Below are 67,179 nucleotides of genomic sequence, written 5' to 3'. Positions count from 1 at the left end.
GGCTAGCATCAACAAGTTCCTCTGGATTCTTATTCACGTGATTCAACACAGGGATGTCTCCGAGCCAGCATTTGATGGGCTGTTTTTGTGGCTGTTCTGGTACTGTCTCGTCAAGCACTTTAAACTTCACGCTTCTTGTACACTGTCCGTTTCTTGTTAACCTGTCAGACGAGGCCCAGGGATCCCAGCCACATGATCAATACTGTTTCTGGCAAAGCAGTGACACCATCTTGGTGAATTCTGCCTAATTTTAGGTGATTCTACTTGACCTTGGTAGAAATGGAAGCACATAAAAAATTTGGTGATTTTGGTGAAAATATACCAGATGCAGAATCTCGAAGTGGTAGAAGGGCTTTGCAGACATAAGGGTATTTGAAACAATAAGGAAATCGCCGCCGTGGCCACCACCACCATCGCGGGAACCCTGTGAGTTAACGGCCATCTGGAAGTACTGACCCTGCCATGAGCAAGGCTCCTACAACAGCTCTGGCCATGTGAGTGGTGGCTTTTCATTTTTCCTGATTTTCCCGTTTTTTGCAGAGCTACGGCCTTAGCAAGTATGCTCCTCTAAGATCAGCCTCCGGCTTCATTACGTTTACTTCACTGCCACCAGCAAAATAAGACTGGTGACTGAACCAAAATTCACCAAAATCCAAAGCAAAATAGCCACCAGAAAATTTGAGTGCAAAGGTTTAATTTGCTCAGGCTTGTGGCGTTTGGATAGGTGACCAAAATAAACTTCGCTTTCCCCTGGAGCTGTGGCTCCTGCTGAGGTGGAAGTGTGATCCTCGCTGATTGCTTGAGAGACTGGCTCAGGCCCCTCAGCCCGTCTTCCCTTTTCCTCCATCCATGAAGATGAGGACCATACCCCAGAAATGGCAGATGAGGAAAATGGGAGAAGCCATACCAGTACTGGCATGCCGGAATCCAGAGTCTCACATGACAGAGAGAAACTTATATTTCCTGCAAGCCACTTTTTCCAGGCCTTTTACCGGAAACCAAACCTAATTTTAACTTGTAAATTCCTTTTATCCCTTCAAAATTTACCTGCTTGTTTTAATTCCCCCAGACCAGAGCCATTTGTCCTACCTGGTGGTGGTTATCTGATACATTCAACTAATTCAGAGCAGTTAGTGGTTATCTTCTGCTCCCCTTTCAAGTAAGATAGTTATCTTTTTACTGCAGCCTTCAGAAGACTGCATCCCAAACCAGTAGTTTAAAAAAAACTTGCTTTCTAAAGAAATTCTGTCCCCTTCTCATTGTTTCTAAGATTCCTGGTGTGTGTGTATGTGCTGGGCTGGGGGATGAGCTTACATTGTACTGGTTAACGTCTGTCACCTCTGTGCCCATACTGGTCCCCGGCTCTTTCCTCCAACACATTTGAGAGCTTCCTCATTGCTACAGTTTACTGGCTTCTCTCCACTGCTCTCCCCAAGCATGGATGCAGTCTCCTTCTTTCATTTCTCAAGGCATCTCTAACATGATGCTGACGAACTTTTACTGTATAATGGATTTTTTTATTGAAAGTTTGGGAATACCAGAGTGTAATTACAGCACAGACAAATGAAAACTCACAACTGAGTTTCTATCATCACCGTTGCTGGAGTTCCTTACCTATACCCACTTGGCATCAGTTAGGGCGGCTTGAATGCTGTGGACTGGCGTCATCTGAAAGCTCGCTCACTCACATGTTTGCTGTTGGTGCTGGTTGTTGGCTGAGATCTTAGCTGGGCTGTCAGCTGGGACACCTCCATGTGATCTCTCCATGTGGCCTGGGCTTCCTTACAACATGGCGGCTGAGTTTGAAATGCGAGCATCCTGAGAGAGCGAGCCAGGCAGAAGCTGTATTACCTTTTATTACCCAGCCTCAGAAATTATGCAGCGTTGCTTCCACCACATTCTATTTATTGAGGCAGTCCTGCCCAAGTTCAAGGGGAGTAGAAATAGACTCCACCTCTTGACAGAGGGTGGTAAGATTCTGGAAGAGCATGTGGGAATGGAAATATTGTTGTGGTCATTTTGGGGAAACACAGTCTGCCACACCCATCATGGGTAGGCCATCACTTTGCTGGCCATCATTCCTGGGTTCCTGGTATTGTTTCTTCCAGTGGGGTCCCTGTCCACTTCCACTGTTCTCAGGTTATTCCTCTCAATAAACTCCCATTGTTTGCACCAATCCAGAGAAAACTAAAAGCACCCACTTTGTAAATGATTGTGCAGAACCATTGGTTCTCTTTGTCTCACCCTCCCCATTCCCAGCTCTGCCCTTGAACTTCCCTCTCATAACCAAGAAGTTTGTTAAAATATTCCTTAAAACTAAAGACTGGTTCTCTTCTGAAGTGAAATGGGCAGAAATAACAGGCACTTTTAAAAGTAGTATTTTTCTTTTTCCTTCATACATCGCTGACCCTTTTAGACACTAATCTACTTGCAGCTAATGACTTTTGGGAAGTCATGGGAGGGTGGAGGAGGGGTTGAAATAAGGCAGAAAAGACGAGAATCCCTGTTTTACCATTTGTTAACTGTGCTCTTGGGTCGGTTGCTTAGCTGTCTTTGCCTTTTTTCCTTCACCTATAAAAATAATGGTAAAATTCTCCACATTAAAGGTAAGGACTTTAATAGGGCGGCTGTGAGTACTAATGTGATGCTGAGTGAAGAGGGCTTAGCACCAGAGGATATGCTCAAAAATGAAAGCTGCTGATCCTATTAAGGCTGAGGTGGGGGTTGGGAGAAGGGGATAAAAAAGTTTTGTAAGTTGTTAATTTCTAATAAATCCCGAGAGAGACGTTCTTCAAAAGCATACTTGTTAAAACATTTATCAACCAGGGAAAAGTTCTTAGGAGAGAAATGGAAAATTTTTTAGCAGAAAGCTGATTTTCTAATATTTGAGCAAAGCTTAGAAGACGGAGTGGTCAGCAGAAAACAGCCCCTAGTCCCCGGACTCCAGGCAGGTCCCACTATCTTGCTGGAACTCAGTCTCAGCATCTGTGAAATGAAGAGTATGTGGTGCCAACCACGCTCTGGGGTCTCCGCCTTGTTTGTTGTACTATACATGAAAACATTTTATCAGATGTTTGCTCAAGTAGGGGTTATATGTATATATTTCTTGCCTGAAAGTCACTGCAGCGAGAGTAGGCTGGAATTATGTTTGGGGTGAGAAACTTTTCTTGGTGGGCTGGTTTTCTTGATCTTTAGACCAAAGCTTTCATTTATGATAGAGTGGTCTGTCCCTAGCAGTTCCTGAAAGCATGGGAGGTGTCCTTGGTGCTGAATTACAGGCAGGGACCCTGATAATCAACACCAAAGATCAATATCTCTGCATTTGATGAGAGACAGAAAGACACAGAGAGACGGAAAGAGAGGAAGAGGAGAGAGAGCAGAAACCCAACATGTGACACATTTCTGGGTTTCCTGGGCTGTTGTTTGTGTTGTCTTGTGTTTTGGAAGGGGTGGGGAGGGGGGATGTGCTGATCAGAGAAAGTCTGAAAAGAACAGATCCCTAAAAATAAAGCTGTGGTGATGCCCAGGGGGTGGGTGCTGCCCAGAGCTTTTCAGGGCTTCCCTGTGTTGTCATGGGGATTAATTAGTCAATGTTTGTGCCTTATTTTGGAGTCACTATGAGTTAAGCATGTGCGGGTTGCTGAGACTCAAATGCTAAACTATTTTCAAAAGGGAAAGTGTGTGTTAGGGTTTCTGAGCGGCGGGGCCCCCATACATGCAATATGGCACCTTCAGAACACTCTTTTGAATTATATGAATGACATCTTACCAAAATATGTCCTCTATTTTTTGCTTAAAAATTTTAGGCTAAAATTAAATTTGCAAGGTGACATCTCAGAAGAATACATTGGAAACCACGAGAGAATTGGAGTCAATAAGATCTTTAAGAAAGTTCCCTCCCTTCTTTTCTTTATCCTTCCTTCTCTCCTTCCTCATGACCGCTTTTCCTTTCTTACACTGAGTTTACATGAGAAACATAGGCCTTTGCATGGCATTAAGTCTTTACTGGTAGATTAAGCTGCTCAAGTTTATTCCACCATTATTCTGTATCTTTTCTTTTCAAAACAATAGATAAGCCTTATTTATCTTTGTAGTTATCAGAGCAGCTGGAACTGCATTGCATTCATTCATTCAACAAACATTCATTGCCAGTTACTCTGTGCCAGGCCCTGGGCATGGAGTGGTGTCTTGTAGAGCTCTAGTTCAATGCTTCTGTTGGGATCATAGGGGCCCCCACAATGCCAGTGGATCAGTTTTTTTTTTTTTAAAGATTTTATTTTTTCCTTTTTCTCCCCAAAGCCCCCCAGTACATAGTTGTATATTTTTCGTTGTGAGTCCTTCTAGTTCTGGCATGTGGGATGCCACCCCAGCGTGGCTTGATGAGCAGTGCCATGTCCGCACCCAGGATTCGAACCAACGAAACACTGGGCCGCCTGCAGCGGAGCGCGCAAACCCAACCACTCGGCCACGGGGCCAGCCCCGGATCAGTTTTTTTAATATAATTACCTGTCTGGAAATGTAACAGCCTTAGATTCTTTGAGGCACCAGATACATGCATATGTTTTAATTAACTCTGAGTTGATTCTCATGACCATCAACTGTTTCTGGAAACCTATATGTAATATAAACTTTCTTGCCTTTGCTTTTAGTTAAATTTTGCTTTTCAGTATAATCCTTTCCAGGCAAAAAAAACACTTCCTGGTTCCCATCTTGCTCTGAAGAAGTAGATTGTTTCTTGGTTCAGGCTGCTCCCAGGTAACCACTCGTGTACGGTGCATCTTCAGGTAGCCCATTGAAGATGCTGGTGGTCATTGGGAAACTCCTCAGGCCTGAAGGAAGACTTAGGTATTAAAAGTCACACCTACGTTGAGTATTTAAAGTTAATATTACTTATGGGGTCTTGTTTAGAAAACAACATGATATAAAGTGCTTATAAATTGGTTTGTATAAACTCAAATATACCAATCCATATTCCTCTTGAATTCACTGAGAACACTTCGTGGGTCCTTTGCACGTGCTCCATGCCTGATAAATACTATTTGAATATTTGGATTATGGGTGCAATTTGCTCTTTGGATCTTTTCTGTTTTCTGTGGCATGCATGCTAGTCCCAGAGAATCTTGAAGGATCATATGTGGCAAAGTATATGTCTGTAATTGTCATTCATATTTAGGAAACTGCACTGTTATAAATGAATTGCTGTTCAAAACCCCATTTGTTAAATCACCACGTGACATTCACAGCTTATTTGTCAATAAAAGTACCATTGAACCCATTTTTCTACGTATGTCATAAAGCTCCCGGGGAGCAAGGACAGAGTCTTACTCACTTTGGGTCTCCAGCAGCCAGTACCATCTTTGCTTGAAGTACGGGCTGCGTAGTGAAAAGAATGACAGTTTCCCCCTCTTTCCCAAATGTCCCCTCCCAGCTCTCTACCTCCTGTTTTCCTTTGAACTCTTTAAGATTCAGCTCAAATGTGACACCTTCTCCCAGTGACCCTGGGCAGAACTTATCTGCTCTTTCCTCATCCCCATGGTATTTTCAACAGGTATCACTTATCACATTGTATTTTGATGAATTTGTGATAATTTTTCTGGTGTCCCTGTGAATTTCTTTTATTTTATAGAGGTCGCGTTGGTTTATAACGTTGTATAATTTCAGGTGTACATTATAGCATATCAGTTTCTCTATAGACTGCATTGTGCTCACCACCAATAATCTAGTTTTTATCTGTCACCAAACATATGTGCCCCTTTACACCTTTTACCCACCCCCTTGCCCCCTTCCTCTCTAGTAACCACTAATCTCTTCTCTTTGTCCTTGTATTTGTTTATCTTCCACACATGACTGAAGTCACATGGTGTTTGTCTTCTCTGTCTGGCTTATTTCACTTAAAATGATACCCTCAAAGTCCATTCGTGTTGTTTCAAATGAGAAGATTTTGTCTTTGTTTATGGCTGAGTAGTATTCCATTGTATATATATATACCACATCTTCTTTGTCCAATCATCAGTTGATGGACACTTGGGTTGCTTCCACATCTCGGCTATTGTGAATAATGCTGCAGTGAACACAGGGGTGCGTAAGTCTCTTTGTATTGTTGATTTCCTGTGAACTTGAGGGCAGGGACCCTGATTCACTTATCTGTGTATCTCTAACACCCAGTCCAGTCCCTGAAACCTGGCTGTATGTCTAAAAATTTAATTGAATAAATACATATTTGTTAGAGCTGAAGGACACCCCAGAAAAACTGTAACCTGCGGTGTGCTGGACTCTAGTGCCCCTGGAAGTGATCACTGGGGGTAATACAATTTCTAGGCAAAAACTCAGTCTGAAGTTCAATGTTGGAAAGAGGAGTGTCCAGTATGGGGGATAGAGGGTGAGAGAAGGGTCTTTGGAGGAGGGGAAGTAAGAAGAGGAGGCAAATCCCAGGCATTTCCATTAGGAATAACGGTGAGAAAGGGGAAGAGTTCCAGGACCAGTGATGGGGATGTGTGTCCTCAGCAGGGACAACCATTGACATGTGAGGGATGGACGTCACATTTGGAAACCAGAGAGCGCTTGTCAGTGAAAACCCCCCTTATCTCCCGCTCTGGCTGGATGTGTGGTGACACTGGGAGCCACGAAATGGTGGCCTGGGTCTGCTCTGCTCGTGCTCCCATGGCATGGAGGGCCAGGGGCTCCAGCCTGGCTCGCTGGGGCTGCAGGTGGGCAGTCTATGAGGCAGCCACTGGACACTGGGTTGGCTCTGTGCCCTGGGGACAGATAACTCTGTGTGCTCCATTCACCATGTCATAAAGGGATGCTGAGACATGGCTTCTGTGGGAGTCACATCCCTCAGGGTCAGTGAGAGACAAGAGGCGGCAAATGTGATGGACTTAAAAGACAAAACCTAAACCCATCCTGAGGACCTTTAAGAAATGGCAGCTGACTGCTGGCTTCAAATCTGTCACTCTTTCTCCCAGCCTCCAACTTCCAGCACAATAGGTCAATTTTACTAACAAGGCTAAGAGCCACCATTTAAAGTCGGTTCTTCAATGTGAACAACCACAGGGACATTTAAAGCAGGAAGTCGGTGGCGAAATAGAGCGGGGTGCTGGTGGTATCCTGGCCTGATCTCGGAACACTCCACATTGTCCTCCTGGTTAGTCATTTACTCCTCTTTGTTCTGTTGGGTCAAACTTTAAAAAGGGAAATACCCCTTCTGGTCATTTGGGGGTGTGTGGAGACAGAAAGGGGTGGAGGAAAGAATATATTGAAAGACAAGATTGCGGAAACAGATGAAGTCCAGTGATGGCTAGCGGCTCTGTCTTGCTGCCGTCCGGCAGAAGGCCGGGAGGAGGGGAGCATAAACAGAGGCATCTGGTCCCCCAGCATGGAGCGGCGGGTCCGTGAACTGTGGCAGATGCAGCCTCAGCTGTGATTGGGCACGAGGCATCGGTGTCCAAGCCCGGGTCACGAGCAGGGCCCGTTTTAACTGTGACAGTGCAGTGTCAAACTGCCATTCTTTTTTTCTCGGGTGGTTTTTTTTCCTCTGAAATCTGCCAGCTCTCGGAAGCAGCATAGACTAGGCCCCTCGGGTTCACAGGCTGGAGGAAGCAAGCAGGGAAAAGCAGTGAGTGACATCCAGAGAGGGACGCTGGAGGGGGAGCCAGAAAACCAGGAGAGAGCACGGAAAGATGAGAAAACGGGCTGTTTGGGTTTTGTGTCACGGGCAGAATTAAGTACAGACAAGGCACAGGTGTGTGATTAGCAGATTATGCCGAAGGACGTTTCAGGGCTTTGCTTGTGAGGTGTAAACGTGAGCTCTGGGAAGACGTCAAGAAAGTGCTCTTTATCAAAACTTGGGAGGAAAACCAGTAGTATCAAGTTTCTTAAAAATCCCTTTGATACATTCGCAGAGGAAACTAAAAGAATAGGTATATTTGAGTTAGAGATGCTGTGTTCTGGCAAAATGTAACTTTGCTCGCCCAGCTCTGTGGGGTCTTTAGTTAATATAACTGCCCTCAGCCCGATGTTTGCCTGTGGGGAAGCTAAGGAGAATGGCTGCTTTTCTGAAGGCGATGTTCCTGCTGCTAACTATTCTGAAACCTCTTCTGAAAGTGATTTGAAATACCCTGGCTTTCTCCATTTCAGGTTTTGCTCAGTTTCTCTCTCTCTCTAGGAAGGAGGAAATTATTTCTAGCACTTGGTTTATTAAAAAACCACACCACCAGCTCGGGTTTTTACTTTCTGTTTATTTCCGAAAGCCTGGAGATGGGGAGTGAGGAGATAATGCCGTGGTCTGGCCCGGAGGAATATTTTATCAATTGGCAGAGACTGTGGTGGTTAAAGCCACATGGCTTGATAACCTTTCCTTCTGTACTCCAGGCTTTTGTGTTTAGCTTTTCCTATTCTCCTTCCTTTTTTCTTAGTGCTCTGTCCCTCGTAGGGTTCATTCCAGGCTTTCCTCATTTCCTTTCCCGTCCCTCATCCAGCAGAGATGGACTAGTAAGGCAGACAGGACTTAGAAATCTCTAGGCAAAAAATACTTCCAGTTCCAGGTGGAGAGACCTGATAAATCCCCTGGTGATGGGGCGTCCCAAGAGCCTGGGACCTCAGAATCCCAGGGAGATGTGTTGGATTGTGCTTATAGTTAAAAGATGCAGTCTATACAGAAGTTGAAATATAATAATGTATGCCCGAAATTTTACACAATGTTAAAAACCCATGTGACCTTAATAAAATAATTAAAATCATAAACAAACAAACAAAAAACTCAATCATAGTACTTGCCATCATCTGATTTCTATGAAGCTTCCAGATGTGGATTCCTGGGCCCCTACATCCTGTAATTTCCTGTAATGATAGAACTTTGCTCCTTTCCCTTCTTCCGCACTTTCTCTCTCTTTATGGACGTAGAGTGCTCAATCCTACGTCTTAGATTTTGTTTCTGTTTCTCACTAGATCTGTATTCCATACCTACGCCATGGTCCCTCTTGACTCTTCAGCTTGATGGTGTATTTCCCCATCTCTCTTTTTATTTACACATCGCCCGTGTGTTGGACTTTCTCCCTCTGTGTCATGCTGTATTTCTTCCTATTCCTCCCTCCTCCATTCCTAGGGAACCGATCAGCTTTTGGTACTCACCCAAGCACTTTTTCTACTCCAACTCTTTTGAAACGGTGCTCTGACACCCTAAACATTTGCTTAGGTCTTTGCGTGGGAGAAATCAAACAAATGCGCTGCCTCAAAGTGTGCACAGATGAACAGCCTGTTTCTAAATGACGTGCAATCTGCGTGTCAGAGCGATTTGTTTTCAAATGAGCTTGTCCCTGTCCAGAGGAAGGCTTTTATTCACCCCAAGTGAAGTCTCCCTGAGAAGGCCCTCTCCACATTTGTAAAGTGGCATGGAGAGTACAATAAACAGCAAACTTTCACACTGTCCTTGGCGCAGGGGGCCTTTCTTCTCCAAACATCTGGCCCCTGGATACATTGTTACGGTGCTCCTGGACCAGCGCGGAGGCTGTGCGCACTGCTCCAGGTCTGTTCTCAAGTTGTTGCGGGGACCCTGCCGTATGATGACAATTAGGAGCTGTTAGTGTGCAGATGAGGCCCGCGAGTGGCAGGTGGTGGGAACGGGGCTCAATTAACTAACAGGCACCAAATCCCTTCCTAATGAGGCTGGGCCACCCAGATGAGCCAGGAGGCATGTGTCAGCGACAGCAACAGAGGATTTGAACTGGAGGAGGGGAGAGGCTGGTCAACAGGTACCTGGCTTGGCCGCAGAAACAGCCTTTTTGGTTTCGTGGCTCAGAAAGACCAAGTGGCCTAGGCCAGCCTGGGGCAGTGTCGGGGGCCAAAGGCAGGAGTTGTGGGCTTGGCGCATGGTGGACTCAGTTTTGCACATTTCATCTCTCTGGGTGGCCCCCTCGGGTCAGTTCGCCTCCTTATTGTGTATAAATGAAGTTAGACCATCTCCCAGGATAAACGACACAGGAGATAAGGCCGGCCAGTGGGTAAGGTAATGACTATCAGCAACGTAATAAAGAGCCACAGTCTTGAATAGAATTTGAATTCCAAATCAGACACCATAATAATGCTGCAAGTGCCACATTGGGTTCTGTAGTTAAGGGCTGGTTGCTATTTCCATTGCAAATCTTCCGGGGGGCCTCTGTGTGGATTCATCATCTGAATTGGTATGGTATTGAAACTTGTGTGGCTCACTGTGAGCTTTTAAGAATTAAAAAAAAAAGAAAAGAAAAAGAACAACTTTTAAGAACCCCCAGAGTGTTAGCGGGGCGGCATCATTCAAAGAATTCTGTGCTGGGTTGCTCCAATTCCTTGTCTTCAACAGCTTGCCAGAAAGTTTTGAGACTTGCAGGAGCGAGATCCATTGCCCTGGAGTGTGGCTCTCCCCAGTTTTTCAAGAAGTTGAAGCAAATTAGGACCTCTCCCTAGCCGTGTGTTTGGCTTATGCTGCGGTGTGGAGAAGGGTGCCCTAATATATGCATTTTCCCGGGGCCACAGCTTGCGCCCTGGGGACCCTCAAGAGGGGCCTTTGTGCTGTGCACAGTTCTCTAAGCATAAAGCCATATTCCTGCGTGTGCATTAGAGCTGTGTTTTAAACTGGTTGTTCGCAATTCTTCCCTACCCCCTTGATTCTTTTCTTGCAGCACAGAATAGTGTTGAAAATGATCCGACACCTTAAAAATAAGGCACAGGTCTGGAATTGGGGATGTGGCTGCCTCTTTGTCCACATGTGTGAGGGCGTTTGGATTACACTGTGAACCATATGTGCCAGGCTGCAGAGCTCGGAGACAATGGGGTAAACCAAGAACCCACCAGGGACCCCCACACGTTTCTCTCCTACTGTCGTTTCTGATCCAAATGGTGTTTAATTGAACGTTTCTGTCCTTTCCCTAATTTTGTTGTTATAACAACATATGTTTAAAAAGAGGATTCTCCTTTTGAAAGGGGGAGTTTGCCAACCTTTGTACCTCCAATAGATTTTATCTTTACGTGTTTGTAGCTCTGTGGCTTGGACAACTGAAGACTCTCTATTTAAATTCTGCGGCATAAGTGTTGCCATTCCTTGTCTTGAGCATCACGTCTCCAAATCTTTTAGGGACAATCCAGAAACACCAGTGACTCTGTTGAGTTTAAGACTAGAAGATGGTACAAATTTCATTTTCTTTTTCCTTCCTTTCTCTCTTCCTCCGACCCTCCCTTCATTCCTTCTTTTCTTTCTTCCTCTCTGTCATTCTCTCTTTTTTTGGGCAAGACACAGCTCCTAAGCCACTTTAGGTCACATATGTCTTTATTCTTCCAGAAGCTCTATAGGGAATAAAATCCCTCTTTCTCAGAGATATCCAATGTCTTCCAAACCAACACAAGAAGTCTCCCTCAGTGATGCTTCAACTCCTCTCAGGCCCTGATGCATCTGTCATGGCATCCCACCTCACATCATCCCTCTGAGAAGGGCAGGGGACAGTCCTGTGTGTACCCACTTCACGGAGGAGGAAAGCAAGGCTCAGACAAGCGCAGCAATTTGCTTAAAGCTTCATGGCCCGGTTTGTGGACAGGACCAGTGGTGTGGCTTGTGAGTTTCCCTGTATATTGTTAGTCAACTTCCCATGCACGGATGCATATAATTAGAATGATACATTTTAGCCCTAGAGGTTAACTAAAAAAATGCCTGGTCCTGAAATAAGACAAAGATTTCCTTTATTTTAGAGACGCTCTGAGGACTAGAAAAGTTACCTGCTCAAGAGTCCATTGCACGTGGAGTGCGTGAATGGCCCCAAACTCTTACATCATTATGCCCACATTCCCAGGTTCCTAGTAGAGCCAAGGGGAATTTCTAGCCAAATGCCCAATCTATCCTCAGTTTTGCCTTCCCCTCTACATCCTAGGTTCTATGTTAGCTCCCTTCTCTTGCCCTCTGAACTCTAACTTGACCAGCCTCAAACTCAACAAAGACTCCCAAGCAAAAATTTCTTTCCAGCCATGGGTGCGGTCAAGGTTTAACCATTGGCTATCCAGGGGTAGGGGTGGAGACAGCCATAATTTTTAGCATTTACCAATTTCCGTGATGTAAATACTCCCACCATGGCTCTTTCTGAGCCTCCAACAGAATGTTACTAAACACAGAGTTGGGAAGAGATGCTCACCATGGGCACCAGTGCAAGCTGGGCTCCACATACCAGCACTTCTAGTCCCCAAAGCCACCAGAACTCCAAGGCTGCTGGATGAGCCTCCAACAGAATGTTACTAAACACAGAGTTGGGAAGAGATGCTCACCATGGGCACCAGTGCAAGCTGGGCTCCACATACCAGCACTTCTAGTCCCCAAAGCCACCAGAACTCCAAGGCTGCTGGAGCCGAGGAGCTGAAATGCCTCTGTAATTGGAAAATCTCCCAGCCCCACACACCTATAGTCTCAACGCCCCCCACCATCCAATTCTATTTCCCTACAGCCTCACCATCCCCCGTCCATCATCCCCTCCAGTACTTCTAGCTGGGGTCTCGGTCCTTTCAAAGGGTCCAGTGAGGACAGCTGCCCTTGGGGAGGGGCGGTGGAGGGAGGGGTCCTCTACTTCCCTCTCACCATGTGGTGACTGATGGGTCTGCCTGTCAGGTCTGGCTCTTTCGGCCTAACTGCAGAGGTGCCTGGATCTCCCTCCAAATCCTTCTGTAAGGTGCATCTTCGTTCACTGGGATGACATTGGGACGGGGTAGCATGTGAAGCTGACACTGCTTATATTTTGTACTTAACTATACTGGCTCATTGGGTTTACAGCCAGGCCCATGCCCAGGACACCTCCTCAGGGAAGCCTTCTGTGACTTCCCCCGTGTGGAGTTCTTTGTTGTCACTGTCACAGACCTGTGTTCTTCTCCATCAGAGCCCTTAGCTCATTCTTTAATGAGACTATCTAATTGTCTCTCTCCTGCACTGGGCTCTGAAAGGGAAGAGTCTGTGTCCATCTGGGCTCACTGCGGTGTCAGCAGACCCTGTACAGTGGCTGGCACATGGGATCAACAAATATTTGTGTGAGAATAAACCACACATGAACCAGATGAATGACAGAACTGGGGTGCTCCTGCTCTTGGGGAACCATTGTTCTCATCCCTGGCTGGCTGCACGTGAGAATCATCAGGGGTGCTCTCAAAAAATACTATGCTGGGGAGTTTCCAGTTCTGGCAGTTTTGAAACTCCCCAGACGAGATTCGCACATGCAGCCAGGGGTGAGAACCTCTGCCCTTGAGGAAGGGGTCTGAGGAGTCTTGGAGAGAGTGGTTTTCAAACGCGGCTACATCTTGCGACCCAGATGCCAAGACTGCCCCCTGGAACAGAGTCTTTGATGTGAGACCCACACATTAGTATTTTAAAAGCTTCTCTAACTGATTCCAATGTGTAGACAAAGTTGAGAACCACTGCAAAATGTCCTACCTCTCTTAAGCTTTCCTCCACTCTCTCATCATGGTAGATTACTTAGAAATCTACTGTTTAGAAATATTTACCCCTCCCCAACCTCCGTGGTCACCCCGTGCCTCCATAGCCATGTAGGTATGGCTATGGAACTTGGATGGCCTTGTCACTTTGGCGGATGGGACGTTAGTGGACCCGAAGCAATCAAAGGCTTTCAAAAGCTTTTGCAGGACTGGGCCTGCTCCCTTGTGCTTTTGCACATGCCGTGAAAAGAACATGTCTGGCCTCCTTGGTTCAAGGAGGATGAGAGACACGTGGAGCAGAGTGGCCCCTTCAGAACCCCAGGCCCTCAGTGAGTCACAGGGTCACCCCAGCTGCTGCGGTCTGAACTCGGCTGCCCAGGTGAGCCCAGCCCAGATCAGCCAAACCCCAGCCCACTCACAGACACGCAGGCGCGGGAGTGATCATAAATGATGGTTCTTTTAAGCCACTGCGTTTTGGTTCGTTACATAGCGATGGCAAACTGATACATCCACTTTTCCACAATGGTGTAAATATTCACCGGGACCTCTTTAGCGGGCAGTTCACCTTTGCAAAGTTTTTATGATGTTAGTTCCTTCACTGCTTTTCCAAGAGAAGAAAGATGACATGGAATTTCAACTAGTTTAAAAAGTTGCACTACACATGCGTTCCGTAAGTCATATGGGTCAATCTCCTTCAGTTCAGTCTGCAGGTTGGGCAACTGTGTGACCCTGGCAAAGAGGATTAGAGGACTACAGGATGGACGTTATCCATTGTTGTTATCACACCCGTGCTTCACACAATCATAGTTTTACAGTGTCATCAATGTGGCCCTGATGTGTTTAGAGAATAGAGCTCCCTTCGTACCAGCATCAATCACTCACATATTTGCATTTTATCTCCTTTCCCAAACTAAAGAGCATGGTTTGACAGGATGTTCATTAATCTTGTTGGAGTACATTTATTTGGAAATTGTCAACAAATAAAATATCTTAAATGTCTTATTAATTCAGAAAACATCAACAATTCCTTGTCTCCAAATATGAGTAGAATGAAATAAAGGCTCTGAATCACATACAGATCTTTTCCCCTTCACCTCCCTGGTGACCTTGATGTCCAGAGTCTTTGGCACCTGCGTTGGGAGCCCCAGGCTGAGGGGAGGTGTTCTGATGTCTGATTGGAGCTTGGGTTGGGTCTTTGCAATGCCATTTGGGTTGAAGTCATGTCCCCTGGACTGACTGGGGACCCATATCTCAGCTCCCAAATGTGCTCTGGGGTGGGGTGCCATGAACTCCCTGAGGATGAAGGCAAAGCGTGTGCATGAGTGTGTACTCACACACACGTGGGCACCATTCTGGGGGGAAGGTTCATAGTTTCATTAGATTCTCAAAGAGATCAGTGACGTCCTAGCAGGTTAAGAACCAGCACCCTGATGGAAAGTCCAGTGCAAAGGAGAATCTTACCCTCCAAGCAATCATCCTTCGACTTCTATAATTCCAGGGCTCTGAAGACGAGACGTAGTAACAGCAATGGCATTTACTGTGCTCCAGGCATTCTCAGTGCCGTATGTGTTTTACCATTTTGCACAGAGACCCCATGAGGTTTAGAAACCAGGACTGTCTGACTTGAAGCTCAATCTCTTCACCATTATGCGTTGAGCTCCTGCAGAAGAGCCTCAGAACACACAGTGCTGGCCCCAAAGGGTCACACAACCAAGTGAAACACGGCAACAGTTTGCAACCTAAATACCCATCCCCCTTATTCAATTGTACTCCTCCAGATAAAAACGGGAAGGAACTTGCCAGAAGGACCCCATGGTTCCAAGGTTTTCTGTTTGGAGGACATGAGTGCTGGGTCTATTTGTGAACCTGGAATTTGGGAGGAATATCTCTCGTTGTGGCACTCAGACGCTACGCGGCACAAGATCCTGCTCCATAGGGAAACGTCCAGCAGCCACCTCCTCTCCCGGGTGTGCCGTCTGAGCTGTGCTGTCTGCACTGGCAGGATGTGAGTCTCAGGGGATGGCCTGCCCGGGCCTACCCCGGTTCCTGCCTCTGTGGTCACGGCCTCTCATGCTCCCTTTCCAGCACCTCCAGGGTTTCCTCCCCTCCACTCTTGATGTCCCATCCTGATTTCTCCCCTGGCGTGGATTCAGCTTCCCCTTGCTCTTTCGAGTCGAGATCTTCACGCAGAACCCAGGCCCCCTGCCAAGCCAACACCCTGCCCTTGCACTTCTGGAGGATTCTGTCTCCTGTTCTTCTTTGGTGCTTCTCCCACTGCAGCAGGCAGTCCTTTCGAAGTCTTTTGGAAAGAAGTAGGTAGTATAAATAAATTCAACAAACAAGGAAAAATAGTCCCCGGCAGGACTCCAAGACTCTGAGCTCTGGGCTGTCGTGTAGGCCTCTGTGGCCACCTTTGTTCTTGCTCTGGGTTTCCTTGGGCCTGTGTAACCTCCAAATTCCAGAGGTGGTTTCAAATTTGCCCCACTTCTGGCAGGTAGAAAACATCCCTCAAAAGGTGTGGGATATGGAACACTTTCTGACAACGCTTCTCAAGCTATGCCCTCAGGAAACCAAAATGCATTCATTTAGTCAATCAACCATCATTAATTGAGTACCTACTATGTGCCAGCCACCACGACAGGCATGAGGAGTAAAGAGGAGACTAAGAGGTAATTCACGCCTTCAAAGACTCCCCTTCTGGTTGGGGAAATAACTCTCTCCCTGGCGCTGACTCTCCCACTGAACGCAGTGAAGAGCATGCGTGTTAGCAACACACAGAACTCGCCTCGTCGCTTGCTGCTGACATTTGTTGAGTTAACTTGAATAAGTCACCTCACGTCTCTGAGCCCAACTTTCTCATCTGGGAGGTGAGAACTTGCCTCAGAGACAAGCGGGTCTCTGAGTGCAATGCTCCTGTCACAGTGCAGGACACATAGTGGGTGACTGATGATGAGGGCTGCCCCGTGAGCATCTCCTCCCCACCAGCGTCTGTTTTCACAGCTTCAGGAACTCGGTGCTTCCCAGACCTCACCTTCCTCCTCCCTTCCATCTTCTCTCAATGCAGCCATGAGGGGGTTTGAGTGGAATCTCAAATGTCTTCCTACGGCATTCTTTCTCTTTCAAATGGGTTTGGTGTCTGGCAATCCAATCCCATTTCAAGGGCTCCTGGGACACAAAGTGCCCCCTTCTCTTGGAAGGTGTGCAGGCAAAGGCCTTGTCCTTTGTCCGTTCTCTGGCCTGGAGTGCCGGCCCGATGCTGGGGAGCCACTACTCAACCCCTCTGCAGAGTATCCACACACATAGTGGCAGAGGGAGGGTGACCTGCAAAGCGAATGCTCTCCACACCTCTGACCTACCAGAAGGGCCGTTTCTCTGGAACTTTCAGAGTCCACTCAGGACTTGAGTCCTCAAGGTGCTCTTCCCAATGAGAATGACCAACACTCAAGCCATTCTTTTGGGTCATCTCAGCAGTTCTGCCTCCACCCCTAAGATGAAAAAAAACAACTACTACCTATTGTAGCAACTCCCTCTGGGTTACAGCTGCATGTTTTCAGGGCCCATTGCAATCCTGCTTCTACTCCCTCCCTCCTCATCCTCTTCCTTCCTTCCAGGACACTCTCCAAGTTTTCCTTGTTGCTTTTAGGCGGTGGATCCCCAAACTTACAAGAGCATTCCCAGGCCAGGTTGAAGGCTGAGAGAAAGACAGTTAATTACAGAACTCAAATGCCAGGTGCCTCTGCTGTCACACGGAGAGCCACGTGAGAGGCTGAGAGCCTGTGGGGTGAGTGTGGTTCTGGGGGTGCTTTGGGAGCATTTGGGTGGGAAGCCCAGCACCTTGTCTGTAGTTTGGTTCTCCCTCCCACTGCTTTCTTCTGGGGGTGCGCATTTTCCCAGCAGTGAGGGGCACGCCCTGTATCTGCCAACGTCTGCATGGATAGTGGGGGCTTCCATGCTTGTTCTCATTAAGAAAGAGTTAGGGCTGGCCCCATGGCTGAGTGGTTAAGGTTCTGTGCGCTCCACTTCAGTGGCCCAGGATTAGCAGGTTCGGATCCTGGGTGCGGACCTACTCCACTCATCAGCCATGCTGTGGCAGCGTCCCACATACAAAGTAGAGGAAGATTAGCAGAGATGTTAGCTCAGGGCTAATCTTCCTCAAACAAGAAAACAGGAGGATTGGCAACTGATATCAGCTCAGGGCGAATCTTACACACACACACACACACACACACACACACAAGAAACTGTTGTACTCATTTACACAAACTTAGGGGACGGGACAGTGCATTGATAAACAGTGCAAATAGTATCTAGGACCAAGTAGAGGGGAACCGAGGATTATCTGGGCAAAGGAAGATGCCCAGGTTTCCCGTCCTCCCAAGTCAGGGCACATCCCTCAGAGCTCAGAGCACAGAGGTCCCACCGATGTCAGAGCCAGATGTCTGGCTCATGTGTAAAAGGTGTTTTGTTGTTGTCCCTGAGAAACCCAAGTGTGCATCCAGTCACAATTTCTGTGTGAATGCCCCAGACTGGCCGGCCTGCGACAGGGCAGGCGAGGGCATCATAATCCTTTTCCTCACCGTTAAATGTGGCAGCTACAGAGCCGGGCACTTCCCCTTTTCTGTGTGGTCTGATCAAGCTTCTGGACCACTCCTCAGAGTAATGTTTTTAAATGCAAAAAATAAAATACTCAGGGTGACAGAGGAAACCAGTTATATTGAAATAACAGCGATGAAGATATTTTTAAAGAACAGATCTGTGACATATGTGTTTCTTTAAAACACACGTTAAATAACAAGACCCAGTGGTGAGTCATGTATGTACGTAATTTCAAAATAGTGATGTGTAAACAGTATTGCAAGACATTTCCAACGACCATAACATGACTTGAACGTATCAGCAATTTTGATTGGTGACAAATACTATTATGGTCTGTCCCCTCTATTTGTAATCAAATTCAAAATTTCAGTTAGAGGTTAGTGAAAATGAAGGTGTAATTTCTCCCCACCGAAGTTCACAGAGCTCAGTTTAAGCATGTCTGCTGCAGCCCTAGGAGGCCTGTTATAGGTTGAACTGTGTCCCCCCAAATTGGCGTTCATTGAATTTCTAACCCCTAGTAGCTCAGAATGTGAGCTTATCTGGAAACAGGGTCATTATAGATGCAATTAGTTAAGATGAGGTCATACTGGAGTAGAACGGCTCCTGGATCCAAAATTACTAGTGTGCTTGTAAAAAAGGGGAAGTTTGGACACAGAGACACATGGGGAGATGGAGTCAGAGGTCAGGGTGATGCTTCTACAAGCTATGGAACATCAAAGATTGCTGGCAGACCCCCAGAAGCTGAGAGAGAGGCACAGCACAGATCCTTGCTCACAGCTCTCAGAAGGAACCCACCCTGTGGAGTCTTGATCTCAGACATCTAGCTTCTAGAATTGTGAGAAAATACAAAATTATTGTTTAAGCCACTCACTTTATTGATTATGGCAGTTCTAGCAGGCTCACACCTGGCTTTAGGGTGCAGGGGACAAGAGTCCAGCTCTGCAGTCCCAAAAGCTGGGTTCAAATCTCATCCCCACCACTCGCCGGCTGTAGGAGTCTGGGAAAGTATCACCTGATCCTTGGGTCTCAGTTTCCCCGTTACAGAATGGAGACAGCAATGATGCCTACCTCACAGGGTTGCTGGGAGGCTGGAATGTGTGGCAAAGAGCTTTGCAAGCAGTAAAAGAACTCTATGTATGCTCCTGGCTCTAAATCACCAAGGAGAACCTTCTTAAGTTTTGAGAAAGACTACAAATTGAGTCAATCCTTTCAAATACATTGCCCCCCAGTTTTCTGCCAAACTGGTTTGGGTTTATCAGCGCTGTCTTCTTTCCTTCCACCATAAACCTCTCGTTGGGGGTACACAATGGATTCCTAGGAAGATCCTAGTCATCGCAATTTTTAAACAACATCTGTGCGGGAGTTGTAAAATTCTTGGCACCAAAACAGAGACATTGTGCTTAATTGCTAGGCTCAGGCATGATTTTGACAGTTACAATACCTGGTTCAACATTGCCGCTAGCCAAAAGTCACCCGTTGAACATGTTTTCTTAAACAGTGACTGATAAGTTGTTATCTTCCAGCTTCTCCCGCTAATTAGACATCATGAGTCAAAGTTAATTTGGTGGAAAACATTTCTCAACTTAATGACATTTATGGGTAATTAGGCACGTGTGGAAGGGAACCCACATTTACATTTCAGCCTATTTCCAGGGCTTAACAAGAATCTCTTCTTTCCCGGTTGGAGATTTCTCATTCTCTGAGGAATATGTTCGATACAGACACCACGGGCCTCCTTGTTATGCTAGAAACCGGTGATTGTTTGCACGAAACAAGCTACCACACAGTAATGAGGTGCAGACGGAGATAAAATTAGGCTCAGTGAAGGCTCTTGTGTTGTTTGCACCCTGGGCTCGTGGCAAGAAGTCCTGAGCATCGTATGCAGTGAAAACCGCAGTTGCAGACTTGCATCACTGATAAATGTGTGCCAAACACATATTTCTCAGCCCGTTGTCAGAAATGGCTTCTATTTTCAGTGTTCACTTGTTTGAAAAACAGTTAACCATGTGAAAAATAGCATTCCTAAATTTCAAGATTATGTCTTTGCTGTTGGTTTTTGTTTTTGGGGTTTTTTTGGCCAGCAAAGTATTCTCAATGGGTCATTTTGTCATGATGAATTGATGCATCCCCTTGCCTCCACCCGTCACTTGGAAATCCGGTTTGAGCTGTAGCCTAGAAGCAAAGGCATAGGCTCTTGGGCACTTCAGTCCCGGCTCAGCTCCTGGACAGCATCGTGCCCACCTGCCCCTGTCTTAGCCAGCATCCGCTCTCACCTGACTTCTGCTTCGCTCCAGGAAACACTTTAGTTAAACTCACATGGGCATGCTAGTCTTTTTCCTTTGGAAGAAGAGAGTTGTGTTTGCATGTACGTACACACATCACAGCCAGATAATAAATGGCGGTAATTCCTCCTCCTGCCCCACTGGCAGGATGGTTTATGGGTATAAAGAACTAAGATTAAGTGGAGTGCCCCATTCCAGTAATTTCAAAGCAATTCAATGGGCTAAGGTATGAGTTGGGACTTCTTACAATTAACCAAATCCCCAAGCTCGGAGCCAAGGGTCTCTCATAGGATGCCAGGAATTCACCGTTCTGGAAAACCTGGGCTATGAGATACCCCTGGTGCCCCCAAATTTGCAAAAATTCTCATATTCCACTTAAATATTTAAAACATTTTATTTTGTTTAATGTGCAACACACATATATGTTATGTATACAAAAATTTTTTTAAAGCATTTTCTGGATGGTTGAAGGGTGGACTAAAACTTTACATAACAACTAACAAAGATAACTTTGGTGGATGCTTACTCTGTACTTTAAGTATTATGAAATGATGTTTCCTAAGATAACGCAAAACAAAATGAAACTTTCTAAAAATATTGTAAGAATATTTTAACATATAAATATTGTTAAAACATATAAGTATATACTTAAGCTATAAATAATACATAAATATTAAAATAAGAAGAATGCACAAAATAAAATAATGATCAGGTTAAAGCTCCTAAAATCAGCAGGACAAATAGCACTCTCTTTTAATCAAACTTTCTAAGAGACAAATATGATTTTCTGGTGATCTGCACTGCAATGGAGATTACAGTTTAGTTAGACCCAAATGTCCCAAAGAACCAGCACAGGGATGAGATCCCCCCCATCTCGGAGAAAAGTCCACCCAGAAACCAGGGGGCAGGTCTTGGTGGGCAGCTGAAGAATGAATATTGTGCGTCCGAGGAGCGGTGAATTGCCGGCGGCCTCCATGCGCCCATTGGAGTAACCACGTGGGGCTGCTGGAAAAGTGACTTTTCCATGGAGAATGTCCTCGTGGGCTGTCTCATCTAGACTGCCAGGTGCTTGGTTACACCCTTGCTGGCTTTGTGGTTACGAATCCCGTTTCTTTCCTCATCTGGAGAATGAAGATAATGATCACCCCTCCATAGTATCGTTATTATAGAGATTAAATGAGCTTGTACATGTCAACTGCTTCCAACAGTGCCCATGATGGTGGCAGTAGTTATAACAGTAATAGAGATTGCTGACCCCTACAGCCGTGCTAAACGTGAGCTCTTACTCGTAGCGTGCCGATACCAGTTGGGCTAAGAATGCCAAAAGGGGAAATTGGAAGACCCGATTTGAGTCCTCGCTGCCCTCTCAATGTTCCCCTAAAGCCACATGGCTGCCTTGAGCTTCAGTCTCCTCTCTGTAAAAGGAGCCATGATACCTGCCTTACAAAGCTGTTGGAAGAATCAACAAGACCATGGGTACTGTAGGCTGTGACATGCCGACCGTGGACATCATCGGAGCAGGTGGTCAAGAGAGAAGAGCAGCTCTGACGTGGGCTTTTTCTTTGGACTTAGGAGCTGTCTGCAGCCTCCATCTGGGCATTGCCTCTGGACCACACGCCGTTCTCCCGGCCTTTCCCACTCCTCTCCCCCATCACAATATGCCTAACCGATGTCCTTCTCTGCAGGCTCCTGCTTCCTGCTAGGAGACAGCAAGATAATCCAGCCACACACTCCTCGCTAATGGGGATTAGGGTGCTAATGAATTCTCCCTCTACGTTGACATATGTACTGCTACAGAGGGGCCTTTGGAAGGTGATGCTTTTGCCAGAGAAATGAGTCTAATGGACTGAGTTTGCAGGCAGTGGGAGGGCCCCTTGCAATGCGGTCACTCACATGCTCTCTTGGCAGCCCCTACTCACCTCTGCACAAAAGTCCAGCCAAACTCTTCCAACATACCCACTCCATTCCCCAGTGGACAAAACTCAGAAAGCTTTTCTTGAAGGAGAAAAAATACATCCCTTAATGAATTAATCAACTCATCCAATATTTCCTGAGCACCTTGTAGAACCATAATGATAATCATCATTTATTAAACACCTACTATATACCGAACCTCGTGCTTGGTGCTTTATGTATATTATTTCTTTTAATTTTCACAACCACCGCATCCACATCTTACAGATGAGGAGATAAGTTTTTTGTTTTAATTGTGGTAAAATACACCCAGCATAACATTTACCGTCTTGATCATTTTTAAGGGTGCACTTCACTGGCATCAAGTCCATATGCATTGTTGGGCGACCATCACCACCATCCATCCACAGAACAGTTTTTGTCTCTTGCAGAACTGAAACTCTGTAGCCATTAAACAATAACTCCCATTCTTTGCTCCTCCCCAGCCCCTGGCAACCACCATTCTACTTTCTGTATCTATGGATTTGACTACTCCAAGTGCCTCATATAAGTGGAATCATACAGCATCAGCATTTGTCTTTCTGTCTGGCTTATTTCACTTAGCATAATGCCCTCAAGGTTCATCCATGTTGTAGCATGTGTCAGAATTTCTTTGTTTTTGAAGGGTAAACAATACTCCTTTGTATATAGGGGGGCTATAAAGCAGTCTTGTCCTCAGGACATGGCGAAGCAGTTATAGAGGTTGCTGTACTAATACTTATGATGCAGAGAATAATAAATAATTGCATATGGATTAGGGCTAAGTGGGATGTCTGGAACAGAGTAGCAGGGAACCCAAGAGAGCTCCTGAGAGTGAGCGTGGCACCCCAAGCAGACTTTGTAGACAGGATGGAGCTGAAGCATCTTGGAAGGGTGAGGAGTGTGTTCGAGGAGAGGAAGCAACAGAAACAAAGGGCCGCCAGTGGAAATGAGCCCAGTAACTCAACTAAGAGGGACAAAGAGGACTATTGGAGTGACAACGTGTGTGTAGCAAGACAAGCCTTTCTCTCTCCCACTTTCTTGATGGATTCCCGCACTCAGTAAGACTCTGATGACAGCAGGGACCTTTGGTCATTCAATTCATGGTGAAGAAGGAGGATTCAGACACTCTTTTGACCCAATAATGAATCAGAGCGATGCCAGCAAGGGGTTAATCTTAGCTCTGTGACACTCCGTGGGAGTGGGATAAGGAGGTCAGCAGCCTTTTGAGGGCTGTGAGCATTTCTGCAGGTTGGGAGGGGCACAGCAAGCAGTAGCAGGAATGGGGGACAGTCTCCACATTTATTTGTAAAATAAACAAATATAGGGTGTCTGTAAGAAAAGCATAGAAAGTGTCTTACAGACTGAAGATGCCTCTGATGACTATGTATATTGAACTATATTTCTGGACTTATGGATACCATGTATATGGAGGCCAATATGGGAAAGAAATTTCTCACTGTTGAAGATGGAAGTTACAAATGTGGAAAGGAGAAATCTAGAATAAGCCCTTTGACGATGGAATGGAATTAGAGGTGTCTGTGTAAACTCAGTATAAATTCAGACATAAATATATCCTAGATCTGTCTACTGAGAGAGCCTGGGGCAGTGCCACCCAGTAACGGACAACACATTTAGTGCCACATCTTGGTTCCTAAAGTCCTAACTAAAAGGACTCAGAGTTCCTTGGAGAAATGGCTGATTCCAAAGCTAAGGCAGGGAAAATACTAGATGAGGCTGGAACACTTTGTGCCAGAAAGTAAAGAAGGGCCCGAGAAGATGGGACTCTGTCAAGAGAACATAGAAGCCAGCATGAGGCAGCTCCTACTGGCCAAATGGGGACAATCTTGGCATAAAAATGAATAATGACAGTAATATAATCTATTAAACAAAATAGGAACCCATGAGTTCCTACTGATATAAGTAAACAGATGAATAAATAAATGGAAAAAGTAAAACTTTCTCCTTAAAGTAGAATTCGAACTAACAAATACAGGAGGAATGATGGAATTAGAAAATCATCAATTGGCAATCATCATAGTAATTATTAATCCAACCAGGAAACATCAATGGATGTTTGATCTATTGAGTGAGAAAGTTTGATGAGGAATGGGATATTTGCATAGTCTCAAAGTATCTCCCTATAACGCAGCTTGTTAATTACACAGGAGGAAAAAGTAACTTTCTAGTGGAGACACATGGGAACCATTACCTTGATCATTTGATTTAAATTAAAATCAGAAGTCTTGGGGTAAATTGAAGTCATGTACCACTTGGCCAGATGCAATGAGAAGAACCCAGCATCACTTTCCTGATGTTCTTGTCAGAGAGGCACAGCCTGAATCTAAAAATGAGGGATCATCTAAAAAACCCACGCTGAGGGACATTCTACAAAATAATTGGCCTGTAATCTTCAAGTGTGTCAAAGTCATGAAAGAAAGGCACTGTTCTGGATTGAAGGAGACTCAAGAGATTTGACAGCTACATGCAACGAGTAATCCTGGATTGAGTCCTTTTGCTATAAAAGACATTATTGAACCAACTGGAGAAAACTGAATGGTATTTGAGGACTAGACGGTAGTATGTACCAGTGTTACTTTCCTCACTTTGATGGTTGTATTTTGATTATGACAAAGAATGTCTTGGTTTGTAGGAAATACACACTGAAGTATTTTAGGGTAATGAGACATCATGTCAGCAACTTATTCTCAAATAACTTAGGAAAGAAAATTCTTCGTACTACGCTTGCAACTTTTGCATAATTGTGAAATTATTTCAAAATAAAAAGAAAAAATATTTATTAGAATCTCCAAGTTAACATGCAGCATCAGAATCTGGGCACTACTCAGTAATGAATAATCGAGCAAAGGCACATCCTCTAGAGAATGTGACAACCGGGGGTGGGCATTAGAGTTCCAGCCTGGCCTTGAAGGACAGTCCCCCTTTGCCTTATTTCCCAGTGTTAGACACATTTTTAGTTTTCTCTTCTTCCTCTTAAGCAGATGATATTATGGTGTTTGGCAAGAGTCTAGAACGGAGGCTATGTCCACGCCTATCGGGGAAGCAGAAGCAGGTGGACTGGAGAAGCCGCTCCCAGACCAGCACCTACCTACAGACTCTGCATGTGTTGGAAAACGCCACTCAAAGTTGAAGCAAAAGGCAGTGTGTATACTCCACGGCGTTCAATGTGTTTTACTACATAATAGCAAGACGATTTGATCATGGAACATCGTCCTTCTCCCAGCAAAGACACCGGACCCACTCCTGGGGTTATAGATTGGTTTGGAGAAGTCGGGGAGAAGCTGGAAGAAGAGGAGGCAGGAGTAGAGTGTTATAAAATGTTTCTTGAGGAAGGTGGAGGAAATCAGACTTGATGGAGCAAGCACGGGGAGCCACGGCTGCCTCCTAGACGGGGTTCACTATGCTGCCTATGGCACTGGGAGGGATTAAGAAGCCTGACTCCGAGCAATGAGCTAGACTAACCCTCTATTTCCAAGGAGGAGGGTGGTGGGCTATTATACTATTCTTTTGATTAAACCCGGGGATTCAGAATTAATTAATGCATTTGGTTTGTCGTGAGAATTAAATGAATTAACACATGGAAAACAATAGCTGGTGCCCCGAACAATAAATACTAGCCAAACAAACATATAACAAGTCCCTAAACAAGACCTGGACTTATGAGAAGCAGCTTTTTAAAAATGCCTAAAGCCTTACCTAACCGCGTCAACTAAAGACCTACGAGTCTGCAGCCAGGGCACTGGCCCTCTTCTCCACCAACACCAGCATTGTTGACTGCTTTATTTTATCTGCGATGGCGCTTTCGCTCTAAGGAATTCCAGGGTTCTTTACAAACTTTAAATTACCCAAGAGGAATGAATCCTCACAAGCAAGAAAGCAAAATAAAGCTCCTCAACCAAAATAAACTCTCTCCACCTCTCATCTCCCTGTGTGCCAACCCCCTCACCTGAAATAACCCAGGCCAGCCTTCCCCACGCCTGCCCAGCTGCTGCCTCGCCAGATGCCACCCCTCTCCTGTGATCAGCTGACCCACTGCGTGTTGCTAACAAAGCCCGTGCACTTTAATCCGAAGGGTTCCTTTGGAGAACTTGAGCAAGGTGCCAGTCCCTCCTTAGTTTTTAATGACTGCCCTCTGACATCAACCACTTAGCATTCAAATCCATCCTGCTCACGGGGAACACGGGTTCTCCCGTCACGATGTTGGATGTTGATGGAGGCTTCTTGATGCTTGGATCTGCTGTGATCACACAGTGTTTGTGGTTATTGGTCTCCTGGGAGAAACAGCTCCCCTGATGATAAAAGTCCTGCAGATAAACCTGATTTTGCAGAGACCACAGTTCAAGACAGAGGGGGAGGCAGGAGCCTTAAGCTGGGATTTCAACAGCGGCTATTCCCCTTGTGCTCAAAACGCTATAAATAGAGATGAAACAAATATGTCAATTTCCAGGTTGCCCTCGGTTTGGGGAGGAGCCCGGAGCCGGCTCGACTTACAACTCACAGGCCAGTAAGGGGCGCTGTTGATTGATACACTGGGGCTGGAAGGCGGGGAAGAGAAGTGACCAGCGGATGTTTTCTGTGTTCTGCGGTCCTTAGAGGCTTCCCTCTTGGGGGGTGATCTGATTCGAGCCGGAAAACTGAAACAAGTGCTTCAGCTTCAGCGGTCTCACTGCTGTGGGCTCTCTGAAGCGGAACCCATCCCCACGGCAGTTTACCCTGCTGAGTCCTCCCTCGCTGTCCCTCTCCCCTGGTCCAGCCACCTCTTGATCCCCAACAGTGTGGAGGGCTCCATTCCGGCTTGCTCTGATTGCATCCAGGCTGTAAACGTCAGCCTCCTTGCTCCCCTTCTCTTTTCTCCTGCCTTTATGTTTATTTAGCCGAGAACTCTCAGGGGCGAAAACGGTCCTTTCCTGCACTTTCTGCCGCTGGCCCCCTATGTGGAAATCTACCAAGCGCTTGACTTGATAGATTACTAAAATTGTTGACCGAAGTTCTCAAATCGGGAGAGGAAGAAAGCAAAAAAGAGAGAGGCAAGAGTCGAAAGACATTGGCATTGCATCTTTATCCTACTTGTGATGGGACCTATACTTGTACTTGGATAATATGTGTTATACACATCGTCTTTTGAAAACTCCCTGGTCCCCAGTTAATCTGGGTCTTGTAGACAGCCTGCCTCCTTGCCCTGAGACAGGACCAGGAGCTGTGACCCAAGGCGGGAGGCTCCTCCTTGGCGAGCTCCTTTGCTGCAGGCCGAAACCTGTGTGCCTTGGGAAGGCACTTAGAGAGGCCCTCAAAAAGAGGCTATAGAAGTGCAAATTATTAATAGTCGTTATCACACTGATGCTCACTTCAAACCCCATTGGCCGCAGATGAAACAGTCGAGGCCTCTGGCTATTTGCTTGGGTTTCTGCTGCTGTACTCTCTCAAGAGAGGACGACACCAAACATTCGATGTTTGAAAACTCAAGATCTTGACATTCTTTTGTTTTTATCAGCCAAGCGAGGGAACCTGGGTTGCGAGGGAAAGGTGCGCTTTCTCTTGAGCTGGCAGTGAACCAGTTAAATGAATACCGCTTCCCTTTCTCTTTTTGAGGTTATATTTGAAGATAAAAGTGTCCCTATTAACATGCAGATTTGGGTGTCCATTTGCAAAGAACAGAGTTATTTCAGACGCTGTATGGGAATCCTTTCTGTATGTGTGTCTTTGGGGCTGGAAAGTCCGGCTGTCTCTTCTAAGATTGCCCATAACTCTTCAGATGTCAACAAATCATTGAAATGTGTCAGAATGAGGGGAATGAAAGATAATTATTCCAGCCGTGGAGAGCTACTTTGAAAGTGAATAGAATCTGTCAGATCGTCTTTTGGAAACAGCAGTTGGCTGCTTGTCTCGGCCATATTAAATGGATCTATCTAGAGCCCAGCGAGGTTGTCTGAGATGGCGGTAATCAGCTTAAGTTGGTTTTGGTGGAGGGAAAAAAGGCACTAGAAACGGGGCAATTACTGAGTTGGCGTGGAACAGCCGCCCTGATATGGCGAGGAGGGGGCTTCTATTCAGTTCCTGAAAAATGGAATCTTACATTCTTTGTGAACGAATAAAGAGCAAAGTCCATAAGGACTTGGTAATTTCCAGATGGGGTGGGTGTGGGGCCGCAGAGCAGACTTCAAGGGGATCCTGTGGCCTGGGGTGAGCGCAGTTCAGTCTCCTCTCAGGAACTGGACCAGGAATGGGAGGACAGAGCGACCTGGAGGCTGGATAAGGTGGATACCACGTGCTTACGCCGAAAATGAAAACAAAGGCTCATCAGATGTGGGTTATGTTCTCAGGTAGCAAAACGTCAAGGAAGTGATTTTAGACGAATGCTCAGCATTATATAGAAGCTGGAGTTATTTCTGCTTCTCCCATCCCAGAGCCAGATTCCGGGGAACTTGAACTTAGCTGTTTGTGGAGGAAACATAAGATCCCAAAAGGGAAGGCCAGGAAAGGCATGGCCCGGGCGCAGACCTAGACTTTCGGTGCTCCCTCCGAACAAGGCTGCCAGAAGGTCCCAGAAGGATAGCCAGCTGTGCAAGATCCAACACCAGGCCACACTGCAGTGTACCATGAAAGAAGGTCTGGCAAAGCTTATAGTTAGTCTGTGGCTAGTGTAACTGTTTATGCGCTGTGCTTCTCTGTTAAAAGTAAAGCTGTAAAGTAGATGACAATTTGTCCCAGTTTCAGACTTTCTTCATTTGCTGACATAGTGGGAGCCCCCAGTGGTCTGGGTGGTGCTGGCCTTTGGGAACAGGGCAAAGCAGACTCCTCCTGTCACAGGAGCTTGGGACAGGTGGCTGGGTGGCTTTGCCATCTGCGGCACAGGACTCCATGGCTCCCAGCTACAGACACTTGTCTGCCACCATAACAAGGAGTTGTCCTGCCCCACCTCTCTTCTCATATTTGGGGCAAGTCAGGTGGGGAGGGGCCTTCTTACCCGATGTGGACTGTGCACTCTGGCCCGGTGGGGTTGCAAGGCCTTGTCGTGCATGGGGTCAGGCACTGGGTGTCCCCCTCCTGTCCCTCCCTGCCCTCTGCCCAGCCCCTGACATTTTTATATGTAGAAAGCCTACCCCAAACAGGCAGCTACTGAAGGTGGGGGACCCTGCCTGCTCCGAGGACAGAATGATATTCTGCCAGTCTGCTGTGTTTCTGCAGACGCTCATGCCATCCCGGTTATGGTTTGACCAGGGACTGTCAGCCTCTTGCCATAACCAGTGACCAATGTTGCACACAGGATCGCCCTCTCAGAATTCCAGGGGCCCCTGAAGAGTTTTATCCTGTTGTCCCTGCTCCCCACAGGGCAACTTCCTTGCCAACACAGAGCTCTCACTGTCCTTCTATGTCCTTTCCTAAGGCGGGGTGGGGCAGTGTAAAATTCTTCTGACTCGACGTGTGGATTCAGGGTGGATTCCGACACGCAGTTTTTTAAGCCCTGTTTGTTTACTCACTCCGGGCGTGTTTCTCTGCAGGGCTCCGGCTTCAGAAGGAGTTCCAAAAACGGCTCTGAGTGCCACCAACCAGTCTTGGAAAGGCGCGTGAGGACCCTCTGCCGATTTCTGCATCTTGGCTCTTGTTTTCTTTGGCCGAGGCCGACATCATGTGGGGTGAGTGAAATGTTTGGTGCTGGGCTCCTCAGGGCGCTGGGCTTCTCTCCAAGCATCCAGAGACCCAGGTTGTCTTTGGCCTGGCCTCTGTCAGCAGTTAGCTGCTTGCCCCTGGGCAAGTCCTTTGCCTTGATTGACTTCAGGGTGAATTTGAATAAGAAAATAGATTTCCCTTTTATCATGGTTCACGTGTTTGTTTACATGGCAAGGTTGGTCCCATTTTACTCATTTTCTGGCACACTGCCACCCACTGATGAGTTTCAGAGCCATAAAAATGTGGCTGAAAACAAGAAAGTGCACCCAGACTCCCACTGAGGCCACCACAGGCAAGGCGTATGAGCATTTCTACCATGTTTTGCTAGCTGAGGAGGACAGAGTCTAAAGGTGGCTTGTCCACCTACGGCTTGGGTCACCTACTTCTGTTCAGAGGCCCGAGAGGGGCAGATGCCTTCCATTAGGAAATGGGGACACAGGAGGGGAGCCCTACAGCCCTTTCCATTGCACACAGGCTGGGGAGGAGGCAGTGACAGGGTCCCCAGGGCTCTCAACTCTGCATGCGATTGAGGCCTATGGCTCCCCCCCCAACTCTATTGTCGTCACAGTGAGAAGAATTTGTGTGGGCCCCTTTTCACTCCCTGACAGGCCCGTCTAATGAGTTGTTGTTTCATTGATGGATCCATATATCTGTCCTCAATTTTTCCTACTTGTTAAGAAATTTTACTTTTGCACTTGTGGAAAGTTTGTTTGTTTGTTTTAACTTTATCTTGATCTTTAAGGTAAAAAGTTTTCCAAATGGAGAACAGCGAGAGGGGAGGAGTGAGATCTATTTCATCCAGGAAATATTTTTCTGAATACCCCTCAAAATCTTCAGAAACACGTTAGAAAGACTGACCTAAGAGTCTGAAAATGTAGGTTTTAATCCCAGTCTCACTTTCTAGCTCTGTGACCTTGGGCATGTCAGTCAGCCTCTCTGAGCTGCATTCTCCTTCTCTATAGAATGGAGATACTAAGACTTACCTCGCCTTGGATATTATCCAAACAAATGACCATATGTGAAGACAGCTTGTAAAAGGGAAAGAACCGTACATATGGAAAGCGTTGGTCTTAGTAGTAAAACCAGATAATCTGATGAGAATGACTCGTTGGGTCATCCTTGTTATGAGTTACATCTGATAATAAAATAGTTATGAAAAAAATATACTTTTTAGATCATAGAAAAATACAATTGTATTTTAGTCACAGAAAAGACAGCCAAGGTTTCCGCCTGTCCTATGGGCCCCCTGCACCTGTTAATGGGAGAACAGCTTCTAGTCAGTTCTGGGCTCCAGAAGCAGTACTGACCAATTAGAAGGGAGAAGAGTCTTTCTCCTAGGTCTTATTGGTTACAAGAGGTGTCAGTCATTGCCTGTCCACTCACAACCCTGTAATGGGATTAAATGGCCACTGTCTACACTCTCTGACCTGTGCCCCTAATTTCTAACTAGTTTTTCTAGCTGCAAAAGATGAGTGGGACCCTCTGATTGATGTCAGGGGGACTGGAATTGGAAGAGTAAGTTAGCCAAGTGAAGGCAGATGAAGCAGCAAAAAGGGCATGTGGGGCTCAGGGTTTGGTGGCCAGTGAGGGTCATGTGTGAGTTTTAGGAGGGAAGCACGAGTGTGGAGTGGGTTCCCAGAAAGACCTAGAAACACCATGAGGGGAAGGCAGAGTGGCTGCCTGGGGCCTCCACCTTCCTGTGTCTGTGCCTCAATGTCTCCAGACTCTGAGTCCCCTTCTCCTCCAGGTGACTGGAGCGAGTTTCTGTTCCAGACATTCTCCTGCCTAATACCCACCTCAGGGACAGGGGGTGGATTTGAGAAGTCCTGACAGGCTTCTTAGGACTCAAAAGCACAACCTGGAAGAGGGGAGGTCGGAAGAGGGGAGGTCTGATCACTGAGACCAGCTCCAGCTCTGCCACAAGCTGCTCCTTGGAGGGGAAACCTGTGTCCTTTGCAGGAGAACCCATCCATGGGTCAGGGGCACCTGGGAGCCTGGCCATAGGCAGGGGAGGTATTTTTTTTCTGTAGATCTAATGACATCTTGGTTAGACAACTGCCTATTTCTGTCACAGCATGTACAAGGGAGCCTGCCTTTGTTCAGTCTTCCACAGTGAAAGCGATGATCAGGGATGTGGGCAAAGCATATAGCTGGTTAGGGACAAACTGCCTTGTTGGCGGAGTAGCTGGGAAGGGACAAAATCTTGTTGGTGGAGTAACTTAAACCTCATGACTAACTAATGGTGGGTTAGCGTATCCTCAGAAATGTAGACTGTATCACATTGTTCCTTCTGTGTGAAGGGCAGTGGGTGGAACCAAATTGGTTGTAATAATAATAATAATAATAATAACACTGATAGCTAGGTTAATGGCCCTTGAATTCACAGCACGCACCTAGTAATGATATATGCTAGGCTCTGCAGTAAGTGCTTTACATTAACCTTGTGAGGTAGATCATACAATTATCCCCATTTTGCAGAGAAGGAAACTGAGGCCCAGAGCCACTAAGTGGCTTACCGAAGTCCCACAGCTAGTGGGTGGCAGAGCTGACCATATTCTGACCCCAGCGTCTGGGCTCTTGAGTATGACATGACATGACCTGTGTTGTCACAGAATCCACAATAAATAACCACAGACCACAACAACCCCACAGCTGGGGTTAGTCAAATCATCCTTCATATTATATTTTTTTAGCCACAGACTTATTATGCCCAGGAAGTTCTTAGGGAAAGGGCTTACTTTTTCTCTTTGGCTGTAACTCCTTCAGCCTTTGGCATGGACCTCCTTCTCACAGCGGGTGTCCAGGAAGTTTAGCTGGCCAACTCTCCCTTACGAGGTTGATGTCCTCCCACCAAGGAGCATCAGCCGCTGACAGTGAACCATTACTGGGAAGCATACTTTTTATTTGTATTACTTTTGGCAGTACAAAAGGATTATGTGTTTTTGGTTTAAAAATGTGAGTAGTAACAAAAGGCATGCTGTAAAAGTGAAAAGTCCCCCACTTTCCACCTTCTGAATGGGTTGATGTGCAATCCTCTAGGTAATTGTCTGTATCGTTAGACGTAGATACAGATATAGGTGTAAAGCGTGCTACGCATAGGGCCCCCCGCCATTCTTTCCATCGGGTGTGCTGTAAGTTGTTCAGTTGGTCCCTATGGGTGGATATTTTGGTTATCTCCAATTTTTCACTTTTGCAAATAATATTATAATCAAACGCCTTGAACATAGGTTCTCACACACTTGAGGGAGTAGTTCAATAGGATATAGTCCCAGAAGTGGAATTTCTGGGGCAGAGGGTATAGACATTCTACGTGTTGGTAGAGACTCCAAATCACTCTCGAAAAAGCTTGTTCCAACCCACACTGCCACCAGCAGTATTGGAGAGGATGTGACCCCATGCTCCCATCCCAAAGGTATCTTTCTAAGTTTAAGTACATCCCTGTTTGCCCTTAGCTTGACTTGTTATGGGTCCTGGCTCCCAAGTCGGCGTTCATTTGCACGGATGGTTGTTACTCTGGGAGCAGGTTTCCTACTAAAATTAACCAAGATTCATGGGAATAATGTTACCTGAACCATAGCTTCCACATTTAAGCATTAAAAATAAAACAAAACCCTAGCCAAGCAGAGGTGGAGATTTGTGCATATGTACTGCATATTTTACGTATTTCCAAAGATATAAAGTCTGGAAGGTTTTCCATGTGGAAACTTCCATTAGCTTTGCATGTGCTGGGAACACGTTAAATTTCTACTGAAAATGTCAGAAGGAGTCATATGAATGATAGTTGAACTTATTTTAATCATGTCCTGCTAAATGGCTTTACCTACCTGTTACAAAATTTGGACTGTAAAGGGTCCAGAGCTCAATGTATAGTTGGTTAAGTATGGCATTTGTGGTCATTTTTATGAAGAATTGTTCTTCCCTAGGCTCTGGGTCTGGATTACGTCCTCTCGACTAACTGACTTTTTGAGAAAACTCAGCATTCATAATTTCAACCAAATGGCTTCATTTCAAGAAGTGAACCTGTCATAAGTGCAGACATTACTCTTAATTGCAAGCAATTAAAATCTTGGGAATGATTGAAAGTGGAGCAAAAGTAAATAAAATCATTTTAACATATCAGGCCAGTATCAATGACTTTACACCTAACATATGGCTATTGTGCATGTGGTTTCTCATTGTTTTTTTTATGATTGTCACAAGAATAACTTAATATACAATTTTGGCCGGTTTCATGCTGCGTGAAGAAAATGCTAGCATGAGATAAGCTAGAGAGCAAGCCAACTAGTAGTATGGTAGACAGTCTAATTTTGCCGAATTATTTGGGCTTATGTAAAATAATAATGATAATAATAAATGCTACTATTATCAAGGGTCAATGTGCATTTCGATGGATGCCTGGTACCCTGGAAGCTGTTTTCCTACTGAAACTAACCAGGAGCCATAGGAGCAATGTTACCATTAGCCATTGTCATTATTGTTATAGCTACTATTTATGGAATAACCCTTACCGTACGCCAGGCATTATGTTAAGTGTTTGTCATATATTTTCCAAATTCCTGTGAAAAAGAAAATGTCCCTTTTTACAAATGAGGCTAGAAACTGAGAGGTTAAGTGATTTGCCTAAAACGATGGGGCTGGTAAATCTTCACATGGGAATTCAACCCTCCTCCGTTTATTCCCAAACGTGGTGTTCCCATCACTGTGTTACGAGTCATCCCACAGGTGGGTCTTGCTGCAAAGGGATCAAACGCCTCCTTGCTTTGGGAAGCATTTACAGACCTTATTTTGTGAGGCAGTCTATGTGCAAAATGTTTCATGAACAAGAGTGGATCAGGGTTTCTTTCATGAAAAAAAACAAAATAGGAGTTAGAACAGGTGGAATGCTTAAGCCAAGCCAGCTTTTGGGTCTGTTCTTCACCATGTCTCAATTTCTCTAATGAAATTTTCCCACCAAACAGCAACACTCTTGGTTGTGGAGACTGAACTGGGTCTTTTCCGGAGAATGACACTTCTTCCATTGAAACAGCCCCTTTCTTGGATGGGGTGATGGGGAGGGAGTGTGTGTGTGTGTGTGTGTGCACTTGTTTGCCTAGTGAAGCGGGCATTCAGGTGGCGCAATGCTGTGAGTGACTTGTTGGGCTATTTGTGAAGAAGCTGGCAAACATGGGCCTTCTCCCTGGCAGGGAGGAGAAAGGCCCGCTTGTTTCCGAAATATCGGAAAAAAGGCTGGCGCAGGTGGGGCCCCCATCAGTGAAATGTTGTTGGAAGCGATGGCTGCAGGTGCTGCCCCTGGACACGGACGTGGGCTTCCTGGGTCGGGCGCTGCAGAAAGAGGACTGCCAATCCCCAAATAGAACTGCACTGTTGTCCCAAGGGTGAATGAAAAAGATGTTTCAGGGCTGTGGATGGCTCTGCATGGTTTGCCACGGAGGACAAAACGTCTCCTATAAAATTCCATTTACATAGTCCGATCTCACTTGGGCTTTTGGTGACCAGATTCAATTGTGCTGGTGTCCCCTGGGCAGTGTGATATCATAGCTTCAGAGGAAGGCTTTATTTAGAGGTCACACTAGTTTGTCCTGGGGATGTAGTCATTTTTTGTGTCACAGACAATGTTTTACTGTGGAGATATGAGCCAGATGGCTCAGCCACTTGCAGTCCGGAGCTAAACAGTGTCTGTATTGTGGGCGAATAAACAGAATCTATTGTCTGCTGCTCATGAAACTCTAGTGCCCACCACTGTTTAGAGATGAAGTATTTAATAAATTGTTAGGTCTCGCTTAATCTGTGAAACAACATCTCAGAAGGAGGCAGGCCTCCCCAAATATAAATCTCATGTGTTCTGAAAAACCGCCCCATCGCCACGTTTCTTGGGTTCTTCTCCTTCCCCGCCCCCATCTACACTTACAGTAGCGAAGGCTCTGATTTTCCTTTCTTTCCCACCGCAATCCATATGCTAATATGATCTGTAATCCTCCCCATGCAGAAAGATGAGGGAACAACATGACGCCTGTGCTGGACCTCCTCCGACTTTCTCACCCGCTCCGAGGCCCCGAGCAGCACAGTGCAGCCTTACAGGGGAGAGAACGTCCCACGGAAATGCCGCTTCAGGATTTGTTTCTTCCCTTCTGCCTGAGATTATTCGTCCTGCCTGAAGATAGAAGGTGCAGTGTCGGGCAAGCCCCTTTCACACGCTGAATTGGCTCCCGGCGGGGGGGCGTCTGCTCACTCACCCCAAACAACAACAACAAACAACACAGCCCGGCAACACGGAAAGATTACAGACTATTTCTCTCCCTTGGAAGCATGCATTTCGAGTGTCACTTTCTGAGCATTTATCACTCTTTGCTTCTGTTTCTTTTTTTTTTTCCCCCAGCCTGCATCTTGTCTTTTCTAAATGAACCACACTCTTCCGTTTAACTTCGCCCAGCTGTGGCTGGGTATATTGCAATGTCAGAAGTATTCGTTTCCTGCTTTAATTGCAGCCGAAGCCAACCTTGACTGGCAAGGAGAAAGCCACTGACAGGTTTGGGCTGTGTCCAGACCTCCTCAGACTTTCTGTCAGCCAACTGTTTGACAGTATATGCAAATGCATGCAAATGTGGGGACACTGGCCGAACACCTGCAGAAAGTGACCATCTCCGCTCTGGCTCGGCCTCCCCGTAACTGGGGGGTTTTGAAATGTTGCTCGGTCGATTACTGTCAGTTGATTATGCATTTGTCAGCAGAATGTTGGGCTGATAAAAACGCTCCTCTTTGTCCTGAAGAGCCGCAGAGCTCCACGTGGAACTGCAAGTGCCAGGGATAGTGGGATGGCTCCTGGCCAGCCCTTATGAGTCCTCCTTTCTGTCTCCAGGACCCTAGTGGCAGCATCCTAACTCCTGTGGGCTTGCCTGCATCGAGCAAGGCCTTCTGTTTCCCGGGGTGTAAAGACATAATGTTGGTGGTGGGGCAACAGAGTGAAAGGCCAGCTCTCTCCAGCAGCTGGAGCTTGGCGACTTTGAGCCACAGTGTGTCCTGGATTTTAAAAAGCCAGAGAAAAATCTGCCCGAGCTGTCAGGGAATTGGAAAGGGGGAGAGAGCCTGCCACCTCGAGTGGGAACCGAATTGCCAGCCACACACACCACCTCCAGACTGTGGGAACACTGCCAGGCGGCGTGACTCTGGCATCCACTTGCCGGCCAGCCATCTCGGCTCCCATCTGCTCAGGCCTCCGCTGGCCTCTGACAACCCCTCTCTTTAAGAGATGCTGGGACCAGCCAGTCGGCTGTTACTGAAAAGTTATGTGTGGGACTGTGTAGTTTCGAATTTGGCCTTTTTGACCGTAAGGCAAGTGGCCCAACCAGCACGGCCCCACAACTCATGGCTGGCGGAAAAGCCCTGGGTTCTGGGACCTTCCTTGAGCCGTTGCTGAGGAGGAGTAAGGCAGGGATACAGAAGAGCAATGTTCTATGCGGTCCTTAAACCTCGGCTCCCAGACCTGGGGAAAGCATTTTGTGTTTTTTTCTGCACCTGAGGTTTGGTTTTCCAGAAGAATGGGTCATTTTGGGAGGTATTGCACAAACCAGACTTCTAAATGCCCCCACCCTCTCTATCTATAGGTTGGAAGGACTTTGAAATATGGGCGTCCTCTTGTATATTTTTGGGCACCTGAATATGCACAACCTAGATATAGGACCACCATGTCCTGGGTGTCAGTTCCATAACCGACTCTGGCAACATCTGGGGAGTAAGCAGGCATCACTCGTAATGAACAAGTGAGTCAGTGTAGACTGCTGATCCAAGTAACTTAGACTCCAAAGTGGATTTTCTTTTCCCGAAGAATCATTTCGCAATTCACGCAATCAAATAATTGCCATTCTTTCTTGTACATGAAGAGAAATGAAAAGTCACAGTCTTTTGAAAGACTTACGATATTTGACCATCCACTTTTTTCCCTCTTTAGAGGGAAAAAGCATATCTTTAGGCTTCCCCAAAGCTGCTGTTCTGAGACCTGGTGGAAAATGGGAGTGCGGGCTCTCTGTGTTGAGACCGAGTATGTGCGGACATCTCCTGAGCAGCCTCGATCGAAACCCCGATGCATCTCCAAGGGGCCCGACAGATTGACTAGGACCAGAGGTTAATAACTGGTGAACATCTGGGCATTGATATCAGCACCATGATGGTGCCAAGGGCTTGTGGGGTAGTGGTTTTCCAGATATCGATTTATTCAGAGGGAGAAAGAGGGCAAGCTAAGCCCAGAAAGGTATATTGGGTACCTGCTAAGTACCCAGCATTGGGCATCTTCCCTGATGGAGAAACTGAGGCACAAACGCATTGATGGGAACTCGCTCAGCGTCATACAGTAGATCAGCTCGTCGTTAACAAGAGGTCCCCAAAGCCTGCTTCAAGCCCATCCACAGGCCTCCTGTCAATTATGTCACACAGTTTGTGCAATAAGGAAAACTCTTGGTGGGACCAAATATCCACAGAACCCAGGGAGATAACCGTGTGAAAGATAAAGGTGTCTTAAATTAGAATAAAGGAAGCTTCAAGAAGGGATGGAGACGTTATGAGGGAGGCCTCTGATCAGGCCCTCAGATCTCCGAATATCCAAGAGACTGATACTGTTTGAGGTCGTCATAACATCAGCATGGAACGAAAGTTGGAATTTCGTCAGCTGGCCAGTTGCCGGTGGATGTTTCCAGCCCCAGTGCCTAGCACAAAGGTGACTAGATCCTCCTTCTCTGCCCAGAAAGCCAGCGCCAAGGCAAGCTCCATGGGCACCGATCTTGTTTTACTGATTGGAAAGAGGATTTCATCATACCAGCAGTGATTCATAATGTACGGGCATCTCTTATTTAAATGAGCCCACTGTTTGCCTTAAAAAAATAAAAAAGGCCAGAAAGAAATAAAATGCCACATACATGAGACCATTTCATTTCTCCCTGGCTCTCTCTCTCTTTTAAAAATAAACCTTAGAACCCAAGGTAGTTGTATTTAAGCAGCTTTCATGTCTTTTCAGGGCTGTGTGCAGGGTTGTGGTCACTCAGGCAGCAGTAACTTTGAAAAAATGACCCGTCTACACCCAAACAATAACAGAATCCCCCTTTTTATGTTGGAAACGCCCACGGCTTTCTGTGTCTCTGCAGACTCCCCACGTAGATGCAACTGTTTGACCAGCCTTCCACTGAACAACCTAATTAAGGAAAAGAAAACGTGTCAGTTTCTGCCAACCTCACAAAAACAGAGCTGTGGGGGTAAAAAGGGTCGGCGAATTAACCCACATTCCTGAACGGGTTCACTAAAGCGAAGCCTGGCTTTGCAGCAATGCCAAGGGGAACCGCGCGCTGGATTGCCATTCAGATTTATCAAGCCATATTGTTCGGTAGATCATACTGAACACAATTAAGGCTGCAGTACCTCTGGGGGCTACAGCTCGGTGTGAGCTTAGCTTAATTTAAAAAAAAAAATCTTGTCACGACACGGTGCCCACCATTCACATTCTACACAGTTACGGAGACAAAACAGTTTTATCCCACCATATGAAAACAGCAAGTTGTTTTAGTTTTTCCCCTCGGCAGTATCCTGCCCGCCCTCCCTCCCTCCCTCCTTTCCCCCTCCATGAAAGCACATGCAATATGCAAAACGAATGTATACCCTGCATGCAATTTGTACTGGCCAGACCAAACCCGAGTTTAATCCTTTTATTTCATCCTGAGGGCGGGGAAGTGCCATACCTAAATCCTTCTTGGGAGCTGAGAAAGCGTGGCCCCCAGGAATCCTATTTCCTAGCCATCCTAGCCAATTAAATTTAGGTTTTTTTTTTTTTTTTTCCAGGCTTGGGTTTTGATTTTGCTTCCTTTATGTGAAACCAGGATGGAACTTAGTGCCCAGAACTCTTCCCCCGACCCCCAACCCTCTCCCCACCCCCATCGGAGCCTCCCACGGTCACCGGGAAAAAGCAGGGGCTTCAGTGACAGCCAAAGTGAATTCGGAAACATCACCGTGCGTTTGGGGAGAAATCGGCTCGGCACCAGTTTGGTGTTGAGGCCATGAGATTGTGGTGTTTTTATTCCCAATGATTCCTTTTCTCTCTCTCTCTCTGTTTAACAAGTCGTCATATAGCATTATTCCATGCAGAAAGCGCCCCACCGTTGTCCCACATTCTGAGGCTAGAAACACAGGCTCAGGGCCACCCTCAGTCCCTAAGTTCGCAGGGAAGCTGATATGCCAGTGTTGGTAGGTTGGAGGCCTCCAAGTCACACACTGGAAGGAAGTGGGCTGGCCAGTCCCAGATGAGCAGAAGCACTGATGCTTTTCCATGGGGACAACGGGGGGCCTTACCTTTCCGAGCCTCCTGATATGCAAGGAACCTTCTGATTAAGAGGCATTTCTGCTTGATTTCTCCTGCAGGTTTTCTTCAGTGTGGAGAGATGTTTCCAGTTGAAGATTCAAATGTGGCTCAATTATCAGAAGACCATAGAGGCTGCTTTTGTTTGCTCTGCCACTTGGAAAAAAGATATTCAACTTTTGCTGGATAGGGTAGGAGCAGAGGAATTGGCAGAAGAATTAATAGATTAATTAATCTATTAATAGAAAAATAGAGCCCTGTGCGGACGGCAATGGTGGCACTCAGCATGCACTCTTTGCAGATGTGCACGGAGTGCCACAAGCCATTGTGACTTTTTCTTCTGATTTTAAAATGGCTTCTCTCTTGAGCTTGACATCCCACATCAAGTGGGTCCTCTGAGAGGCTTGAAAAATACTTCCAGTGCAGAAATTTACCACCAACTGTTTGAAACACACGCAAGAGACACTGGTCAAGGAAAGCAGAGAACATTAGCGATGAAATGTCATCAGGGGTTTCCATCAGACAATTATCCAGAGAGTTCATCTCAAAATAATTATTTTGTCCTAGGTATACAGATGTTTCAGGCAAAAGCCATCAAGCCTCGACACCCATGACAAGAAGAGCTTATCTTTTAAGGGTTCCTTCTATCTACAGAAAATGATCCACGTGTCTTCTTGGGGTGTTCGAAGATCTGGGACTGGCTTATATTTCTAACTTTATTTCCAAATAGTTTAGGCCTCCAAGGGGATTTTTCTTTTTGGTCTGAAGGGTAAAGCTTGTCCGGTTGGCACCCTTCATCTCCCCAGATGTCTCTGTGCGGTCCCCAGATGGTTCTTCTGGGGCCTGATGGAAAATCTGAGCTGAAGAGCTGCAGTGGGCACAAAGTCCCAGGATGCATCCTCTCCTTCAGGACCAGGGGCACCCGCCAGGGCCAGTGGGACCCTCGCCTGCCTGCGGCGCCCCTCCTGGCTTCCTGCTCTCTGTCAGTCCCCACCATGGGAAGCGCTGTCTCTGCAGAGGGCTCAAGGCCGCTCTCCGTGCCTCTCACTGCTTGGAGTATGGGCACCCGGAGAGGGCTCCAGGGCTTCAAGTCTCCTCTTCACTGTGGTATGATTTTAGGCAAATTCCTTAAGGCCCCTGCACCTCAGTTTACCCATCTGTAAAACAGGGCTAATAATAGTATTTGCTTGGGGAGCTGTTGCAAGGTTTGAGTTAATTTATGTAAAGGGTTAGAACTGTGCCTGGTGAGGAGGCGCAATTGTCATTATCGCCCCTGTTAGGGAGCAAGCGTGACTTTATTTGTTGGAGCACGTCCAGGAGGTGGTCCATCTCCAGATTGGCTTCCCCTCCGATCTGCACAGCATAGGGCACATGGTGATGTGGCCTGAGTTACCGTCTTTCGCTGACGTGGGCTGGATACCCCGGGCGTTCCAGCTGAGCCAGAGTGCCAGTCCCTGGAAAGGTTTCCTTTGAGCACATGGCAGCAGGATGAAGGCTGAAGGTGATCAGACCCTTCCTTTATGTTGGTTTTGCTGCAGAGAGGAGGGTAGGCAAGGACCAAGACGCTCTTAGACCCCAAAGGGATCTAGCAATCCCCCACCAGGCCCTCCGATTCCCTCACTCCCCAGCCGGGAATGGAGATCAGAGATGTAAAGTGACCGGCCCAGGGTCGCACAGCAGTGGCTGGGACTAGAAGCTGTCTTTAACCCTTTGGCTGTATGTTTTTGCTGGGCATCATCCTCACCTTCAGAGGCAAGACATGTAATGCAGCATTCAGCACATCATTATACTCATTCAAATGCTTCCTTTCATGAACACATGGCCTGAAACGTGGGCTTGAAACCTTCCGGATGGGGCTTAACAGACCTCTCTCTCCAGCGTAAAGAGAAACTTCTCCACCGTCCACTCCCAAACGTGTCCTTGGGTGTGGATTTTACGCACGGAGGGACCCGGTCCACATCTAAGGGTTGTAATAAATCAGCTAATACCAGAGGCAGAGGGGCATACGGACACACACTCACAAATACGGCTGTGAGCGCATCGACCCCCAACAACTCTGGCGTCCCCAGCCCAGCCCCACGTGCGCCCCGGAGCTCCGGAGCCCGCGCTGGGGCTGCGCCGCGATTAGCAGCTGGGAAGTTTCCCAACGCGCCTGAGCTTGATGGGAGCCTCTTGTTGGAGGAAATTTATGACCCGGCACTTGCTCGGGGAGACTTCCCACGTCGAATTGTTGAACACTTCTGACCTTCCTGCCCTAAACAAGGGAAGGGTGGGGAGGGGAGGGGCGGGAGGGCGGAGGAGGTAGGCAGAGGGTGGCGCCACGCAGCCAGATGTCCGGGGGCGGGGACCATGCAGCTGCCGAATGAGAACCTGCGCGGCGGGCGCTGGGGCGTGGGGACCAGGGGTCGCCAGGGCGCCCGGCTCAGCGCTGTCTCGCGCCTCCCCGAACCTGAGTGACCGGCGGCGGCACGCGCTGGGCCTCACAGATGGACCCAAGCCTGGGGGAGCGAGGACCTGCCTGGGTCCAGCTTGTCCTACCTGTGCGTTACCTGAAGACGCCCTCAGAAATCCCTCAGCGGAGAAAAGGAACTGCTGAATCTGGGACAGACTTGTGGGGTTGGCTGGTTATCGGTCTTCGGTGTGTTCGTTTTGTAGACGCTCCTTCATCTGCAGATTACGTTTGGATCTGCTCTTTCACCATCTAGTCCCTTCTTTGGCTGAAAGAAAGTCCTGAATCCTTTGAGACGATTAGCACTGCTGCTCTTTCTTTCCTCCCACTTGGGGGAAGGACAGACTTTTCCGGAAGAGTCTCTGGGTTCACAGCTTCTCAAACTTGGCTGCACTTTGGGATTACCTGAGGAGTTAAAAAAAAAAATGCTAGTGCCAATACTAAAATACAAAAATACTAGTGGGCCTCCCTTCCAAAGAGTCTGACTTAACTGGCCTGGGGCGTCTGGGTTTTAGATGCTGGCCTGGTGTTCTAATGTGCAGTATGGTTCGAGAAGCGCCAGCTCCGTTCTCCAGTCAGCCCAGCGTGACATTTAGGGTCTCACCTACTCAACAGGGAGCTTCTGAAAAGTGAGGTCAACTTCAGACTTATCTGTACAGATTTCAAGATGAAATGAAAAGTAAAAGAGTTACTTACTGGGGGGAGAGGGGCAGGCAGTTAACAGAATAGAATAATTTTTTGACTAGTGATTCCTCTAAGCTGGGCAACCATTTACTAAAATGAAACTGAGCTAACCAAAATGCTTTTTATTTTAGCGAGTGAGTTCCAGTTGGCCGTGACCCAGTGTACTCAGATGCACGAGTGGTTTCTGGCCTCACCACTGTGACCCTGTCACTTTGGGATGAAGACGTACATCCTTAACTAGACTCTGTGATGGGCGTCCCCAGCTCCCTCACCAGCCTCATCTTGGTCCCCTTGGGGTTCCTGTCACATGGTGGGGCTCTCAGTCCTGCACACATTCCCTGCCTCAGGGCTTTGCACAGTGCCCACTCTGCACTGAGACCCTCATACCCCCTCCAACCTCCCAACACGTACACCACACACACTTTATCTGGTCCATGCCTACTCATTTGCCATCACTTATGTCAGCCATCACTTCCCCATAGCACAACCCCAGACCTCTCAGACCATGTGAAATCTTCCTGCCATATGTGCTTGCTTCTCCTGCATAGCACTCATCACCTAGAAATTCAGCAAAAATTAACTGTATAGCTAGTTGCTTAATATCTGTCTCCCCTGCTAAGATGTGAACTCCACGAGACGTGAAGCAGGACTTTCTTATTCGTTGCTGTGATTTTAGATTAATAACAGGACTGGCATAAATATTGGTCAAATGAGAAAGATGGACCATCCTTGTCACTTAAAAAATCATCTTTGGGGTCCGGTCTGACCTTCACGTGGGTTTTAGTGGTTCAGGCTTGCTTTGTGTGTGGGGCCTGGTGGCTCTGGTGTTGTGGGAAAAGAGATTGACTCACTACTGTGCTCTGTTGCCTGGTGACTGTTCTGTTCTTGGTGACAAACCCTTTAGATGTCACCTCGTGCCTCAGTTTATTCAACCACGAAACCAGCAGAGCTTACAGAAAACCCATGGGAACACAGACAAGGGGTGTGCTACAGCTGTGAGATGCTGTGAACACGTCAAGTTTCATACAAATAATAGAAGTTTTAATGACTCCTTATGGGCATTTCTTAGCAAGTTTTTGATGTTATACTTAAAATGTTTACAAGAGGGATGATCATTAAGCTTTCTATGCCATAATCAAAGAAAAATTTAGAAAAGAGCTAAGATTTGTTTATTTACTGTTGACAATATGCCAAGTATTTCGTGCCATTTGATCCTAACAATACACCTATAATGTAGGTCTAATTATCACCATTTTACAGACGAGCAAATGGAAATTCAGAGAGGTTCAGTAACTTGCCCAAGGTCACATAGCTAGTAACAGGTGAAGATGAAATTTGAAAACAAGAATCCCAAGCCCACTACCCCACACGACTTCCCTTTTTTAAAAAAAAAGAATAACCATCTTGGGTTGATGGAGTTCTAGACTATGATACCTACATTTTGGCTCTCTCTCTGTTACAGAGATTAATTCTGAAAAATTCCAAAGGAAAGCCTAATGTTTGTACAAAACCTTGACAAAACACCCAAGTCTTATTTTCCTGGAAGTTCTTTGTCAATAAACTTGGGAATTCAGTGCTTGAGTCTAGATGGAACAGAGAGTTTCTCCTTTGCAAACGAGTGATCGGTTTTCAGACCAGAACCCTTGAGATCAATAGACCCAATTAAAAAAACCTGGCATGGTGTAAATTTTGTTCTATTGGTTCATTTAGTGTAAAGTCGACATATACATTATTCTCCATCTACCTACAATCAGGCCTGATCATGTGTTTTACTTCCTCGTTTCTCTGGTGACATCTTTTCAGGTAGGTTTTTTTTTTTATTCTTAAAAAAAAAAAAAAACCCAAACCTGTGAAAATAATACCTAAATTTTCAAATATATTTAAATCACAAATTTCTTATTTTATTCTTCCCCAGGAATTCACTTGGGTTTTAGTGGTTCTATTTCATGTATCTCCTTGTCATTTTCCCACCCCCAAAAACCCTTTTTATTTTTTATTCAGTAGTTATCATGTGGTTTTATTTACAGACATTGTAATGGTCAGTTGGTTATATCCTGAAAGGACGACTGGGCATTATGGGGTTGACGGTGATTTAAGGGTTTTCCATAAATGATCTCCTCCTGTGAAGTCAAGATCCAAGAAATGCCATAAACCCTGGAGTTCCCAGTCACTATGTAAATCAAGATAGGTCCTTGGATAGTGGCCTTACAAGAATCCTTACCATGGAAATGCAAAGCATTTTATTGAAAATTCAAATTATATCCTATGTTATTAGTACTGGAATTTTCTTAAGCCTTGAGATACACATAGCATCCTTTTTGCTCTTCAAAGCAAAGAAAAGACTAATGAAACTCTTCTGCAAGGCAAAGATTGTTTTGAATTTGTTCCAAGGTGAGCGAGAGAAGGCTGTCAAGAGGACTTGCATAGCTGGTTGGGTGCTGTTCCATCCATAGAGATGCGGAAAGATGGAAAGGACCCAGGTTTGTGGGAGAAAAGATCTTGAGCTTTATTTTGAACATTTTGAAAATAAGATGCCTTTAAAACACCCAAGGGAACAGGTGGAATAGGTCATTGGACACGTGATCTCTGAAAATGGAGGTCGACATTTGGAATGACGTGTAATGGGCCATCTTACAGATGCCAGTTGGAGCCACAAGCAGGGAGATTGCCTAGAAAGAGAACTGGAATGAAAAGAGCAGGGGGCTTCTCTTTCACCCTTGGGGAACTTCCATATCTGAATGCCAAATGGAAAGTAAACTTGCAGGAAAAATCCTGAGAAGATGTGGCCAAAGAAGCAGTAAGAAACTCAGGAGAGTGTGGAGTCACGGAATTCAAAATGAGACCATACTGCAGGAAGGAGGGGTGCTTATCATTGGCGAGTTCGGCAGAGTAAGATGGAGGCTGACAAGCAGCCTTGGTTAACAGTCTGGAAGCACAGATAGCCACTTGGGTGGAAGGTGGACTGTATAAAAAAAATGGAGGCAGTAAGCGCAGACAACACTAAGGGGAAGCCCGTCTTTGAACGGATGGGAGAGGAAGCGTGCCTACTGGAGGTGGAAGTGGAGGGAGAGGAGGGCTCTTCTAGAAAACATTTTAAGTTGGGAGAAAATGTGTGTGTTTAAATGATGAGAAAGAGTCCACAAGAGCAGGAGAATGTTGAGGCCGAAGAAGACAGCTGGGATAATTCACAGGGAGGTGCCTGAGAAGCTGGGAGGTGGAGACTCATCAGGATAGAGTGACTGGACTTGGGTGGGAGGAGAAACACTTCTGTGATAGCCACGGAAGGGACCCAGGCGAAGGCAGCACAGATACAGGTATGTGTCTGGGTTTGGGGTTGGGAAAATAAGGGGTGTCCGTCTGTGGTGGCTTCTATTTCCTCCATGGAGCTGTAGGCAAGGTCATCTGCTGAGGGGGCTGGGGAGGTTGAGGGGCAGTGGTTTGCAGAGAAGGTCTGGCACAGCATTGTGGAGGCTGAGAATGCACCCTGAGCAGTGAAAACTCTTGGGATTGCTGGTGGGGTGGAGGGTTGCGCTGAGAAACGGAAATCAGAACCCAGATCAGATGGGTGCTCAGCCATGTTGACCTTTTTGGAAAAAGCCCAGCTAACCCTCTGCGCCTGGTTTTCTTATACTCTTTGTTCCTGGGCTGAAGTGTGTTGAACGGTGGCCCCCAAAAGATATGTTTACGTCTTAAACCCCAGAAACTGTGAATCTGAACTTATTTGGGAAAAGGGTCTTCCCAGACATTATTAAGTTAAGGATCTCGAGATGAGATCATCCTGGATTATGCAGGTGGGCCTTAAATCCAGTGGCAAGTGTTCTTGTAAGAGACACAAAGAAGAGAGATGCAGAGAGAAGAGGAGAAGGCCATGCGAAGATGGAGGCAGACACTGAAATGAGGTGGCCTCAAGCCAAGGGACCCCTGGAGCCACCGGAGGCTGGAAGAGGCAGGAAGGATCCTCCCCTGGCGCCTTTGGAGGGCGTGTGACCTCGGCTTTCAGACTTCAGGCCTCCATTTCTGTGAGACAATACATTTCTGTTGTTTAAGTGGCTAAGTTTGTGGTACTTTGTTAGGCAGCCACAGGAAAGTGATACACAGGCCTTCCCGTGAGGCCCTCTCCTCGAGCTTCTGGCCCAGCATCCTCCGGTGGTCCCTCCCGTCACTGCCCTGGTCATCCCTCTTTTCATAGAGGCAAGGGGCTATGGCAGTAATCCCTGACTGGACCCCCAGCTCCCCGCTTCCCAGCCATGCGACCTTGGGCAAATTCGTTAACGTTTGGGGACTTCCATTGCCTCTGCTGCACAAAGGTAGCAAAGCCACCTTTCACCCAGGATTGAGGCAACCATTTGATGAGATGGCACATGTAACTCACCAGGCACACAGCAGCCATTTACAACTGGGAGGAACCCATCAAAACCCCTCCCTCATTGCTTGTCGCTAAAGTTTGTTTGCAATTTCCACTCTAAATTCCCAAGCTGCTCCCAACTCTCCACTGCCATTCCCCTTCCTGGGCATCATTCATCTCGGATGCGCTGAGGTGCTTCCTCGGTGCTCAGCGCAGCTTCCCTGGGACTGTCTGTGTCTTCAATGAGGAGGTCCTTTCAGAACTCACATCACAGAGGACGGTAACTGGCCCAGGGCCTCCCAAGGATGGAGCATCACCTCAGGGCCAACGTCCTCTCACAAAAGGGACCATGAATGGACTGGACTTCTCATTGATCTCCCCTCTCTCGCCACCTTCAGGACACTTAAAACTCTCCCCCAAGAGCACTGAGGATGCTTCATGCTTTGCTTTGTGCTGTGGTTTAAATCTTGGCCTCCAAAGCAAACATTTCCGAGTTTCCCAGCTGGAACGGGTCACGGTCACGCTTGGAGATCTGCTCCCCTTGGCGTGAGTGACCAATGTGTCCCGGTTTGCCCAAGACTGTCCCAGTTTCAACACTCAAAGTGCCACATCTTGGAACCCCCTCAAGTCCCAGGCAAATTGGCAGGTCCGTATGCTGGGCAAATATTATCATTTTCTATGTGCGCTCTGAAAAAAACCCAAACTTAACCTTCATCCTCTTCTTCTTCTTTTTTTTTTTTTTCTGTAAGGGAAGATTCACCCTAAGCTAACATCTGTTGCCACTCTTTCTCCTTGTTTTTCTTCCTTGCCATCCCCCTCCCCCCCAAAGCCCCAGTACATAGCTGTGTATAGTTGTACGTTCTTCTGGTTTTTTTTTTATGTAAGCCACCACCACAGCATGGCTACTGACAGATAAGTGGTGTGGTTCCATTCCCGGGAATGGAACCTGGGCTGCCGAAGTGGAGTGTGCCAAACTTTAACCACTAGGCCATCAGGGCTGGCTCCTTCATCCTCTTCTAATTACAAAAGAGGCACGTTTCTGTTGAGAGGAGATCCTTCCCTTTGTGACTTCACTCCTCTGCTCTCTCTTCTCCCCTAGGGCTTGGGAAGGCAGCCCAAAAGGACTATTTTCTTTCTTTAAAAAAAGTTTTGTCTTTTCTCATTGTAATAATAATGCACGATCATTGCAGATATTCCAGACAGATAAAGGAAATGTAAAGATGGAAACTAAATTCCCCAAGAATTCTGCCTTCCAGAGTGACGATGAGGATGAAGATGATGAATATCAGCCTGTATTGAGAGTCTGTATGTCTGGCACTGTTGTAAACCCTTTATGTATATTAACGCATTTAATCTTCGAAACAAACCCTCTGTGCAGAGGAGGAAACTGAACCACTGGGAGTTTAAAATAACTTGCCCAAGGCCTCAAAATCGCTTTCTGATTTTCAGACCCGTATTTTAAAGTCCTGCACATCATGCCTCAGAAAAGCAGAGAACCACCCTGGATCTCAGCCCTCAGCACCCCCTCAGTGATGTCCCCTCAGAGCGCTGGTGTCCTTTGGGCTACCCTCAAATGTCCTATGAAAAGTGGTCCTTGCCCCCGACTCCCTGAGACCACTGGGCAAGTGCACAGCACTTTTCCCCTTGTTCAGTTTTACCTTTCTAGCCTCTGGTTTCTTCTTAAATCTTGGCACTTGCAGCCACATTTATATATTCAAATGTAGCATTAAATGGTATCGAATGTGACACCAAACAGTATGTTTCACTGTTCCAGGTTTCATAAAATTGTGTTGCATGGGGCTGCACAAAATACACCCTGACTTCCCAGGTTCTGTCTGTACCCCCAGGAGGTGGGTCACAGATGGGCGTCATCTCAGAGCCTGGAGCATCCCCAGGACTGTCCTCCAGCTTCCTCTCTCCTTTGAGGCCACCCTGCCACCTGCCCGGCCTGGGGAATGAATGAGAGCTGTCAGCCTACAGGCAGAGTTATGGAGGCCCGAGGAACGGTGGGTGCCTCTCCCGTCCCCTGGGCTGTCACTCTCGAGTCCCTCCCACTCCTACTTGAGATTCTCCACCCCTCCCCGACACTCCAGGCCACAGGCCTCAGTTAAGATCCTGCCCCTGTGCTGCTGTTCTCAGTGGGCACCGCCTTCTCCGCCCCCTCCCGGGCCCAGATGACAGCACTTAGTGACCTTTCACACGAGCACTTCAGGCCTTTGTGTGGGGCAATTGGTCTTCCTGCTCTTTCTGTGAGAGGACACGGAGGATGGCGTTACAACTGTCAGCCCACCCTGCAGCCCTGCGCGCAGCGGGAGAGATGAACGGCAGGGACAGAGGCCGCTTAGAGGAGCCAGGACGGTGCCCAACCTCCAGGGTGACCGCGGTGCTTCGGGATGTGTGTGTGTGTGTGTGTATGTGTGCAAATATCATTTTGTATGTGTGCTATGACGTGGGGAGAAAAAAACTCAAACTCAACCTTAATCTTCACCCCCTTCTACTTATGAGAGAGGCACATTTCTGCTGGGAGGACACACCTTCCACCCTCATCACCAAGTAGTAGCTGTGTGTTGAGTATCACCTGCCTATGGCCGGAGGAAGTTTCTATTTCCCCAGGTGACTGGTCCCCAACTACGTAGCAGAGAGTTGGGTCTGCTTCTGGTTAGGACTTGGCTGTGTGACTCCAAGAGGTCCTCTGTCTCTTTATCTCTTAGCTCCAGGGCCATTAGGAAAGGAAATCAGAAATAGTCTCAGCTCCCGGGACCAGAGGCCTGTGCATAATCCAGACTGTGAACGACATGAACTCTAGCACTATGACTAACAAGCTTACTGTTATCATTATTCCTAGAACTTCTCAGAACACTGTATTTCCTTGTGCTCTGATAGACTATTAAAATAAAAAGAGAGGAAACAAAATGATATAGACTCTATGATTTTAGCTTTGCGAAAAATAAAAGCATATGTTCTAATTACATATCCATGGAAAAAACAAGTGGAAGGAAACACCCCTGGATATTAACAATGCTTCCCTCTGGGAGGCGGGATTGCACGTGCTTTCCTTTCTTTCTCTTTCAGTATTTGTTTGAATTTAACACGCACCTGCATATTTTTTTGTAATCCGAAAGAAACACTAAGTGTTGTTTTTATAAAATGCTCATCTGTATGCTAGACCCTAGAAATGTTCTCTACTCCTATTCTGCTTGAAAATGAAGTAATTGCTGCTTTTCTGGAAACCTGGGGTGGGTTGTTTGAGAGAGGGTTTCTGCCCTGACATCCACTCTACCTTCAGGAGGCGACTTCAGAAAGAGCTGAGAAAGGGATGGAGTTTGCTGTACCCCCACCCGAGACAATCAAAGGACAGAGGGCGCGTGTCCTTCGCCTCATCACGCCTCTGAATACTCTAGCAAGTTTGCTGTGGCTTACCGAGTTTTCTCTTTTTGATTTGGTGCTCTGTGCCAGGGAACCGGAAGAGTCAGTCCCCGGGTGAGCTGTCATTCACTCGCCCCCACCCCCCCCATCCGACTTTGTCTAATCGTATCATCAGCCAGAATGACGCCTTTGCCCCAAGGTGCCTGAGGAGCACACGGTCAAGTCACACGAAGTGATCCGGTTCGGACCAGCCTCCCTTTCTGGTAGACAAGCCATGTGGCCCTGCTGCCATGGCGAGCAGCCCTCAGAAACCCGCAGAGCATTTTGCTCAGCCCCACCTGGTGCATTCTCCTCATTCTTCTGAGCAGCGGGGCATCTTCCAATGGGCTGGAACCAAAGAGTTTGGTTCTAAGGCTCAGAGTGAAGTGCAAACCTAGAAGACGATTGTTGTGGAGTATTTTTCTGTCACTCTTGATGTCGTGCAAGTTAACAAGGGTCTGGGACACTTTCCTTTGCCTAACTTCAGAGCATGTACGTGGATGGGCCAACTGCTCCAAAGAAACCTGCTGGCTTCCAAGGGAGCTTTCTCTAAAGACAGAGCACGTGACCCCCAACTCAGCCTCTTCCCCACAGTCTCGGCCTCTCCCGGCCTTTTCCCTAGATCTCGTTGGACTGAAATCAGATTGCAATAAATGTACAGAGGATCAACCTGTTCCTTTCAAGGAGGGCACGTCAAACTCAGAAAAGTCTCTGTTAACATGCATGGGCGATGGAAAAAGGAAGGTAAACTCTTGAAATCCAAAAGTAAGACCTTGAGAACGGGGCAGGTGAGAGAACCCAGCAGTCCAAGCCCCCAGTGCATCAGGACGGGGAGAACAAGGGTCCATGCAGCCCTGGCTTCATCGTGGCCTCAGAAGCTCTCGCCTTCTGCCTTCAAATAGCCTCCAAGATGCTCACCAAATGCTCTCAAAAACATAATCCTTTTTCAAAAATAAAATAGATTTCTTTTTCTGATTGAAAAAGGAATTTTTCTTAATTATAAAAATAAAAGTCTGTAAGTACCAAGAAAAAAGTAAAAATCAACCAAAATGCCTCCATCCAGAGATAAACACTGTTAACATTTAGCCAATATTTCTCCAAAGATTTGTCTACATACACACACAAAATGAGATACACTTAGATTATATTTTACATGACTCAACAAACCGCTCAACAATATATTATGACATCTTTACATATCTATCTCCCTATTATCTATCATCTTTTTTTTTTTTTGAGGAAGATTAACCCTGAGCTAACATCTGTTGCCAACCCTCCTCTTTTTGCTGAGGAAGACTGGCCCTGAGCTAACATCCGTGCCCATCTTCCTCTACTTTATATGTGGGACGCCTACCACAGCATGGCTGGCCAAGCGGTGCCATGTCTGCACCCGGGATCCGAACCAACGAACCCCGGGCCGTCGAAGCATAACGTGCGAACTTAACCACTGTGCTACCAGGCTGGCCTCTATCATCTTCTAATCAACTAAAACTCCAGATTATTATTTCAGATCATTTCAGATTCACATCATTAAAATGGCTGCATAGTATTTTCTTGTAAGGTCATAGCAAAATTTGTTAAACTCGTCCCCTAAGAATGGGCATTTTGGTCAATTCTTATTTGGTTTTAATATTAAAAGGAACTTTGTGATGAATGTCCAGATACATAAATCTTTAAGCCCTTATGCTTTGCCTATTTAGAATAAAATGTTTGAAGAAGGAATGCTGGTTCGAAGAGTAGGGTCATTAATCATTTATATAATATACAATGTATACATGATGTAATGTATAATATAGTACAATTACTGTAGTGTATGTAATTATAAATTATAATTATTATATATCATTATATTACACATACATGTAAAATAATAATTACATATTAAATATATATATGTAATTTGTTAGAGACTTTTATGAACACAAAAGGTTTAGATGTACTCAGTCCTCAGGCATTGAATGGAGGCAATCATGTCTTTTAGATACTATACTTCATTTTTTCTTGAAATTCCCAGGGACCCTCAAGCTGTCTAAACTCTGCAACAGGCTTATAGCCCCCAAACCTCTTATGAGAACTCCCTCTAAGGTGGGGAGCCAAGAAGGAAGCAAGTCTTCGGGAACAAGGAAGGAAGGAGGGAGTAGCCTGTATTGAAAAATAGCGCGTGTGGCTTCGACGACAGCAGCGCACATCTAGACCCCAGCGGGTGAAAGGCGCGTTCCACATGGGCTAAGTGTGGACCTCAAGTGGTGAGTTCCTACGTTGAGGGCAGATAAAAAAGGAAGACACCGGACCACTGTGTCAGACGTTTTTTGTTTTGTTTTATTTTTGCTTCTTTTTTTCTTTTTTTGTGGCCAATCTGATTATAACTACTCTGTTCTTTTTGACCTTTTCACAGCTTTTTTTTTTTCATAACTCGAAAGAATTAAAAATTAAAGCATCCATGAATAAATATAACTCTTAGCTCCTTCTTATTAACGACATGCAATCGGGGAATAAATACAGTGAGTGTTCACAAAAAGAGTGAAGAATAGAAAATTGTTTAAGTGGCCAAAGAAACTTTATCCTATTGTGTGGCAGGCCAAGCTATGCCAGCTATATGTAAATGCAAGCAGTGGCCTGTGTTCCTGCGTCCACTTTGAAGTTGCCATCTGAATTTAATTCTGCCTTTGTGATTAAATCAGGCCATTACGTTTAATCTCACTTAATAGTAAGAAACGTCCTTTGTTGTTTTCTATAGGCAACATATTCTGCCCCTAACATATACAGCTTGGTATTCACACTTTACTATTAATCCCGATGGCTGGTAATTGCTTCGTCTCCAAACCCTCTGTCCGATTCACAAGGGGCTGATTGCAACTATTCTTCCTCTATACATTAATGCTCTGTTTGGGTCTTGCTTCTTTGGCTCAGTGAACCCCATCAAGCTGTCCACATTTTCTGGGCATGTGGGTGTATTGTGAGATGTTAAATTAAATTCTGTGTTGACCCCCGCCCCCCCAAACACCAGAATCTATTAGCCCCTGCAACTTAGCTGATTGACAAGTGGGACTACTTTTCCACTCAAAATCCTGCAATAAAAAACAACAACCGGCTGAATATTTTGTTTCTAGGCAAGGTCTGGGGTCTTCTTACCGCTGTCTTGCTATTCACATTTTCGTGACCACCGCAGGATCAATTGCGTTATTGTTACAACCTTGTTTCGTTGATCTTCCATTGGTCTGTCTCATCATTTCTCTGGGAAAGATTATTAGAACTCAGAGAAGTACCATTAATTGCTTGAAGGTTTGAAATGATTTTCTTCTCGATTTTTTTCCCGAAAATGTTGCTTTAGATGACCGGTCTTAGGGCTCTCTCCACTTGTTATCTGTCCCATGACTTGCTCAGGCAGAGATCTTTGAGGGCAAAATACCAGTGGGATGAAGAGCCGTCTGTGTTTCCTTTTTGCACCTAAGGAAACAGATGCGGCTAATTTTAATGTTAAGTTTTATGAAGAAAAGAGGCTTTCCTTTCTGCTACTCATTCATTAGATGGGTAATAGTTGCTAAGTTTTTCGTTGTGCTAGTTTGGGAATACTATCATTATCAAGTTGACTTTGTGGTTCTGAAAGTATTACTAGCTACTGTGTCTAATTCACGTTAACCACGTCTAGTACCCAGAGTTTGAACAGTAGCTGCAGCAGACACGTAACAGTATTATTCTGCCGGTAGCCTTGCCCAACGTTATACAATTTCCTCCCTGCTGGTCTTAGGGCTCTTGGGAAACCTACATGCCTGGTTCTAGTGTTCTTTTCTGATTATGAAATCAACCTCATAAAAGTCATTTTATTTTTGTATATTATATAACTATGATGTATATAATATACAATTATATAAGTAATAATTAGATAAAAGTAATCTACTATTTATTATAGAAAAGTCTTAAAAGTTCAGACAAAACTGAAGAAAAAGGAAAAGCCATTTCAAATCCCACAGATAGATATAGTTGCTATTATTATTTTGGTATATTTTCTAGATACACCTTTGCTCTGTAACTTACATGTGAATAGACTCACAATGTATATAAAAATACATACACATAACTTTTTTTAATTTCCAAAGGATTTTATTATATTACCTGTTAAATAATTCAGGCACTGAGAAATGTGTGCCGTGAAGTTAATAGAAGTCTCTTACTTGTTAAATAAGCTTTTTGTTTTGGAATAATTTTAGATTTGTAGAAAAGTTGCAAAGATAGTGAAGAGCTCTTATATGTCTTTCAGCCAGTTTCCCCTGTTGCTAACATCTTATATAACCATGGCACATTTGTCACAAGCAAGAAGCACACATAATTTTAAAAAATATAATTAGGAGCATATGGTTTCTTAACAAGCTTTGTCTATCATATAAATAAATACTCTCCTATGTTACTAAACATTCTTGTAAAATGTTGTTGTTTTTTTAAAGAGAAAACTAAGTAACAAGTATGACTATCAAATGAGTTAGGTGCTAGGTAAAATTTTGCTAGTGTGTAATCAGAAGGCTGCTTCCAGAAAACCTGCAGTCCTGGGGAGCGCCCTCTGGTATGGAGGCTTGCCCAGGGGCACTCCTACCCTCCAACCTCAAATTTGCCCTGGTGCCCATGTCAGGGTCCACTGGACGCCTTTGGGGAGCATCAGCTGTAGTCCAGCCTCTGCAACGAGAATCTGTGTGCAAGCAAAAGGAGTCGAGGCGTTATCATTTCTAGCCTTTAAAAATTACAATAGGAGTACATACTCACTAGAGAAATTTTAGAAAATATGCATAAAAAGAAACAAGCAGAAAGCACTAATACAGCCACTCAGAGACAACCACTGTCAACATGTAGATACATATTTGAGGTCACACTGTTTTGCAATCTACTTTTTCACTCATATCATGAGTACTTTTTGCTAATATTTAACATTTTCATTTTAAAAAAATTCCCCCAGTAACTGCCTAGAATTCTATCCAATGACTTTATTGTAGTTATTTAACCTCATCTCATATTTTTGGGCATTTAGGGTGTTTCCAGCTTTTTCCTATTATAAAGGGTACTGTGATCTTTTTCCTATTGTATAATTTTTTCCTATCTTTCCCTATTTATATTTTTTGTATTATATTATTTTTCCTAATATTTTATTATAATATAGTATAATGTTATTATAAAGGGTATAACTAGGTAACCTGCCTTATTATTTCTTAGGAAAAATCCTCAAAAGTAGAAGTAATGGGTTAGGTCAAGCTTGCCAGATTTGTGCCTTTTCTGAGTGGTGATTTTCAAAAGCTACAGACAACAGCAAACAAATGAAAATTTGAATTTCCCTGCATTTGGTGGGGGAAGCACTGTGGAATTGTGGTCCTCGGAAGAAAAGACAAACCCTTGCTGTGGCTTTGGTGATACACTGCTTAGAAGTTTCTGTTTAGTCACCCGTGTAGCTCCCTGGGGCTCCCACACCAGGAGATGGGTGTTACCGTGTGCAGCACTGAATAGCGCCTGCACCGAAGGAGCCTCCCAGGACCAACCGAGAGGCAATCAAAATAAAAACAGGAGGAAACGAGGAGCGATCACGAACTGTCATTTGGTGGATCGAAAATCACATTGCTGTTGTGAGTTTTGAAACAGTCAAAACCCATAAACAAGATAAAGCAGTTATAAATTAGGGCAGTTACGAGTCACATCAAACTGTTCGCTTCTTCATGCCCGACTGGGCTTCAGCCCTGCAGATATTGTTGCTGTGATGCTGGGCTCTGAATTCCAGTGGAGTTTGGAGCTCGTTGCCTGTGCAAACTAATTATCATGGAGTTTATCTGAATTATCTATAATTGATAATGGTACTGCTGTCTTCTTGAGTGGGAGTGGGTGTTTTTAGATTTCGTTTACTTAACACTAAGTAAAATATGGGATTAGATATATGATTAAAAAAAGATTCCTAAAGCATTTACCAGGTATAAAAGAAGACTTTTTAAAAAGTCTTGTGCAGAATAATGGAAGAAAGGAACTAAAAACCCTTCAGCCTCCCTAGACTTGTTCTAACACTGTGTCAATCAAAACTAAGGTTTACCAATTCTATAGAAGTCACAACTCATAGCGACCACCTTCTATACTTGAGTTGATTTTGAATTGATTGAATGCTGCAAACTCCAGGATGTTTCTAGCTATTACCTCTAATTTCTGGGAGGAAGAAGCCAAACAGTGAGCATCTTAACAGGAGTAAATGAAAGCAGGTGCCAGGAAACCAGAAAGGTGAATGATAAGCTCATAAGCTCTGAACACTAGCCCTTCTGTGGGCACCCACGCGGTCCTGCGCAACTGGCCCTTCAGGTGTTTGCAATGTGGGTGGCTTCGCATTTCTTCTGCATTTTGTAGCCCTGGGTCTTCCTGAGCATCATCCTAACATCACTCCTTAATTTCAGAGCATAAAATTGGCAGCCAGAGGAGCTACTGGTATTGTGTTCCATGTTTAAATTTCGTTATAGAAATTCCTTAGACAGCTGGGGAATAGTTGACTTTCTGGAATGACTTTGTTTTCTATTTGAACACCCAATCAGAGAGTTAGAGTGCGGTTGCATTTCGGTCCTTGACTCCAAGAGCTTTCCTTCCTCCTTATTTTCCTCCCCCGACCTCTGTTCCCCTTTCCCCTCTTTCTCCCACCTGCATTCGTCCAGGGTTTGCCTTATTTTCAGGCACAGTGGAGGAGAGAAGGCAGAGTTAGAGCTGATCCCTGTGCTGGAGGAATTGCAGTGGTCAGGAGAAGCAGCATTTGAGCCAAATCTTGAAGGGTTTATAGGATTGAGGCAGATGGATGAGACGCGCACACCGAGGTTGACAGGATGGTGGGAGGAAGTGGCAGATGTGGAATAGCCCAAGGTGTGGGCGGTTGTCAGGGAAGGACAATGAATCGTAGGTGGGGTTGGCAAGGATGGTACCTGAAGGAGAGAGTGGAATCCAGAAATAGCAGGCCAAGGGGTTGGGAATTGCTGTGTTTTTGCTATTCTATCCTCAGAGATTTTCATCAACCTGATAAAAGCTCTCAACAGAATGCAATACATGTATTGGGCAATATATTTGCTTTTTTGAGGGGTTCCAAGCTTTCAGTGGAAGATGGAGAAATTACCAACAAGGTGTATGTGTTAGCTGCATATTTCACCCTAACATGGTCTAAAAAACACCTGGATAAAACACTTGACTTCTACCAAGCTGGAAGATTGTTTTGAAATGATAAACTTTCGCCATCCTGAGCCTGTTTATATCATTGAAGACATTGCGTGATCTAGTCTGCTTTTATGATATAAATAATATCTGCTTCCCTAAAGAAAACGCGCCTGGATGCACAGGGAACCTAGGAGTCTCAGAGGAGATGGGCCACTGGAACCCCAAGTGATAGCTTGAGATGGAACCAGGAAGGCTCTGGCCGCCTGTGGCGAGCTGGACAAGCTTCTCCCACGTCTGGCCAGAGGGAGATCATCAGTCTTCAGAATAAACATGAGTGTGTGTTTATGGGGAAACCGCACCAGCCAGCAGGCCAACGGTGAGCTCCTTGAGGAACTCAGGAATAAAGTGGAAGGTGGGGGACCCATTGGGTTTTGAAGCTGAGGTATCTTTCATACAAGTGCTACACCCACAAACTAACCTTTGTACCCACAAACTAAAGCAATTTATTTGCAGGCCTTCTCTCCATGGTCCCTCTGAGTCTCAGGTGAGACAGGAAAACAAACTTGGACTCTCACATTAAGAGGGAGACAGATGAAAAATAAAAATTAGAAAATTGGTACTTACTGCCTGGCCACCCCCTCCTCTCTCCTTTTCCTCCTTCTTTTTTAACCTGTAAACTCTGTGATGATTCACTGTGGCTCCCTCCCCGACCCCGGGGGCATTTCTGCTATTGTTGGCTGAACCTGTTATAGATATCCCCAGGAGGATTCCTTGAATAGACGCTCCCGAATCAGGAAAAAAGCTTCAATTCTCACCCTTGTTGTCGGGGTTGAGATCATTTCATAGGGGCTTGGGGAAGCCCCAACTGTTGCTTCATGGGGGGGAAAAAAGACCCATAATTTCTATATCCACTCTCTCAACCCAGCCCTGCAAGCCGCCTCACCCTCTCCAGGCCTCGGGAAATGGGTGTACTCCAGGTTGCTTTGAATTGGAAAGCTCAATAAATAAGAGCCAAGACTGACTTCATGAATTTGATTTAATACTGAAGAGTGTTAAATCACGCACGCAAACAAATTAAAGCAGAGTTTAAATGTTGGAGAGACAGCCCAGGTTGATGGTTTAGCAAAACCGTGTTGTTCCAGAAAATCAGTAAGAAGGTTCACGTGAGGATTGAGCTTTTGGTATTTCTCATCGTCACCTTGGCTTATGTATCACCTATTTATTTGTCTGTCAACACAGGGATGATTTTGTGAGCTGTTTGAAGACAAAGGCACAGTTTAAAGGGATTGGAATTCTCAGCAATGGGCAGCTTGCTCATCTAGAGTGTGGGCCGCAAGCCTCAAAGACCTGGCGAGGGGACTGGGGTAGCATAGAAGGGAATGGTGGAGACTGTGTGGCCCAAGGGGGTCATCCTTCCTCAGCTCCAGCTCACTGGGTCATGCTGAAGCTGGGTTAGTGTAGCCATATCTTCCAATTTTTCTAGAGAAACTCAAAAATCTGGATTTTTTTTTTTTTTTTTTTGCAGAGGAAGATTTGCCCAGAGCTAACATCTGTGGCAATCTTCCTCTGTTTTGCATGTGGGTCACTGCCACAGCACGGCCGCAGATGAGTAGGGTAGGTCCACACCCAGGAACTGAACCCAGGCTGTCGAAGTGGAGCACACCCAACTTAACAACTAGGCCATGGGGCCGGCCCCTCAAAATCTGGATTTTTATGTAAAATGTCCTGATGTTCAAATGTTGACAACTACTAATTCATTTAAAACAAATGAATAAACAACACATAGCTGCAGCTGCCTTCATCCCACAGGCCACCTCTGGTTTAGAGGCTAGTAAAGACCTATAGGCAGCAAAGTCATTGCAATGGAAGCCTCTTGGATTCAAGTCATTCCATACCTTCACCCCATCATTCTCAATCAGGTGTGCTCAACTGTGGAGTTTTAACAACCGTATGCATGCCCAGTCTCCGCCCTGGACTAAACTTCTTTGGTAATGGAAACTAGACATGTACCTGTTTTTATAGAAAATTATTTTTTATCATGGTAAAATATCCATAGCATAAAATTTATTGTTCTAACTATTTTTAAGTGTAGAGTTCAGTGGCTTTAAGTATGTTCCCATTGGTGTGCAGCCATCCCCACCATTCGTCTCCAGACTTTTTCATCTTCCTAAGCTGAAATTCTATAGCCATTAGACACTAACCTCCCATTCCCATCTCCCCACAGACCCTGGTAACCACCGTCCTACTTTCTGTCTCTGTGAATTTGAGTGCTCGAGGAACCCCATACAAGTGGAATTATTCAGTATCATGTCCTGTTGCTTTCCCTTAGCATAGTTTTTCAAGATTCAGCCATGTTGTTGTACATGTCAGAATTTCCTTCATTTTTAAGGCTGAATAATATTCCATTGTATATACATACCACATTTTGTTTATCCATTTATCCATGGACGGACATTTGGGTTGCTCCCACCCTTTGGCTGTTGTGAACAGTGCTGCTACGGGCCTGTGTGTGCAAATATCTGTTCGAGTCCCGGCTTTCAATTCTGGACATGCCTGTTTGTAAAGGTCCATTGGTGACTCAGATAAGTGCCCTTCCTTCGGAACCACGCTCATACCTGGTGGTACCCGGTCCCATATCTGCCCTGTATTTCAGCCACATGACCGGCTGTATCACATCACTGATTGTTCCAGGCAAACAGCTAGTCTGGGTTCTTGACTCTGGTTAACCCAGCAGATGAGAGGTGAATGGAGGGAGATTGGCTAGCTCATTGATTCGATGAGGAGGCTGAGGGATCAGGCTCAGGGGTAACTTCAACAAGCAAAATCCTGCCACAGGAAGAATTACTTTGGATGCCACCACTGTCACCACTGCCACTGGACACTTGCTGCTGCCCCAGCTGGATTCCTCTGCTGGACTCTGGCCCAGAGGGTCTCTACTGTGCCAGCCTCCACACCACTGAATGCTTGAGTCAGTTGTTGCCACCACAAACACTCCTAACAAGCCCCCTGCCTATCTATCTCAGTCCCGGGATTCAACGTCCTGGGCAGGGGACTAATTGGCCTCACTTAGACCACGCGCCCAAGCTCTGAGTGCCCAGGGCTGGGGAGAGGGCCTATCTGTGACCTTTGGTTTCCTAAGTGGCAGTGGGAGCTCCCCCTTCCGTGTGGCTGGGGATTCAGCCCAAATAGGAAGAAGATTCACGATGAGCGGTAAGCTGGAGCTGGCTGTACCAGCTCGCCAGGATGCTTGAGTGCATCTCTTCCCAGCTCCAAGTTCAGGGACCTCCTGTCGGTAGCTTGGAATTGGCCACTGTGGGAGTATTTACACCATGGAAATGAGCAAATGCGACAAATCAGGGCTTTGTTTTTCCTTCAGAGAGTCAGACTGTGAGTGCACCATGGTTCGTACACCAGACCGCCAAAGTGACAGAGCTCAGCCATCCCAGGAAAATAATGAGTGATTTCTGCAAATTAGATTATTGAACTGAGTTGAAGGAAGGAAGGAGAGAGAGAGAGAGACCACATGCAAAGTCTGAGTGTATTTCTGCTGGTGTAAAGACAGCTTAGAGCAGTGCCATTCAACAGAAATACAATTCAGACCACATATGTTTATGTAATTTATTTATATTTTAAAGGAAGAGATGCAGGGCTGGCAAAACAGAAAAAAAGGAAAAACTCAAAAGCATATCCCTTGTCCTCGTTCATTTTACTTTCCAAGTGGCTCCTTTGCATTCAGACTAAACATTTTCTTCTAATGCCCAGACCTATCCTTATACTTTTTGTATTTTCAAGTACCCAAACTTAAGCTTATATTTTTCACTTTCTCCTCTGCACATACAAATAAATGTAATATAAAATTTTCTAGGAGCTACATTAAAAATGAAAAGAAACATATATTTTATCTAGCCAATATGTCTGGAATATTATCATGTCAGCATATAATCAGCATAAAAATTAGTGACTAGATAGTTTACATTCTTTTCTTCAAACTAAGTCTTCGAAATCTAGTGTGAATTTTATACTTACAGCACATCTCAAGTCAAGTTAGCCACAGTTCAAGGGCTCAAGAGCTACATGTGTCTAGTGGCTGCCATATTGGACAGCACAGGCGTACAGCATCTCAAGAAAGGCGACCTATGGTCTTCAAACTGCCTTCCAATGGTGGGTTGTGAAGGACAGATGTGTTCCTCTCTTACAGATGTGGAAAATCAGAAATCCCAAAGTTGTGTGTAAGTGAGTAATGTGTCTGCCATTCTTGGATTGACTAGCTCAGGAAGAGGGTAGGTAATTTAGTACAGATCCATCTTATGAATGAATCATAAATATTGCTGAAGATGTCAAACATGACCTTGAAAATGTGTGCATGCATGGACTGAGGTGGGGGAGGAGGGAGGCAGGACAGCTGAGGTCTCCCGTGGGAGCAGACGTCTAAAGGATTCTCACAGTCCCACCAGACTGGTTTTCTCTTCTTTCCTGAAAGTATATCTACAATATATGCCTGCTAAGTGAATGACTAGACTCTGTTTAAATCCTTTTGCAGAAACAGGCTCTCTCACATGCACTTGGCAGGACTGCTGACTTCGGAGGGTAATTTGACAACCGCTATAGGCATTTTAAATCTGCAAACCGTTTTGGCACAAGTGTTTTTCTACGAACGATCTTAGGAAAATCCTGTACACATGCAAAGGCATATGAGCAAGGATGTTCATTCGAATATTGAAAACAACTAAGTGTTTGTCCATGAGGGACTGGTGCAGTGAATAATAGTGCATCCATTCTGTGGAATGCTCAGCAACCACTAAAAACGAGATCTGTTTATAACTGACATGGAAAGAAAGCCACGGTATAGATAGCAACACAGAAAGAAAAAACCCGATTGCAAAACAATCTGAAAGATGCACCATTTTTGTAAGAAAGCAAAAATATTTTTTTCTATATAGGCATTGAAAAGAAAATTCGGGAAAAATACAGTACGGTTATCTGAAGGTGTGGGGCTGTAACAGGAGGCTTTAGGGAGGAAGTTTACTTTTTATTTTATATACATCGACAATGTTTGAAATTGTATCTGAGCTAGTATTGTTTTTATAACCACAAAAAGATATAAAAATAGACCGCTGACATATTTTTTAAAACAATACCCAGTGCCGTTGAGGCTCTGAGGACACATGTTCTCAGGACCTGCGAGTGGGAGTGTAAACTTGTCCTACCTTCTGGAGGGACGTATTTGCCAACATGCAATCAAAGCCTCATCAATGTGGTGATTCTACCCCTAGAAATTTACCATCGGATCAGCTGAGAGAGGGCATCTAGTTGTATGGGCAAAGACGTCCATTACTGCGTGATTTAGAGCAGTGGGACATTGATGGGAGAATTAAATGTTCATTTATAGGGAGACACTTCAGTAAATCACAGAATAGCATACAGTGGAATCCAGGTTACAATGGTGATACAGGGATGTATTTATTGGCATAGAAAGCCATAGAAGGCTGCCTACGATCTATTGTTAAATGAACAAAGCAGCTTACAAGACCATCTGTATAGTTTAATCCTGATCTGGATCATATATTTGACTACGTATGCATGGTATATATGCAAAGACAAAAATCTAGAATGATATATATCAGGGTACTGTTAGCAGTGGCTTTCTTGGAGTTGTGAGATTACAGACAATTTCTATTTTCTTCTGTATTCTTTTTGAAATGGGCTAATTTACCCACAATGAGTATATCTAACCCTCGTATTATTTCAAAAAGTAATAAGGCTCTCTCTTAAAAATTTTTTTCCATAGAAGCCAGTTCCTCGGTCTCCGTCTCTGTTTCCCTCAGCAACAGTCCCAGGATAGAAATAGTAAAAAAGTCGTCCTGGCATCCTCGCCCTGTTGGGCTGTTTGTGATGCTGGTGTGGGGCCGCAGGACCAGGACCCACCATTTGTGAATCTTATTTCAAAGGCTTTTAACACCATTTTAGTTGCTATGAATCAGGGAAGGTCATTTGATCTAGAATGGCCAAGTATAATTAGCAAATTCTCATAATGGGGCTCTTTCCAAATTCTGTTCTTTTTTTTTTTTTAATTTAAAAATGAACTTAAGGATTTGGAGTTTTTTCTTTGAGGGGGAATCATTCCAGTTGGAGTGTCTACTGAGGGTTAGGCTCTGGGTATTCCTTCGTGCACTTGAGCCAGGCACGTCCCTTTTAAAAGCTCTGGCAAGCATTTTTCAAACGAATGGATTGATTTAAAAAGTTTGACATGTATAACATTACCGCATTCCAAAGGCTTTCAGACAAGAACATCACAACATGAAAGATTGGCTCTCTGTTCCTTGTCGTGGTGAACCGTCTCCCCAGGGTTAAGATTTCCGTGTGAAGGGTAGCAGTGTGCGAGGATCAGCCATTACTTTGAAAACAAAGCCCCTTTATTTTACCCAATTCGGCATCAGGGTGACGTGGGACCAGTTTCCAAGGCTTTTTATGTTTCATTTTCAAGTGTGCTCTGACACGGCCACCCCAGGCTCCCTGCACAGGTGGCTGCACAGGCTCCCAGGCCCAGGTGATGCGCCACCAGCTGATGAGGTGAAGGGATGAAGACCAGGGCCTGGCAGAGGGAGTCCACTGGTCCCCAGGCCTTCAGACATTGATGCTGGAAGTTCTGCCCAGCACGGCTCACTCCAGCCCCATGACCCGCCCTCCCTCTTGTTGGGCTGGATTCCCTCCTCTTCATCAACCCCAGGCCCTTAGCACAGGCTTGGCACTAAATGACTGATAAAGTACTCAGCAACAGTGCTGACCACTATTGTTGCTACTCGTACTATTACCATTTCTGTTTTTAGAGTTTACTTGAAGAAACCCAACTCCAGGCACATGTGTGTCCTCCACCCCTCATTCCTCAGGAGGGGCAGCCAGGCCAGTCTCCAGTAGCTGAATGGAATGGGAATTGTTCCCTCTGGCAGAGGCACCGATGCTCCAACAGCCTGTACTCCAAAGGGGAGGAAGGCGGGAGGACCCCTGGACTTTTCCACAATCATCATGGTTCCAAGAGCTCTGCTGAGCGCTCATAGCATCATTTAATCCTGGAAGGTAAACGCTACCATCACTCCCATTTTACAAATGAGGATATGAGGCTTACAGGGTTTATGTACAAACCTGTGCAAGGTAACACAGCTAGAAGGGTGGAGCAAGGATTGGAATGCGGGCGTTCCCATGCCAGCCCAGGCTGACGAGGGCTGCCCCTTATGCCCCTGCGATGTCACTCTGCCCTGGAATTGGCAGGCAGGGAGCTACCTCAGCTCCTGAAGTGCGTCTCCCATTCTTCCCCGACCCGGCCAAGGGCGAGCAGGGATAGTTGGGGGGGGGTGGTGCGGGCTGTGGCTTCATGCACGACACGGGAATGGTCCTTGCAAACTGGGAGGAAGACACGGGGCTTGCCTCCATTTCTGTGTTGGTGTCTGGGGAAAAATCAATGACATTGGTCCTGTCTGCATTTAAACTTTTGATATTTTGTTCATCATAGATTTTTGCATCAATTTTGATTTTTAAAAAAATATTGCAATAAAATACTATTTATTGTGTGATAATGTGTGTTTTGGTGCCCTCTTCAACTTTGTGCCCAAAGAAAGTGCTCGCTGGCCTCACCCTAGTCCTGGCCCTGCTGGCTTCTCGAGGCCCTATTTCCTCCTAAGACCCAAGTGGCAAAAAGTGGGTCTAATCTGTTTTATTTCATTTTGAGAGATGAGTTTAATCAGAATATTTTTTCTAACTGTGCCCTGTTGACCAGTTTAAGATGGTCATTTAATTAATAAGTTTGAATCGAAATATCATTACTATTTAAAATTTGAATATTAATAAAGCCTGCCTTCCTTTCTACCTTCCTTCCTTCCTTCCTTTTTCGTTTTAACAGGTGTTGCTGTCGAGGGAAATTCCTGACCGCAGGCTGAAATTTGCTTTGGGCACCATCCCCCAGTTCAGATGACACAGACACTCTTTGGAGAAATAATCGCTGTGCTGGCACTTAGCAGGTGGGCACTCAGTAGCCATTTATTGACAGAGGAACGACTGTTGCATCCCACCGGGGGTGGCTCCCTGGCCCAGAGACGCCCCAGCACCTTGCCGAGAGCCTCTGTGGGCCAGCCTGCGTTCTCAGCCTGTGCAGAGGATGACTCAGCCAGTGATTTCATCCAGCCAGCCTGGTGTTTATGCCACTCGCCACAAACTGGTTGATACTGTTTGGAACTGTCCTGAGCTGACGTTCTGCTGGGAGCAAATGACATCCAGTCAGCTTGCGGCCATTGGGGCCAAAACAGCTGAAATGTTGTGGCTTCTGAAGAACCCATTGTCTGCTAGTCAGTCGGCGAGAAGGAAACTCCTGGTTCCTTCCACGCTGGACCTTGGAGAAGCATTTTGGCTTCTATGTGGCCTGGGTGCAATAGCGGTGGGTCCTGGCTGGGCTCTGAGAGCCAGCTTGGAAGGGTGGAGCCCCGCATAGAGCTCCCTAGGAGAAGCCCCTCAAAACACACCTGTGGGCGCAAGTTAGTGCAGAAGGAGCTGCGGATTTTAGAAGGCAGCTTTGCTCATTCTAAATGGATTTTTACTTGGCCCCATCCAGTACTGTCATGGGCCCTATTAATTGCAGGAGAAGACGGGAATGCTTGAGTGCGCACCACTGCTTTCTTACGCAACCATCAACAGTATTCATAAGGGTGTAAATAATGTATTTCTAGCCAATGGAAAATACTCTTAGTGGCAACAAGAAAAACAACCACAATGGCAATAGGCACTGTGCTAACAGTTTGCACACATTGCCTCATTTAACCCCCAGTGGGGTGGGTCCTATTATTAGATCTTAGAGATGAAGAGACCGAGGCACCAGGAGTTCAAGGAGCCTGTC

The 67,179-nt window shown here is 45.9% G+C and overlaps 1 long non-coding RNA gene across 1 annotated transcript; it reads left to right on the top strand.

The window, feature by feature from the left end:
- The first annotated feature begins 6,845 nt into the window (after positions 1 to 6,845).
- On the top strand, positions 6,846 to 38,843 carry LOC139079793 (uncharacterized). The gene is made up of 3 exons (XR_011533729.1): positions 6,846 to 7,144; positions 29,765 to 29,899; positions 35,920 to 38,843. It is a non-coding gene; the product is annotated as an uncharacterized lncRNA (long non-coding RNA).
- The last annotated feature ends 28,336 nt before the right edge of the window (positions 38,844 to 67,179 follow it).

This window comes from Equus przewalskii, chromosome 27 (assembly GCF_037783145.1).
Source record: "Equus przewalskii isolate Varuska chromosome 27, EquPr2, whole genome shotgun sequence".
NCBI classification, from domain to species: domain Eukaryota; kingdom Metazoa; phylum Chordata; class Mammalia; order Perissodactyla; family Equidae; genus Equus; species Equus przewalskii.
The sequence above is the reverse complement of the archived record's forward strand: the minus strand, read 5'-3'. Positions and strand labels throughout refer to the sequence as shown.